This window comes from Physella acuta, unplaced genomic scaffold (genome assembly GCF_028476545.2).
Source record: "Physella acuta isolate Inbredline_101_S28 unplaced genomic scaffold, ASM2847654v3 ptg000488l, whole genome shotgun sequence".
Classification (NCBI taxonomy): domain Eukaryota; kingdom Metazoa; phylum Mollusca; class Gastropoda; family Physidae; genus Physella; species Physella acuta.
This window is the reverse complement of record NW_026732007.1, coordinates 225,138-297,226: the sequence shown is the minus strand read 5'-3', so window position 1 is coordinate 297,226 and position 72,089 is coordinate 225,138. Positions and strand designations below refer to the sequence as shown.

The 72,089-nt window shown below is 35.8% G+C and overlaps 5 protein-coding genes and 1 pseudogene across 5 annotated transcripts; 5 read left to right on the top strand and 1 right to left on the bottom strand.

Moving 5' to 3' along the window:
• Window positions 1-3,396: 3,396 nt before the first annotated feature.
• Window positions 3,397-4,035, top strand: LOC131944314 (splicing factor 3A subunit 2-like; the record flags this gene model as incomplete). The annotated part of the gene is made up of 1 exon (XM_059304870.1): window positions 3,397-4,035. A coding segment is annotated over one exon (639 nt), but the record flags the coding sequence as incomplete, so codon positions are not given.
• A 3,090-nt stretch (window positions 4,036-7,125) lies between these two features.
• LOC131944313 (kelch-like protein 10) lies at window positions 7,126-10,475 on the top strand. Its single transcript, XM_059304869.1, has 2 exons — window positions 7,126-8,046; window positions 10,419-10,475. Exons 1-2 carry the CDS (start codon window positions 7,126-7,128, stop codon window positions 10,473-10,475), a joined length of 978 nt encoding a protein of 325 aa, XP_059160852.1.
• A 13,938-nt stretch (window positions 10,476-24,413) lies between these two features.
• LOC131944301 (uncharacterized) lies at window positions 24,414-28,737 on the bottom strand. The gene is made up of 2 exons (XM_059304855.1): window positions 28,633-28,737; window positions 24,414-26,755 (listed from the first exon to the last, which is right to left on the bottom strand). Exon 2 carries the CDS (start codon window positions 26,666-26,668, stop codon window positions 25,100-25,102), a length of 1,569 nt encoding a protein of 522 aa, XP_059160838.1. The 5' UTR covers window positions 26,669-26,755; window positions 28,633-28,737; the 3' UTR covers window positions 24,414-25,099.
• A 6,946-nt stretch (window positions 28,738-35,683) lies between these two features.
• Window positions 35,684-40,723, top strand: LOC131944318 (gigaxonin-like). The gene is made up of 2 exons (XM_059304874.1): window positions 35,684-35,813; window positions 38,465-40,723. The coding sequence occupies exon 2, from the start codon at window positions 38,478-38,480 to the stop codon at window positions 39,816-39,818; it is 1,341 nt and encodes a 446-aa protein (XP_059160857.1). The 5' UTR covers window positions 35,684-35,813; window positions 38,465-38,477; the 3' UTR covers window positions 39,819-40,723.
• LOC131944312 (sporozoite surface protein 2-like) lies at window positions 40,340-43,686 on the top strand (annotated as a pseudogene).
• Window positions 43,687-55,647: 11,961 nt separating this feature from the next.
• On the top strand, window positions 55,648-62,924 carry LOC131944323 (uncharacterized). Its single transcript, XM_059304879.1, has 2 exons — window positions 55,648-55,752; window positions 60,652-62,924. Exon 2 carries the CDS (start codon window positions 60,665-60,667, stop codon window positions 62,591-62,593), a length of 1,929 nt encoding a protein of 642 aa, XP_059160862.1. The 5' UTR covers window positions 55,648-55,752; window positions 60,652-60,664; the 3' UTR covers window positions 62,594-62,924.
• Window positions 62,925-72,089: the final 9,165 nt, after the last annotated feature.

The window sequence follows — 72,089 nt, the reverse complement described above, 5'->3', positions numbered from 1 at the left end:
TTGGGTCATACACTGTCATACACTGTGCTGTAAATTCTTACTGTGCTCTCCCATTAGCTGTAAGATTTCTGAATTAAAATTCTCATAGTAAGGGAGGTGATTAAATAAAAAACAAATTTTAAATAATGTAATTACCTCTCTTATTATGTGGTGTTAAAAGAAGAGTAGATTTATTAATTTTGTGTGTCAGCTAAGACTGTAGTTGAAATGAAGGCTACATATCAATCAATTAAAATCACTTGTAATGAAGGCTACATATCAATTAAAATCACTTGTAATGAAGGCTACAAATAAATTCATTTTTCGTGAAATGAAGGCTTTAAATCAATTAAAATCCCCTGAAACGAAGGCTATATAACAATTCTCTTAATCTATATTAGAAATGTACAATAGCATGTTTTGTATACAAGTCCAGAAAATTTATCCCGCCACTTCTCAGCGAATAGCCTCCTTTTTACAATCTAGTGTTAATTATCTAACAATGCTTAGTTTAATGAAAGAGATTTAACAAACATTCAATATTCATTTTTTTTTAAAGAACAATAAAAAGTTAAATAAAATAAATTAAATTTGCTGTAGTAAAAGCATCGGTTGCTAACTTGATTAAACTTTTCTTACAGACAGATAAACATTGTAAACAAAATACGAATTTAAAAACAGACTTCAAGAGATATTTTTTCTAGTTCAACTACTCGGAAAGATTTAGATCAAAAGTAGTTCTGTTTAAATAAGATGAAACAATAACACGTTATACATTTTAAAAAATGTATTCCTAACTCAATGGGCAGGTTAAACCCCCAAATTGAAAATTAGGTGTTAGGACTTTTTTGAGTGATAAGGAATTTGTAACTAACATTGCATATGAAAACAATGCAAAAAAAAATAATAAAATGTTATGGTTTTGTGAAAATATTATCTAAAACAAAATTCATAAAAAACGTTTTAATAACAAGCTTTTATGTACTAATGCACTAAAAAGTAGAAAATAAATTATAGACTACTATTTAAATAACTAGAAAGAAAAGCGTGGGTCTCTTCCTAAACATTAGTAAAGGTGTCCAATAGATACTAAAGTGACCCATTCTTTTCTTTCTAGTTATTTAAATAGTAGTCCATAATTTATTTTCTACTTTTTAGTGCATTAGTACATAAAAGCTTGTTATTAAAACGTTTTTTATGAATTTTTTTTTTTTGCTGCTTTTGTCTGCCAATATCATGGAAATATTTTTTATCACATTCACGCACAATATGAATGAAATGTAGTACATACAATAAAGCATTATACCACTTAATATGAAGAGATTTTGGATATATTGTTGTTAATTTACTAACGCTTTAACCACAACGAAAATAATAAAAAATTCATAAAAAACGTTTTAATTAATAACAAGCTTTTATGTAATAATGCACTAAAAAGTAGAAAATAAATTACAGACTACTATTTAAATAACTAGAAAGAAAAGCGTGGGTCACTTTAGTATCTATTGGATCCTTTACTAATGTTAAGGAAGACACCCACGCTTTTCTTTATAGTTATTTAAAAACGTTATTAAAACTTTTTTTATGAATTTTATTTTCAGTACTTTACATGTTTTATTTACAATAGAGTTACATAACTAAAAACCATTGCGCGCCTAATGAACGTGATGGAGCAGCAATTGAATGTGATGGCGCAGCTATTGAATGTGATGACGCGTTTGGTGTGATTGGATAGACATGCCTACTAATTCGATCCAAATTTTAATTAATTCATTAAAAATTAATCGGACATCCAATTAAGTCAAATTTAATTTCAGATTGCATTGTCTTCATGTCTTGACCCACGTGTCAAATGTGAATGGCATCGGTCAAGTAGAAGTGACCGAATTTTCACTCCAGCGTTTCGATCTAGACTGACGACTGACGACTGGCGACAGACAGAGGAAGTGAGTTAAATAAAAGCTTGTAATAAAAAGTGTCATTTTAGGGTAAAATAGCTCAATATTAGCTCTCATTGAAATCACAATAACACAGCTTCTGTTTATCAGAATAACACAAATCTTTAACGTAGTGTAATATACGCAATTACAAAAGGATGAACTAAAACAAGTAGAACATAATAAAAAGTGGATTTTATCCAAATTTTTATGAGACCTAAAAAATTTCCAATAAGTAGGGAGTAGACTTAGCATTTTATAAAATGTGAAGTTTAAAAGATATAGAAATTCTTTTAATTCACTTTTACAAGCAGTGTTTAGTAAACATGTGTGCAAAATTTCAGCTAAATAATTTCTTTAGTAGTTTTTGAGTTATAGTGATTTAACTGGTACAATTTTGTTGAAAAGTAACATTTTAAGAAAAACGCTAAATTGTGAAAAAAAAAACTAAATTTGAAAAAAAAAAACGAGAAAAAGAGAAAACTATAACATAAAAGAAAATTTTAAAACCTCACAGTTACATAAATTGCATATGGAGCCTCTTACTCAGCAATAAGAACATCTATTTTAGTTAGTTTTTAATTTTTATGTTGCTTAATGTTGCTTAATAAAGGTGAATTACGTCATTACTCTCATTAATTTAAAAAAAAGTATAAAAAATACGAGCAATACGTAATATGGCAAAATAATTATACAAAAATATTCAGAAATGAATGTAGTTTCAGAAACAATAGATCTTTAAATGTCAACATTTCTGACTTAAATATGTATTTTTTGGGGGGAGGGGGGGGGGGGGGGAGGAATTTGACTAAATTTCCAGGTGGGGCGGACATTGGTAAAAGTATATATTTTCTATATATTCATATGCCTAACTAACTTAAACTCTGTTCCCAAGGTGTCCTAATTTAAAACGTCGCCAAAGTAGACATATTAAGTTAATAAAAAGTCTAGTGACAATTTAAGCGCAATTTCCTTATGTTATCCATAACAATTTTAAATCGAGATAAATCATATATTCAGCAAATAAATAATGCAACACAAGTAGTTTTAATAATTCAAAACAAAATAGAAAAAAAAAAAGACAACTATATTAACCTATATCAACGGAAATAGTTTTATTTTTAACGAGTAGGCCTACACGATGCTAAGTTTAAACATGTAGTAAATATCATCCTAGGAGTACAAGATGCTCAGGATATTTTGTGAAAACTTTCTTCGGCAATATTGTTCTAAATTATGGCAGGAATCGATTGGTAAATGTTTCAAGTCGCTAAGTGGTCTGGTTGCCGAGATATGGTCAAAAAAACTGCATGTTTTCGAGTTTTTTTGGCTTTTCCGGGAAATTCAGGAAGGAATTCCGGGAATTTTTTTGGCCCACAATCATCCTTGGAACTTGCTTAACATATTTGCTTTGAAACTAGTCCTCAATATTTCTTCGTTGAGGAGGAGATACGACTTTAAGCTGCGGACACACATCCATCCATCCATCCATCCATCCATCCATCCATCCATCCATCCATCCATCCATCCATCCATCCATCCATCCATCCATCCATCCATCCATCCATCCATCCATCCATCCATCCATCCATCCATCCATCCATCCATCCATCCATCCATCCATCCATCCATCCATCCATCCATCCATCCATCCATCCATCCATCCATCCATCCATCCATCCATCCATCCATCCATCCATCCATCCATCCATCCATCCATCCATCCATCCATCCATCCATCCATCCATCCATCCATCCATCCATCCATCCATCCACCCATCCATCCATCCATCCATCCATCCATCCATCCATCCATCCATCCATCCATCAATCCATCCATCCATCCACCCACCCACCATCCATCCATCCATCCATCCATCCATCCATCCATCCATCCATCCATCCATCCATCCATCCAACCATCCATCCATCTATCCATCCATCCATCCATCCATCCATCCATCCATCCATTCATCCATCCATCCATCCATCCATCCATCCATCCATCCATCCATCCATCCATCCATCCATCCATCCATCCATCCATCCATCCATCCATCCATCCATCCATCCATCCATCCATCCATCCATCCATCCATCCATCCATCCATCCATCCATCCATCTATCCGTCCATCCATCCATCCAGAAATGAGGCATTATTAAACGCAATTGCCAGTATGGAAATTGCGCTAAAAAATACACCTTGGTAAAAATAGTTTTACTTTCTCTGAGAAATAACAGTAGTGTGGCCTAGCGATAGAACGCTAGACCGCTAAAATCACGAGTTCAAATCCAGGTTTAAGTTAGAAGAACTTCCCTGACTTCACCCAGATATGATGGGTACCTAACTAGTGCTTGAGAAAGAAAAGTCGGCTGGGCACATAGTGCTGGCCACACTATCTCTTTGTACGCAGATGTCACAGAAACACGTGAACTCTACTTCATTTCCCACATGATACGGGTCTTGCAAATAAAACTTTCTAGAAATATTATGAAGACCAAAGCTACTGCATGGGACTGAATGGCTTAGCGGTAAAGCGTTATCTGCTAAAGTCTCTAGTTCGAATCCCGTTCAAGTAGTATAACGACCATGAGCCCAATCAGCCTTTTGAGTTGTTAATTTACGTTAGCGAAAAGTAATTGCCGATGGGCATAGTGCGGTCCACACTCTTTATACGACCCGGTCACAAAGGTGAATGCTACTTCACTTACAACATGAATCGTTAAGCTCTATAAAGTGAACTATTTTTTTAAGCTGCTGCGCATCAATATTTGTATGCAACAATATTTGTTTTAGTCGCGCTTACAGCGGAACTGCTTTCAAATGAACGGATGTGATCGACCCAAGAGTTAATTAGACACGGCTGTTTCTCTAATTGATTAGCCTCGAAAATCTGAAATTCTTGATAAAATAGTCACTGGTTCGTCTGTTGTAATGTTGTCGTTTTACCCATGTGTTCTTACAAAAGAGATCTTTTAGATAGTATAAAAGGTAACATTTATTTATTCTGTAAGTATTCTAAAGCAATTGCAGACGTTGTTTAGGAACATAGCCTAGCTAGGTCTACATCAGCAGCATTTCATATCCCTGCTGATAATTCATTTTTGCCTCTGAATTTTCATATGTTCCGCGCCTTCAATTCAGTCTGGTTAATCTTTTGTCGTAACTACAACAATAGGTGAAGCTAGTAATGTGAAAGAAAGGTGACTGATTAGTATTGCTTAAATACAAGAGTGTGTTTTGATATATTTGCATAAATCACAATACTGATTGATTACTGATTATACTCAATGTCTAAATATTTTATATATGAATAATATAGACATAAAAGTCCATTTAAACAGCAGTATTTTACAGCAAGATTTGATATAAAAAAAATTCATAAAAAACGTTTTAATAACAAGCTTTTATGCAATGATGCACTAAAAAGTAGAAAATAAATTATAGACTACTATTTAAATAACTATAAAGAAAAGCGTGGGTCACTTTAGTATCTATTGGATACCTTTACTAATGTTAAGGAAGACACCCACGCTTTTCTTTATAGTTATTTAAATAGTAGTCTATAATTTATTTTCTACTTTTTAGTGCATCATTACATAAAAGCTTGTTACTAAAACGTTTTTACTTTCTCGTATATACGTAGTATAGAGAAAGTATTGTAATCGTGCAAAAAAAAAAAATCGAGATTTTTACAAATCTCGACGTTTTACACCTCACTGATACGGAAAAACATAATTTTGCAATCTTGTCCGTATGTCTGTGTGTGTGTGTGTCTGTGTGTCTGTCTGTCCGTGTGTAAACACGATAACTTGAGTACCGTTACAGCTAGGTTGATGATCTCCCCTAAACTTTCTCGAATATTCTTATATAAAACAACAGGGGATGGTAACTGGGGATATAGTTATGATTTTTAATCCATTTTAAATACTTAAACTTTTAAAAATAGAATAGAATCTCATAAAAAAATATTGCGCACCAAGCAAACGCCGAATAAAAACGCGTATAATAGTACGCAATATTATTAGTACTTTATAAATTTACATTAGTTTTTTGAGAAATCGGAAGTAGCGTAAATTACTACTTCCGGTCAACGGAAATTGACAGAGGGTAGAGAATTAGATCTCATACTTACATGTGAAATTTCATTTATCTATCTAAAATAGTACTCAAGGTATAGGCTTTTGAAAAATTCAAAGTAGAAAAAGTACCACTTCCGGTTATCGGAAATCGCTCAAAAGTTGATAGGGATCTACGAGTTTGATAAAATACTTATATATTAAATGTCATCAACCTAGCTGTAACGGTACTCAAGTTATCGTGTTTACACACGGACACACAGACACACAGAATACGGACAGAATTGCAAAGCCCAGTTTTTCAGACTCGATTACGCATAAAGCCTCTTAATTTTGATAAATCTGGATTGATAATTTTTGCCCGATTAAAATAAGTCCTCTATACTCCAGATGTGATGAAGGACTGAGGAGTAAAACGGTGAAAACTGTCAAAATTTCATGTTATTTTTGTGCACGATTACAATACTTTCTCTATACTTCGTATATACGAGAAAGTAAAAATATGTCTGATAAGTTAACAAGCTTGGTAGTATCTGTATCTTTATTTATTGCTTAACAAATTTAAATAAAATTGTTTAAAAATAGGGTTACACGAAACATTTTTGTAGCTTTGTAAAACATAAATCGTAAAATTGCAAGTCAATATTATTTTGATTGTCACTTTCTGTCACATTACTAGCTTCGATTGAATTTACTGCCACATGTCAGTGGTAACACATGTGTAATGGGTAGGCAATAGACACGACTTGTCGGCCATTATTGTGTCGTCACAACTTCTCCACATATGAATAATCGGGTCTAGGACTCCCCACTTGACAATTACACCCGATCATTTCTCCCCCCTTCTTGATTTTACCATCGGAGCAATTACCTCCTGTAAATTATCCTCTGTCAATATCCTATATAGAAATTACCCTCTCCTAAAAGTACAAGAATCCTGACTGCAACGCCAGACATATATCTTACCTTAACTCCAATCTTAAGATGAAGGTTTAACCTAAGCATTCGTAAATCTAAGACAAACACAAACCGCAATTTCACTTAACCACAAACCTAACCTATCACTTTTACTTCTAGATTGTTCAGATAAAGAGCATTGATCTATTTTTATACAGAGTGATCCACACGATGACAGGAAGAAAATTACCTCGCAGACATCAATCAAGCTTTAAAAAGTCTACTACGCAAGACGCCGCATCATGTGACTTTACTGTCGTGGTTGACGGCACTGAATTTAAAAGCCACCGGGAAATCCTGAGTTCAGCTTCAAATTACTTCGACGCCTTGTTTAGAAGCAACATGAGGGAGACAAAAGAAGGGAGGGTGGAGCTACAGGGTATGACAAGTGAGACTTTCGCTGTTGTTTTAAATTTTATCCACCAGCGTGTCCATGGTCTGACGGCTGATAACATTGATGACATCTGGGAGGCAGCCAATCGTCTGGATATAGCAATATATCTTAAAGAAATAGAACATTTTGTCATCGATAATTTATCAATTGATAATCTATGGCACTTTTATTTAAAGGCTGTCGATTTCAATTCCAACAACGTCAAAGACGGCTCGGTAATGTTCATGAAACAAAATTACGAGCATGTTTTTAGGATGAACGAGTTTCTGAATATGCCTTTTGAATTAGTGCTTTCTTGTATCGAAGGTGAGGAGTTGAATGTGACGACAGAGGACTCAGTTCTGGAGTCTATTTTAATCTGGGTTTCAAACGGAAAATGCAGAACATGTGCTTGTTTGTCACCTGACCGTAGCGTTACGGGAGCCACGTGTAAAGATATCGAACTACAGAACAGTGAGGGACACTCTTGTGACGTCACAAATTCTTGTCAGATTGGTAGTGTCATAAAAGTTGGTCAGAATTATGACTCAGGAACCGTAGCAACGGACAAGCCTGGAATTAACTTCAGAAAACAAGGCCAGCACGATGACGTCGAGAATGAGGATCACAATGATGACGTCACAAAATGTAGCCGGACAGGCGAACGGGCGAATTATCTCTCCAAACTCATGTCTAGTGCCAAACTTACTTTAGCTACAGTCAGTTACCTAAGGAGTTTACTCACAAACTCCTATATAATCGAATGTCCAGATACCTATCACGGAATACAAGAAGCCCTAAAATACAAGTGTGGGGTGTATCCTTTAGAGAGCGCCACATTGACACCTCTTCGACCTAACAGCGGAAAGAGAAATGCCTTGGCGTTTGTTGGAATGGATTTCGTTCTGCGCCTCTACGATTTGGAGAGCAGGACTTTCAGTAAACTTAAGCTAGAGAATTTCAAGGGACGATACGGAAAGGTGGTGTCTGTAGTATCGCTGGGGTCGACACTTTGCTTCTTATGTGAAAAGTACTTAAGAAATTGTCCTTTCGCCAATCATAAATGCCGCCTTGCGACTGTCCTTTTGTTAGACGAAAATAACAAGTTAGTAAAATTGCATGAAATGTGCGGTCAACACAGATTGCCCTTATATTTATTTATTGTAAAGAACAAAATTTTTTGCGTCAAAACAAACGATCGCTATGCTGTAACCAGAAGTCGCATATTTGAGCCCGATTTATTCAAGACAATCATATTAGACTTCGGTATCGATATTTTTTCATCCTATGTTTTTGAAAACGATATTTTGTGGATTGATTTCGAAGATCATTACATTAATCCTCTTAACTATTTACCAGTCTACACTTACAACGTGGAAACTAAGTCCCAAACAGCAATTGAAACACAATTTCTCGGAAGACAATGTCATATGTCTGTGGCCATACACAAAAACAAAGAAACTTTTATTTTATTCTCAAGCGGAGTTTTAATTTCGGTCAAGAGAGATTCTGACAACGCAGTCAACTTCATACCGGTGGTTCAACTTTGGAATGCTTTTGAATTGTTTTTAAACGGAGCTGTGTGCTATAAAAACGAGCTGACTTTGTTTTGTAGAGCAAACCGTGTACCAAATTTGACAATTTTGTCGTCAGTGCCGGGACTATTTGACAAGATCAATGTCGTCGATTCTACGGAGATGATGTGGACATCAAATATGGTTCCTGTGATAGCTTCCTTGTCTTGGTTTGTGTGAGGTTTTGGCAGTGCTTTTAATGTCACCATTCTTTTGAATAAAAGTCGTCAGCCAATAAAAACCATCGTAAATAGTCAAACATAAAATGCAAAAAAAAAAGATTGTGATTAATTACCTTTAACAAATTCCATCACACAGATTACCAGCTGTTTCTATTTTAATTTTTTTACGTGAATTTAAATCACAAATTATACATTATCCTGTGTATTTTATAATAATTATCATATTGACGCTGTCGGTCATTCAAATGAAAAAAAAATTAAATGTCTGATTAACTTTAACTGTTTTTGATTTTACACCATATTACCCTACAATGAGATTTTTATTTTATTTTTTAAATTAATTTGTAATGTGACAAGAGTGCATGTATTGCCTTCCCTTGTTGATTTCTATACTGCGTTAAACACAATACTATAAAAGCATTAACAGCAAAAGCTGTCACCTCCACCACCTTTTACCCAAACAGCCTTTACCCCAACAGCTACAATCTCAACAGCTTCACCCCCCCCCCCTCAGGTTTAACTCCAAAATTCTTTAACCCCAGAGCCAAACCCCAACAGCTACCACCTACACTGCCTTTATCCCACCACCTGTATAAAAAAATATTACCCGCATTTATCTTGCTCCTAGATTCTCAAACCTTTCAGTCTAGCGTAGGTGACTTTTTAAACGCAGCCAATTATTTGATGTGTAAGTGTCTCTAGATTTAAATAGAGTCAATACCAGAAATAAAAACGATTCTATTACAACTGTATCGGCGTCGGTATTTCATTATTTACCTACTTTTAAAGTAATTCTTTAGTTTAGCATTAACATACTAAATGGAAACTAATTCAACTGACCCCTAGACCCTAATCTTATTTTTACCAATTTTTTTTTAATCCCTAAATTTTTACATGAATATCAGTGAACTATTTTATTTAGCATGATCTGGTTCAAAAAATAGTTTTCATAACTATGATTTGAACCTCATTCAACTATGTATTATTTGCAAAGCTTCGCTCAAACGAATATCCTAAATATCTTAACGAGTACCTTAACAAAATGGCTTCACATGGTAAAGGGCAGCGCCATTCCCCCCCTTCCCGTTTGTAAGTTTACAGCTTCTTGTAAAAAAGATTAAACATCAAGACATTCAAGATTTACGCTTCTTCGCATCAAGAATTTGGTTCCTAAAAACGTCTGCATAGTCGCGGTTATAAATAATCATACGCAATTATTTTTTTTAATTAACGGATGGGGCATTTTCATTGTTGTTTCGAAAGTGATATTTACTTACATTATTTGGCTCGGAAATTGTGAAGTTTTCTGTTTATAAATGTTTTTAATGTCTAAAGGTAATAGTAACGTTGAATGATATATCAGATAATGATAAACCCAAGCCTTACACCTAACATCCTTTGGATTTCTCATTTCTGTGATGGACCGTCTTTATTTATAGCTTTTTAAGAACTTATTTATATCAGAAACGTCGTTTCAGTATCGCTCTATGGTTGAGTCCTTTCGTTCTCACTTAATGGTTGCATATGTGTGCAGTCTCAATGTTGTCTTAACATTTTTAATAATACGCTTAAATAATGGGGCTGTGTGGTTGGGTGGTTAAGCGCCAGATTCATCATTATCTTTAGCTGTTTGTGTCCAATACATAGATCGGGCAGATAACGTAGAGTTCATCAGGTTTGTTTACGTCCCCTGAGTTCACTCAGCTCTAATGGGTGCCTAACAATAGAAAGTCCCTAAGTTCACCCAGCTTTGATATGTGACAGTCTCACGTAAGTGACATAAAAGTCTGTTAAGAGTACTGCTGATCGCATTATACTTTCATATGCAGTTGACAAGAAAAAGATACACAGGACTTCATTAGCCGTATAGAAATTTAACTGCACAATCAAAAATTAACTATATGTAAATAATAATAAATACAGACAGATAACTTCAATCCAAAACCTAAACATAACTTTGATAGTAACCTCAAAGACTAATCTAACCGAGATATTTTAGTAACCATAGACATTAAGTAGAATTAAAATCTAATACTATCGGTGAGACTAAATTTATCACGATAAGAACATTATAAAAACTTCTTCTCCAACTATATTATGCTATTACGCAACGCAGAGTAAATCGGAAACATAGATAAATGGTTCATTTAGTCCTAATCCTTGCGTTGACATTATTCACAACGATACTTAAAGACACATGATTAATCTATCACTTTTTAGTAGTAAAGTTACGTTTATAAGCTGGCGGTCAAAGATGATGTGACCTTTGAGTAATTCTTGTGGTTAGCATTAAATCCAATCATCTTTTCTTATCTTTACGTAAGTCAGGTTTTTATCAGAGCTGGGTGCTCACTGACATAGTACAGATAATCTAGGGATTCGAGCTCGAAACATTTGAATTAGCAGTCGTGAGTTCTACCTTCTTACCTCAACGTCATGCCTTCACTGCACCTTAAAAAACTTTTATGTCCAGATGTAAACTAAGAGATTATCAAAACATTTTTATACTAAGAGATCCACACAACGACACAAAGGATATCTTAATCGCATGCATCATTAAAGCCTAAACATGGATTGTACGCCTAAAACGAAGGCCGCATCATGTTACTTCACCATCGTGTTTGACGGCACTGAATTTAAAAGCCACCGGAAATCCTGAGTTTAACTTCGACATACTTCGACGCCTGGGTGTGTTATGTAAAAGGAAGGAAAATTCTTCATTGATGTGCCAGTGGACGTTAATAGTTCCCTATGCATAAAGCTATTGAAGAAAATGCATTATATGGGCACATGAAGCTATTGAAACGTTTAGATTGGGTTTAAGAAACTGTAACTAAAATCGAATAGTCAATCATGTAGGGAAAATGGGACTTAATAATGTTGAATGTAACTTTAATTTAATTTCACATTCAGACGTGAATCGTGAAATTTAAGTATTTCTACATTTCTACATTATCAAATTCGTTTAGTGACGATGGTTAGTTATGATTTTTTTCTTATTAACTAGCCGGCACAAACATGCCCTGCACTGGCCTTTAAATAAAACTTACAAACAAATTTTACGTGAAAAATATTAATATGAAATATCTACAACCCCACACACACTCGACAAATCCTGGTACAGTTATTAACACCTGAAAATTGTACCATTTTTACAAGCTTTTATTTAACTCACTTCCTCTGTCGACAGTCGTCAGTCTGTCTAGACGGAAACGCAGGAGTGAAAATTCGGACAGTTCTACTTGACCGATACGATTCACAGTTGGCACGTGGGTCAAGACATGAAGACAATGCAATCTGAATCTAAATTTGACTTAATTGGATGCCTAATTAATTTTTTATGAATTAATTAAAATTTGGACCGAATTAGTAGGCATGTCTAGCCAACCACACCACACGCGTCATCAATAGCTGCGCCATCACGACCACGTAATGGCTGCGTTCAAAAACCATTGCGCGCCTACTGAACGCGATATTCAGTAGGCGCGCAACGGTTTTTAGTCATGTAACTCTATTGTAGATAAAACATGTAAAGTACTGAAAAAAAATTCATAAAAAACGTTTTAATAACAAGCTTTTATGTAATGATGCACTAAAAAGTAGAAAATAAATTATAGACTACTATTTAAATAACTATAAAGAAAAGCGTGGGTGTCTTCCTTAACATTAGTAAAGGTATCCAATAGATACTAAAGTGACCCACGCTTTTCTTTATAGTTATTTAAATAGTAGTCTATAATTTATTTTCTACTTTTTAGTGCATCATTACATAAAAGCTTGTTATTAAAACGTTTTTTATGAATTTTTTTTACAAGCTTTTATTTAACTCACTTCCTCTGTCTGTCTGTCTTGACGGAAACGCAGGAGTGAAAATTCGAACAGTTCTACTTGACCGACACGATTCAAAGTTGGCACGTGGGTCAAGACATGAAGACAATGCAATCTGAAACTAAATTTGACTTAATTTGATGCCTAATTGATTTTTTATGAATTAATTAAAATTTGGACCGAATTAGTAGGCATGTCTAGCCAACCACACCACACGCGTCATCAATAGCTGCGCCATCACGACCACGTAATGGCTGCGTTCAAAAACCATTGCGCGCCTACTGAACGTGATATTCAGTAGGCGCGCAATGGTTTTTAGTCATGTAACTCTATTGTAGATAAAACATGTAAAGTACTGAAAAAAAATTCATAAAAAACGTTTTAATAACAAGCTTTTATGTAATGATGCACTAAAAAGTAGAAAATAAATTATAGACTACTATTTAAATAACTATAAAGAAAAGCGTGGGTGTCTTCCTTAACATTAGTAAAGGTATCCAATAGATACTAAAGTGACCCACGCTTTTCTTTATAGTTATTTAAATAGTAGTCTATAATTTATTTTCTACTTTTTAGTGCATCATTACATAAAAGCTTGTTATTAAAACGTTTTTTATGAATTTTTTTAAAAGCTTTTATTTAACTCACTTCCTCTGTCGACAGTCTGTTGATATTCTGGCGACAGTCTGTCGTCAGTCTAGATGGAAACGCAGGAGTGAAAATTCGGACAGTTCTACTTGACCGATACGATTCACAGTTGGCACGTGGGTCAAGACATGAAAACAATGCAATCTGAATCTAAATTTGACTTAATTGGATGCCTAATTAATTTTTTATGAATTAATTAAAATTTGGACCGAATTAGTAGGCATGTCTATCCAACCACACCACATACGTCATCACGTTCAATCAGGTTTAATAGCTGCGCTATCACGTTCAATAGACAAGCAATGGTTTTAAGTCTTGTAACACTATTGCAAATAAAACATGTAAAGTACTGAAAAAAAAATTCATAAAAAACGTTTTAATAACAAGCTTTTATGTAATGATGCACTAAAAAGTAGAAAATAAATTATACACTACTATTTAAATTACTATAAAGAAAAGCATCATTACATAAAAACTTGTTATTAAAACGTTTTTTATGAATTTTTTAAAAGTATGTTGGTGTCTAACTGATCACTTGTTTATTTAGCACTTTTATCTGTTTAATTGCAATGCGAAATATATTAGTATGAATGAGGATATAACAATAATAAAGAAAGACTATAAAGCGTTACCGCATCGATATTCTAAAAGCAAAAAGAAAACTATTATAAAAGTTTTAAAATGCATATTAAGTTGAGTTGGTCATTTATACAGATTATAAAATCGCGTCAAATTAATTGTGTTGGCCGTCATTAATCTATCATTCTCAAATCAACACCTAATGTCAAATATATATTTTTATAGGGTTTTTTTTTTACAAATTTCTTAACAGATATAAATCTGATCAAAACGCATATATTTGACGTAACATGGAACTAAAGCATACAAACAATAATATAAAAGCACAATATTTCTACTACATTATATCTCCATTGTGTCCTGTACAGTAAGATGATTGATGCACAATGGAAAAATGCGCAACGGAAAATGCGCACAAAAAGTTGCAAGGACATTTTGGTTTTCTTAAATTTTACATTTAAAAAAAACAGTCACCACATGTATACTGTAGCATAACAAAAACATATTAGAACGAAATATGGCAAAATTAAAGTGTATTAGTATAATTAGTTAGTATTTGCGTATTTTCCATTGAATAGTTTTTAAATTGCGCATTTTCTAATGTACCATCCTTGACGTCTAATAATCAGACAACGATGTCTATTAGCAAAGCGAAGTCCAAACGAATTTCTTAAATGTGTTGAGGACCTTAATGGAGGCGAGCGAGTTGACGAGAATCCTTCCTTCATGTTGTTGACATGGAATAAAAACGTGCTTTTTAGATTTAGCAAACAAAGCAACCATAAAAATAATAACAAATAAAAACGGAAGCCTAAAATTAATCCAGAAAATTTTCATTTTTAGAATCAATGCAATAAAATTTGAAACTCAAGAGAACTTGAAAAAAAAATTGTTGAGTTGAAGACTACATTTCTATTTATTTTCATAAAAAGTAAATTTAACCGGACGTTTCACTTTCGTAAGACAAATATTGATTGGCTATACAGGAACTCCGTGATCGATAACTATTTGTTTACAAAAAAATTAGATATAATTTTTAAATAACATTGCAAATTCAAACCACATTACCCAGTTTTCCTACTTTTTTTTTTCGCTTACAATGTGTACAATAAAAAAAATTAATTAAAAAAACGTTTTAATAACAAGCTTTTATGTACTAATGCACTAAAAAGCAGAAAATAAATTATAGACTACTATTTAAATTACTATAAAGAAAAGGCTAATTTAAGATAAAATTTAATTTGAAAGTTACTACTAATAGACTTAGATCTATGTGCGTAAATCAAGTTGCAAAAGGAGACTTAAAATATAGTATAAAAATTCACTTGAGTCGTCACGAGTAAATAGCTAAGATGGTAGCGTAGCCGGCTCTCATGCGGGTGGCACAGGTTCTAGACCAATATGTCTATGATATTTTTTTTTCAATTTTTTTTTTAGATGTGAATGATAATATTGCCTATCTGAACTTGGAAGGATACAGGGCAGGTGAATTAGAGTTCATCTGTTTCTTTGTCCTAAGCATATGAAAGGATAGTGTGGTCAGAGACATGCTCGGCTGGAATCGTTTTTTAAACGATAAAAACATGTTGTCTGAGACTTGGCGGGACACTGGGCAGGTGAAGTAGAGTTGAGTAGATCACATGTTACGTCAGTATATGAAGGGATAGTCCGAAATCGGTGTTTTCGGTGTTTTTAAAAGATAAAAAACATATTTTGGAATGTGGGGTCTGTTTTTTGTGACGATAAGTGACACTGCAGTAGCGTAGCGAGGAGGGGGGGGGGGGCGGGAGGAGGAGGGGAGGCGGGGGGGGGGGAGGGGAGGCGGGGGGGGGGGGAGGGGAGGCGGGGGGAGGTGGAGGGAGGAAGGGGGGCGGGGGGACATATGTTGGGGCGCCAAAATGGATTGGAAAAATAAATTGATAGGTTGAGGGGGGTTTGAATGGGGGGGGGGGGGGGTGCACATCAAAAGTTTGAGGGGGGGGGGGTTGCAAATCGAAATCTTGCGGGGGGGGGGGTTCAAATCGAAAAGTTTGTCCCCGGGCGCCGGGAAGGGTCGCTATGCCTCTGAGTGACAGACGTGATGTTTTTTGATGGATGACCCCCGAAACCCACAGTTATCCAACGGATGACGGGTATTCTAGTTTTTGTTAATAGTAACAGTTAATAATGCTAGATTCAGCCTTTAATTTAGAACAGGAAAGCATATTTTTTTCAATAGTAGGTGTGGGGCAATTCCACACACATGGTATGGGGCAATTCCATACACTATAGTTTGGAATGTCCCATGTTGCTTTTTATACTCTTTAGAGGGTTTAGCTATTATTTTAAACCATTTAAATTGGTTGTGGCTAATTCTGTAATTCACAACTCATGATTTAATCTTAAAAAATACTTAAATAGTACTATATCTAGTACTATTTATTTTTAAAAAACTCTGCTATTAAAGTTAAGTGAAATTGCCACAGACTTCTTTTATTTCTTTATATATTATTATTTTTACTGTACCTATATTATTTATTATAATTTATGCTATTTAGAGCTAAACATCCCCATACACACATTAGTAATTACACTTTTTAACATTTAATTTTGTTTTTATTTTAGAATGGTCGTCAATTATAAACGAAAAACTTTGGCCTATGACAGATGAGAGCAGAATTCAGGAGGAAGAAATTGAGGCTTTCTCTTCATCCAGTGATGAAGAGTGGTTGCCACCATGCAAAATTGTTTCCAAGGAGAAAAATGTTTCTTACAAATTTTTAAATTCATGAATTTTAAAATTTTTATAATGTGTGTGGAATTGCCCCATTTGCCATGTTTTTACAATAAAAGTGAAATATATTAAAATTGTATTTTATTTTGTGAAATATCTCTATATTTGTTTGCCTTCATATAAGTAATGCATGTCTAGTTACACCCTCAATATTATAATGTTGTAGCGTAAATTTTAGATTTTTTACAATTTAAAAAAAAAGTAGTGTATGGAATTACCCCGGCTTACCCTAATTTACATGTTTTATTTACAATAGTGTTACATGACTAAAAACCATTGCGCCTATTGAACGTGATGGCGCAGCTATTAAACCTGATGGCGCAGCTATTGAACGTGATGACGCGTGTGGTGTGGTTGGATAGACATGCCTACTAATTCGGTCGAAATTGTAATTAATTCATAAAAAATTATTGAGGCATCCAATTAAGTCAAATTTCGTTTCAGATTGCATTGTCTTCATGTCTTGACCCACGTGCCAACTTTGAATCGTATCGGTCAAGTAGAACTGTCCGAATTTTCACTCCTGCGTTTCGAACCAAACTGACGACCGACGACAGAGGAAGTGAGTTAAATAAAAGCTTGTAAAAATATGGCAGACTATCGAATAGCAGGATGATATTGTTTATGTCGCTATTAAACGTGAAAACCAAATTGTTTTTGCTTTTTTTTTAATGTTTATATAGTTACCGAAAAAATTAAAAACAACCAATACATCCAATCTTTAGTAAAGTCCAAAAAAAAAACCCAGACAGACAGGATTTTATAACCATATTAATTGTAACTACGTCTTGCATGCTTTTAAAATTATTTAATGGGCCTCTCGAATACTTTCTCGCCCGCGTCCATTAAATGGCTTCACCTGGTGAAAAACCAAGCCTCCCCCCTCATATGTAAGTCTACAGATTCCTATGAAAAAAAATTAAAAAACCAAGGTTATTTAAGATCTACGCTTTTTCGCACTAAGAATTTGGTTTCTAAAAATGTCAGCTTAGTCGCGATTATGAAAGACAACGCAAACATTTTTTTAAATGAACGGATTGCACGTTTTTAAGGCAACTTCAACTATTATTTATTTACATTATTTGGCTTTAAAAATTTTACACTTATAATATTCTAAAATGTAAAGGTAATATTTATGTTTAAGATATGAGATAATAATAAAACCTAGCCCTGCAGCTTTATGATTTCTCAACCATGTAATGGACAATATAGGTTTATAGCTTTCTTTCCACTTAATTATATCTGGAACGTCTTTTCAGAATTTTTGTTTGTTTATCTATATATATAATTCTCTTCTGGGAGACGTTAGAAAACAAGCTGCAAGCGCCTCCTTACAGTCCCCTCTCTTTCTTTCTATCACTATCACTACCACCCCCACCCGACCCTCACATGGTCTGGTGAGTTGTGGTCACGCTAAATTAAATGTTTACAAATCGTAGAGCCGGGTTTAGTGACGGCTATTAGGGGCAGATAATTTAGTTTGAAACGATTTTAAACTTACAGGATGTAACTAAGAGGAGGCTGCTTTCACGGGGGGGGGGGGGGGGGTGTAGGATCGGGGTTAGGCGAAAGGGGGGGGGGGGTAGTGTTTTAGAGCAAATATTTTCAGTGGCAGCATTGGTACTGTCGAATTCACAAATTATGAATTACTGAAAAGTAGAAAATAAAACAACTAAATAGCGGCGTATGATACGCCGCGGGTCGGTTCGTGTATTTATATTTAGAATAGTCTGTGTTTATTGATAGTGTAAATACTTACGCTTGTACGAGTTGAACACAAGCTAAGATACAGTGGCTATCTAACAGTACAGAAATAACCCATACTGGCTTTCTGGGAGAACTGGACTAAACTGGGATAATAACACATATTCTCACACACCTTACAGAAAACAGGTACAAAACGGAATTACACAACTTACAGTACAGTAAAAAACTATATACACTATATACACAACACAGACTGTTCTAAATATAAATACATACGCTAGTAATCACAACAAGATTTCAGCAGAGGTTTCAGATATAATGAAGGGAAAAAAAACTTTAAACATGTATTGTCCATTACAGGGTTGAGAAATCATAAATCTGTAGGGCTAAGTTTTATTATTATCTGATATATTAAACATAAATAGATTCTATGACCTTCACATTTTAAAAGATTTTAAGTATACAGATTTTAGAGCCAAGTAATGTAAATAAGAAATAGTTTTATAGTTACCATTAAAAATGTGCCATCCGTTCATTTAAAAAACAATGAGTGCGTTTCCTTTTATAATAGCGACTAAGCAGATATTTTTAGGAACCAAATGTATGGTGCAATGAAGCGTAGATCTTAAATGACTTAATGTTTTAATTATTTATAGGAATCTGTAGACTTACATATGATGGGGGAGGCTTGGTTTTTCACCAGGTGAATACATTTAATGTACGCGGGCGAGAAAGTATTCGAGAGGCCCATTAAATAATTTTAAAAAATTGCACGGCGTAGTTACAATTAATATGGTTATAAAATCCTGTCTGTCTATTGTTTTTTTTGGACTTTACTAAAGATTGGATGTATTGGATGATTTTAATATTTTCAGTAACTATATAAACATTTAAAAAAAGCAAAAACAATTTGAGTTTTACGTGTAATGGCAACATAAACAATATGATCGTGCTATTCGATAGGCTACCATAATTTTTATTGTACACATTGTAAGCGAAAAAAAAGGAAATCTAGGTCATGTGGTTTGAATTTGCACTGTTATTTAAAAACTTTATCTAATTTTCTTTTGTAAACAAATAGTTATCGATCACGGAGTTCCTGTATAGCCAATCAATATTTGTCTTACGAAAGTGAAACATTTACGATTGATGAAAATAAATAGAAATGTAGTACTCAACACATTTTTTTCAAGTTCTCTTGAGTTTCAAATTTTATAGAATTGATTCTAAAAATGAAAAATTTCTGAATTAATTTTAGACTTACGTTTTTATTTGTTATTATTTTTACGGTTGCTTTGTTTGCTAAATCTAAAAAAGCACGTTTTTATTCCATGTCAACAACATGATGGAAGGATCCTCGTCAACTCGCTCGCCTCCATTAACGTCCTCAACACATTTAATAAATTCGTTTGGACTTCGCTTTGCCAATAGAAATCGTTGTCTGATTTTTAGGTAATAGTTATGTGCAAGAAAAATATATTTTTTTAAACCCTTTCAAGATAAACAGAATCTTTCATTGATGTTAACATAAAAAGTTAAGGATTTAAGATTATGAACGAATAGCATTAGGGCATTGGTATCAGTTGTATAAGTTTCTATTTAGTTTGAAAGTATTGAGCTAGAGAATTACTTTTAAATGTAGGAAACTACTACAATACCGATACAGATAGAGTTGTAGTAGTATTGTTTCCATTTCTGGTATTGAATCTGCTTAAATCCAGGGACACATCCACAGCTAATATTCTGCTGTATTTATTGCGAATCGTCTTTTCTATTAGACGTCAAGGATGGTACATTAGAAAATGCGCAATTAGAAAACTATTCAATGGAAAATACGCAAATACTAACTAATTATACTAATACTCTTCAATTTTGCCATATTTTTATAATATGCTTTATTATGCTACAGTATACATGTTGTGACTGTTTTTAAAATGTAAAATTTAAGAAAATCAAAATGTCCTTACAACTTTTTGTGCGCATTTCCGTTGCGCATTTTTCCATTGTGTATCAATCGTCTCATTGTCCTGGACACAATGGAGATATAATGTAGTTAAAATATTGTGCTTTTATTTATTGTTTGTATCCATTAGTTTCATGTTACATCGAATGTATGCGTGTTGGTCAGATTTATATTTGTTAAAAAATTTGTATAAAAAAAACCTATTAAAATACATCTTTGATATTAGGTGTTGATTTGAGAATGATAGTTTAATGTCGGCCAACACAATTAATTTGACGCGATTTTATAATCTGTATAAACGGCCAACGCAACTTAATATGCATTTTAAAACTTTTATATTAGTTTTCTTTTTGCTTTTAGAATATCAATGCGGTAACGCTATAGAGTATTTCTGTTATTTTTATATCCTCATTCATATTAATATAGTTCGCATTGCAAATAAACAGATAAAAGTTCTAAATAAACAAGTGTTATGTTACATACCAACATACTTTAATTAATATTTTGATATTTTAATATGTTAATATTTGTGCCGGGGTTTTTGGAGTGTGTGTGGGGTCGTAGAGATTTCATATTAACTTTATTTGTACGTTTTATTTAAAGGCCAGTGCAGGGCCTGGTCGTGCCGGCTAGCTAATTAGAAAAAAACATAATTAACTATCGTCACTAAACGAATTTGATAATGTAGAAATGTAGAAATACTTTAATTTCATGATTTACGTCTGAATGTGAAATTAAATTAAAGTTACATTTAACATTATTAAGTCCCATTTTCCCTACATGATTGACTATTCGATTTTAGTTACAGTTCCTTAAACCTAAGCTAAACCTTTCAATAGCTCCATATACCCATATAATACATTTTTCTTCAATAGCTTCATGCATACGGAATTATTAACGTCCACTGGCACACCTATGAAGAATTTTCCTTCCTTTTACTGTTATATCCATAACACACCCAGGCGTCGAAGTATGTCAAAGTTGAACTCAGGATTTTCCGGTGGCTTTTAAATTCAGACTTTTCCTCCCCGTAGAGGTGTGGGGGAACTTAAAATTTTCTAATCTAAAGAGTGTTTTGCGTGCAGTTTCTTTTATGCATCTCTTCCCAGGCCCTTACTGTAGTTCGTATGATCTACAAATACGACCAGTGTTTCTTTCGGACTTTTTCCTCCCCGGAGTGGGGTGGGGGTACTTGAAATTTTCGAGAGCGGGAGGGGGGGGGGCGGAGGATTTTCTATGATGGGGCGGACACTGGAAAAAGTATATAATTATATTGTGTTGAATGGGACTATAGACGTGCTTTGGTGTATGTGTGTGTGGAGGGGTACGGTGCGGAGCCCCCTCCTCACAAGTAGAGTTGCCTAAAAGAAACTCTAAATGGGACTTTTGTCATGATTGAGATTAGGTGACTGGTTTAGAGGTATGGCTACGAATATATTTAGTAAAAATGCGCGATAACTACGTGTAGATCAAGCTTAAATCCGATAAAAATGCCGATTCTGGATAAAAACCCGTTTTCAATGTAATTTTTCGATTCCGGTTAAATTTAATTAAGGTGGTGATTTTGGTTTTAGTTTAGAGAAAAGAGACAGCACTATCAACCTAGCGTCCAATGTACCCTTCCTCAATGGGCTATTTTTCTCGTAGATTATATTAATACACTTTGCTTTTGCCGTATTTATAAAAATGTTTTATTATGCTACAGAAAATATATAGTAACTCTTTGTTAATGTGTATTTCATTTTTTATTATTCTCGATTTAAGAAAATAAAAATACCCTTGCAAACTTTTGTGTGCACATTTTTCCGTTGCACATTATAACGTTGCGTAACTTTCCGGTCACATTTCAGGACACACAGACACGCCAATTTAGTTGAAATAGTGTGTTGTCATATGTGATGTCATATGTGATGTCATCTTATTTTACGTAAGCTTTCGTTTCGAGTTGATTAGATTAACATTGATGGACCTAGAACTAGGTAAGACATCGTTACATAACATTATGATGGCGACTTCATCGACAGCTAAGCCAGTATAAAAATATTTTTTTAACAAAGTTTTGAATTGCATATGAAAACTTCAATAAAATAAAATTGTCTTTGAACTTAAGCATATACGTAGTATAAAAGAAATATTGAAACGTCGAAAAATCTAAATAATAATTTTAACAAGTCTGAAAAAACGAAATCATAATTCAAACATATTTGCAAAAATAAAAACCGTTATGTTATCAAGTATGCAAAAATTGAAATAGTGATTTCAATTAATCTTTTCAAAAATAGGAAATCGTCTAATTTTAACAAATCTTCAAAATCTAATCTGAACAAATTTGAACAAATCAGCGAAAATCGAAATTGCGTTGTTAACAAATCTACAAAACTAAATATTTTGATTTTAACAAATCTGCAAAAAATAAAATCGTGATTTTAACAAATCTTCAAAAACAAATCTGCACAAATTTATATCGAAAATTTGATAAATCTTAAAAAAAAAACGAAATCGTTATTTTAACAAATCTGAAAAAAAACGAATCTGCAAAATCAAATTCGGGATTTTAACAAAGCCCTGCTAAAAATCAAAATATTGATTTCAACAAATCTGAAATAATAAAAAATCATGCTTTTAACAAATCTGCGAAAAATAGAAATCGTGATGTTAACAAATCTTTAAAAATAGTCATCGTGATTTTAACATATCTGCAAATATCGGTATAATGATTTTTAACAAATCTATTAAATTTAAGACAAATTTAACAAATTTCGACTTTCACACTTACCTCAGCCGGAAAAAAAAACTTAATTTGCAATATTTTTTGTACGTCTGTTTTTTGTGTTTGTGTTTTGGTGTGTGTTTGTGGGTTTAAATGTCTGTCTAAGTGGATGTGTGTTTGTTTACGTTATCACGATAACCTTAGCACCGTTTCAGCTAGGTTTTCTTTAAACCTTTTTAGCGTTTAAAGTAATCGAAAGTGGCACTTACTTTTCTCTCGGTTTCTTAAAGAATATAACTTGATGACAGTTTCAGAGGAAAATTTCCAACATCGATTGGCCTTAAATTCTTCATATAAGACAAAGTTGTTCTCATGATGTACTAATTGTTCGTAGTATTACGCACACAAAGTTTGTTTGCTGTTCATGTTGTGCGCAATGCTTTTTTTCTACACGCTTTTTTCTATTTAAAATGTATATATAAAATATTGATTTACACCATGTCTATAGCCCGATATTAATTGTGGAGTAACTGCCATTTAGTGGTGAATACGAATATTCAAGAGATTTTTGCGAGATCACTCTTGCTTTTTTCTTAATGTTCTAAAATATATATGTGTACTCTTACAGGAAAGTCCTACGAACTAAATCATGAAAGTAACCCATCCCTTGTACTTCTAAATTGTGCAGTTATAGAGCATTTCATCGTTTATACTACTGTTTGATACACACGAAACGCAAGAACATTTCTTCACTAACATCAACCACGCTTCAAAAGACACCTACACCAGACTGATATGTGTGAGAAACAAGGAGCAAAAACAGTTGGCGGCGGATGTTGGGGTTATGGCTGTTAAAGAAAATTAAGTAGGAGTGAAGGCTGTTGGAGTAAAAACTGTTGGGGTGACAGCTGTTAAGTTGACCGTCATTGCTGTTAAAGCATTGCTTGGAACTGCGGTATAGAAGACCACATTGGAAGGAAATACATACATTTGTGTTCAAGCAAGTCACATTACAAATCAAAATAGTTAAAAACGAATTGTAGGATAATATCATGTAAAAATTAAAATTTTACTTTCAATAAAACAAAATTTATTTTTTGTTCTGTTTTTTAATAACCGACAGCGTAAATGTGATAAGCATAATAAAAGACACAAGATAATGTGTAAATAGTGATGTATACACGTAAAACGTTGTAATATAACTAGCTGGTCTTCGGTGAGATCGAATTAGATCAAGGTAGCTGACTGTACAGAACGATCTTCTGTAGTCAGTAAATCGAAGAAATAGAATATTATCGTTGGTCAAACGCTAAAATTATATGACTCGCTGAGCTAATGTTATTCTCACTCTTTTTTTTTTGGCATATTGTGTTTGACGATATAGAATGGTTTTCATTGACTGGCGACCTTTATTCCAAAGAATGGTGAAAGCAGATGATGGAACAACAGAAGCTCTGTCAAAAACTCACAACTATTTACCCGAACCAAGACAAGGGAGCTATCACAGGCACCATAGTTGTTGGCCACATCTCCTCCGTCTGCTCGACGACACTGATCTTCTCAAACAGTCCCGGCACGGACGACAAAATCGTCCAATTGGGCACACGACTTGCTATACAAAACACAGTCAGCTCATTTTTATAGCACACAGCTCCGTTTAGCATCATATTAATATTTGTCCAAAGATGGACTACAGGGGTGAATTTAATTGCATTGTCAGAACCTCTCTTGATCGAAAGTAAAACTCCACTTGAGAGTAAAAGAAACGTGTCTTTGTCTTTGTGTATTGCAACAGCAATAAAATCTAATCAACCAACATTTGGTATTTTGGTTGCTGTTAGGGACTTAGTTTCCAGATTGTAAGTGTGGACTTGTAAATCGTTAGGTTGGTTTGTTAAAAAATCTTTGCGCATAATCATCAAAATATCGTTTTCAAAAGCACAGGCATAGAGATACACATTATCAGAGTTTAATACGACTGTGTTTAGTAAATCTGGATTATGTATTCGACTTCTGGTTGCAGCATATCGATCGTTTGCTTTTACGCAAACAATTTTGTTATTCACACAGAATAAAGTTTGGAGACAGTCGTATTTACCGCACAATTCATACAGTGTGGACAACGTTTTATTCTCCTTTAACAAAAGGACAGTCGCAAGGCGGCATTTATGTTTGGCGAAAGGACAATTTCTTAAGTACCTTTCGCATATGAAGCAAAGTGTTGACCCCAGCGATACTACAGACACAACCTTTCCGTATCGTCCTTTGAAATTGTCTAGCTTGAGTTTTCTGAAAGTCCTGTTTTCCAAATCGTAGAGGTGCAGACAGAAATCCATTCCAACAAACGCCAAGGCATTTTTCTTTCCGCTGCAAGTTCGAACAGGTGTTAATATGGCGCTCTCTAAAGGATACACCCCACACTTGTATTTCAGGGCTTCCTCTACTCCGTGATAGGCATCTGGGCATTGGATTAAATAGGGGTTTTTGAGTAAACTCCGAAGGTAACTGGCGCTGGCTAAAGTAAGTTTGGCACTAGACATGAGTTTAGAGAGATAATTTGCCCGTTCGCCTGTCCGGCTATATTGTGTTACTTCATCAGTCGGGTCCTCATTCTTGACGTCATCGTGATGACCATGTTTGCTGAAGTTAACTCCAGGCTTGTCCGTTGTTATCGTTCCTGTGTCATAATTGTGACAAACCTTTATGACGTCAGTTGTGACGTCACGAGCGTGTCCCTCACTGTTCTGTAGTTCGATATCTTTACACGTGGCTCCCGTATCTCTAGAGTCAGCTGATATACAAGCACCTGGTCTGTATGTCCCATGAGAAACCCAGGTTAAAATGGACTCCAGAACTGAGTCCTCTGTCTTGACATTCAACTCCTCACTTTCAATACAAGATAGCACTAAAGGAAAAGGAAAATTCAGAAACTCTTTCATCATCACAACATGTTCGTAATTTTTCATCATGAACATTAGCGACCCTTCTTTCACTTTGTTTGAGTTGAAATCGACAGCTTTTAAATAAAAGCGCCACAGATTATCAATTGATAAATTATCAATCACAAACTGCTCTATTTTATTAAGATATATTGCTATATCCAGACGATTCGCTGCATCCCAGATGTCATCAATGTTATCCGCCGTCAGACCATGGACACGCTGGTGGATGAAATTTAACACAACAGCGAAAGTCTCATTTGTCATACCCTGTAGCTCCACCCTCCCTTCTTTTGTCTCCCTCATGTTGCTTCTAAACAAGGCGTCAAAGTAATTTGAAGCTGAACTTAGAATTTCCCGATGGCTTTTAAATTCAGTGCCTTCAACCACGATGGTGAAATCACATGATGCGTTGTCTGGCGTAGATGTACAAGCCATGTTTAGAATTTGGTGGTGTCTCTGCTATTAATTTCGTACAGCACTATCTCAGTATTAAAAATGTTGTGATGATCTCTCAGCATGCATCTGGAAATATATAAGTTTGTTAAGGTCATTATATAGTGAGGACATGCCGGTGTGGTGGGACTGTAGAACTCACGACTGCTAACTCTAAAGACTCGAGCTCGAATCCCTGGATTGAGTACGTACAACTCAGCTCTGATATAAACCTGCTGCACGTGAAGAAAAGAAAATACAGTCGGACATTTGGCTGACCACACGATCTACTCAAATGTCGAGGTCACATTTTCTGCCCCATTGACTATCATGTTCTAAAATGGTAACTTTACTTTTTATTTGCTATGTAGAATAAATAAATCTCAGCGTCGTTGTGAATTAAGTCAAGGCTATGATTAGGACGAGGAAAGTCATATCTGTATAACAGGTACTTTTGATTCACTCTACGCTGAGTAGTAAAAGAATATAGTTGGAGAAGAGGTTCTCGATGAGTTCTTAACTGGACTGATTCAAAGTCACTGTTTACAATTTACTTTTATTTTACTTTTAGATCTAGGGTTAGTGTTTACGATTGTAGGTTAATTTAGTGTTTGTGGCTACTATCAAAAGTAAGTTTAGGTATGGGTTGAAGTTATCTGTCTGTATTTACTATTATTTACAAATAGTGAAGTTTTTATTTTGTACATAAATTTACATACTGCAGATGAATTAGTGTTTATTATCTTCTTGTCAACTGCATGTAAACGTATAGTGCGTTCGGCAGTAATTTAAATAGACTTACGTGTCCCTTATGTGAGACTGGTACCCATTTAGGGGACATTCTATGGTTAGGTACCCATTAGAGCTGGGTAAACTCAGGGGACATTCTATTGTTAGGTACCCATCAGAGCTGGGTAAACTCAGGGGGCATTGTATGCTTAGGTACCCATTAGAGCTGGGTAAACTCAGGGGACATTGTATGCTTAGGTACCCTTTAGAGCTGGGTAAACTCAGGGGACATTCTATTGTTAGGTACCCATCAGAGCTGGGTAAACTTAGGGGAAATTATATGGTCAGATGAACATCAGAGCTAGGTAAACTCAGGGGACATTGTATGGTCAGGTGCACATCAGAGTTGGGTAAATTCAGGGGACATTGTATGATCAGGTGCACATCAGAGCTGGGTAAACTCAGGGGACATTGTATGGTCAGGTGCACATCAGAGTTGGGTAAACTCAGGGGACATTGTATGATCAGGTGCACATCAGAGCTGGGTAAACTCAGGGGACATTGTATGGTCAGGTGCACATCAGAGCAGGGTAAACTCAGGGGACATTGTATGGTCAGGTGCACATCAGAGCTGGGTAAACTCAGGGGACATTGTATGGTCAGGTACCCATGAGAGCTGGATGAACTCAGGGACGTCATACAGACTAGAGTCAAATATACGAACGTAGGAGTTTTGTGTTAGCTTTCTAGCGTTCTTGGTAAAGGTGTAGTATGTAGGTAGAGCCTAGATCTGAGACTTTAGTCTATGTCCACTCAGCTCAGCTGGGTACCTGAATCACGTTAGGGAAACATTTGGCTGAGTATAGTCCTGACTACCTTTTCCATTTGTTTGCCAAGGTTATTAAACCTGAAGAACTCTACTTCATCTGCACCATATATGTCTTGGACACGAACGAGAAAATATAATGATGAATCTGGCGCTCTACGACCGTATCACGCAGTCCCTTCATTGCAGGTATCATTAAAAATACTTAGAAAACAAAAAAACTGCTCACATATGTAAACAAAAAGTAAGAAAAAAACTGCTCTGTCATGGAACGATACAGAAAATGAATTTAAGATACAAATACGTTTTTTAAAAGCTATACATTTAGATGGTCTACCATAGAAATGAGAAATCATAAACGTGTAGGTCTGGTTTTATTATTATCTGATACATTCTTCAACATTAGTATTACCTTTAGACTTTAGAACATTTATAAATATACAACTTTACAATTTTTAGCCAAATAATGTAAATAAATATCAGTGGTGGAAATAACATTGAAAGTGTCCCATCCGTTCTTTAAAAAAATAATTGTGTATGATCGTTTTAAACCGCATCTGCGCAGACTTTTTAGAAACCAAATTCTTGGTGCGCAAAAGCATAGAGATCTAAAATGTCTTAATGTTTAAAAATGTGTATACGAAGCTATAGACTTACATAGGAGATGGTGAGAGAGGGTGGGGACGCTGCCCTTCGTTAGGCGAAGCCATTTAATTCAAATTCACAACACATTTAGGATATTCGTTTAGGCGTCGCTTTGCCAAAGAAACATAAGTGAATGCAATAATTAAGTCATAGTCATGTGCAAGAAAAACATTTTAAACCCGATCATGCTTTGTAAATTCGTTTATTGATGATTCCGTTAAAAGTTGGGAATTTAAAATTATGTAGGAATAAGATTAGGACCAGGGGTTTGTTGTATTTATTTCCATTTAGCTTCTTTAGTTCTAAACTAAAGAACTACTTTTAAGTCTATGCAAATTGTATTAGAGTGTTCTTTCCATTTCTTGTATTGACTCTATTTAAACCCAGGATCACATCCCCAGCTATTCTACTGCTGTATTTAGTGTCAATCGTCTTTTGAAAAATATGCAATATCAAAACTGCACAACGGAATGAACTGGGAGTGATCTCCCCTAAACTTTCTCTGTATAACAACTCTGGATATAGACAAGATTTTTAATCTATTTTTAATTACTTAAAATTTTAAATAGAATATAATCTCGTAGAAAAATGAATTGCGCAACAAACGAACGCCAAGTAATCTGTGTATAATTGTGCGGAAAATAATTAGCACTTTATACTTTCATAATTTCAAAAATCGGAAATAGCGAAAGAAACTACTTCCGTTCAACGAAAATCACTCAAAATTTGAAAGACTGCAAAAACTTAGATATCTTACTTGTAGATCTATATGAAATTTCGTTTATCTATCTGAAAGAGTATTCTAGTTATATGCATTTAAAAATCTAATAGAATAAGTCCCTCTTCCGGTTGTCAGAAATCGCTGAAAAAATAATACAGAACAACAAATGTTATAATAATATAAAACTTGTATATGAAATCTCATCAACCTAACTGTAACGGTACTCAAGTTATCGCGTTCACAGACACACATACACACATACACACAAACACACACAGACATACGGAAAGAATTGCAATGCCCAGTTTTTTCCAACTCGATTACGCATAGAACACCAACACTTTGATCAATCTGCATTTAACATTTTTGCCCGATTAAAATAAGTTCTTTATATAATGAAGTATTGAGGTGAAAAATGTCAAAATTTCATGTGATTTTTGGGCACGATTACAATACTTTCTCTATAGGCCTACTCTGTATACGAGAAAGTAATAATGCAGAAATATAATCTTACGAGATAAATAACCAATTTAGGAAGGATGCAACGGGTACTAGGTTGATATAGTGATACGTGCTTTTACTACTAATTTATCTTACGTAACAACCAGATTCTTTCGGGGATTGGTTTCGGGACTGATAAACTAAGTAAATACCATAGAAGACAACTAAAAACAGAAACTCTTTATAAACTCGCTATCTAACGTCTAGGGTGAAATTATAAATACAAAGAATTCCTGAATCGAATACAAGTTTTAATGAGAACTGAAACCTTCTAAAATGTATCAAGTTTAACTAGTAAAGTACAATGAAGAAAATATAATAATAATGTTGAAAACCCAACTTACAATTTTATAAATAACACATTCACCTTTAACTACAACTACCACTTGATAAAATACCTAATTATTTAACACAACCTGCACTAGGAAAATAAGAATTCAAAAATACTGTATACACTTGAACTTTACGGTAATTACTGCATAGTTTAAATATCAAAACGTGGATGTCATGGGCTCGTTGATTTCTATACTGCGTTTACCACTATACTCCAACAGCACTAACAGGAATAGCTGTCAGCCCCACCACCTTTTATCCAAACAGCCTTTACCCCAACAGCTACAATCTCAACAGCTTCACCCCCCCCCCTCAGGTTTAACTCCAAAATTCTTTAACCCCAGAGCCCAACCCCAACAGCTACCACCTACACTGCCTTTATTCCACCACCTGTATTTTAAAAAAAATTCCCGCATTTATCTTGCTCCTAGATTCTCAAACCTTTCAGTTTAAACAGAGAAAATTATTTGATGTGTAAGTGTCTCTAGATTTAAATAGAGTCAATACCAGAAATGAAAAAGATTCTACTACAATTGTATCGGCGTCGGTATTTCATAATTTTCCTACTTTTAAAAGTAATTCTCTAGTTTAGCATTAACATACTAAATGGAAACTAATTCAACTGACCCCTATACCCTAATCTTATTTTTACATATTTTTTAAATCCCTAAATTTATACATAAATATCAATAAACGATTTTATTTAGCATGATCTGGTTTAAAAATCTATTTTTCTTCCATATATCTATGATTTGAACTACATTCAGCTATGTATTATTGGCAAAGCGACGCTCAAACGAATATCCTGAATATCCTATCGAGTACCTTAACTAAATGTCTTCATGTGGTGAAGGGCAGACTACGCCGTCCCCGAAAGCGCTATATAGCTAACCCGAAAATTCCTACGTTAGTATATTTGACTCTAATCAGTAGGAGGTCTATGAGTTAACCCAGCTCGGATGTGTGCCTAACTATAGAATGTCCATTGAGTTCATCCAGCTCTGATAGGTACCTAACCATAGAATACCCCCTGAGTTCACACAGCTTTGATGGGTACCTATCCATATAATGTCCACTGAGTTCACCCAAATCTGATGGGTGCCAAGCAATATAAAGTCCCTAAGTTCACCCAGCTATGATGAGTGACAGTCTCACGTAAGTGACATTAAACTCGAGAGTACTGCAGATCGCACTATACTTTCATATGCAGTTGACAAGAGAAAGATAAACAGTTCTTCTTTTGCCGTATGAAAATGTAGGTACAAAAAAATTAACTATATGTAAATAATAATAAATACAGACAGATAACTTCAATCCAAAACCTAAACATACCTTTGATAGTAACCTCAAAGACTAATCTAACCGAGATATTTTAGTAACCATAGACATTAAGCAGAATTAAAATCTAATAGTAAGGGCGAGACTAAATTCGTCACGATAAGAACATTATGAGAACTTCTCCAACTATATTATGCTATTACGCAACGTAGAGTAAAACGAATTATACATATATGGTTCATTTAGTCCTAATCGTTGCCTTGATATCATTCACAACGATACTTAGATAAACATAATTAATCTATCACTTTTTAGTAGTAAAGTTACCCTTTAAAAGCTGGCGGTCCATGATGATGTGACATTTGAGTAGTTCTTGTGGTCAGCACTAAGTCCAATCATCTTTTCTTATCTTTACGGCACTGGATTTAAAAGCCACCGGGAAATCCTGAGTTCAACTTCGACATACTTCGACGCCTGGGTGTGTTATGGATATAACTGTAAAAGGAAGGAAATTTCTTTATAGATGTTCCCTTGAACGTTAATAATTCGTATTATAGGGGTACATGGAGCTATTGAAAGGTTGGTTTGGGACTAAAGAACTGTAACTTAAATCAAATAGTCAATCGTGTAGGGAAAATGCAACTTAACGATGTTAAATGTAAATTTAATTTCACATTAGGGCGTCATATATGAAATTAAAGTATTTCTACATTTCTACATATAAAGTTAATATGAAATCTCTACGACCCCACACACACACTCCACAAACCCTGGCACGGATATTAACACCTGAAAATTGTACCATTTTAAAGTATGTTGGTATCTAGCTGATCACTTGTGTTTTTTACAAGCTTTTATTTAATTCACTTCCTCTGTCGACAGTCGTCAGTCGTCAGTCGTAAGTCTGTCTGTCTAGATCGAAATGCTGGAGTGAAAATTCGGACACTTCTACTTGACCGATACGATTCACATTTGGCACGTGGATCAAGACATGAAGACAATGCAATCTGAAATTAAATTTGACTTAAATAAATGCCTAATTAATTTTTTTAATTAATTAAAATTTGGACCGAATCAATAGGCATGTCTATCCAACCACACCACACGCGTCATCACGTTCAATAGCTGCGCCATCACCTTCAGTAGGCGCGCCATCACGTTCAGTAGGCGTGCAATGGTTTTTAGTCATGTAACTCTATTGTAAAAAAAACTTGTAAAGTACTGAAAAAAAATCATAAAAAACGTTTTAATAACAAGCTTTTATGTAATAATGGACTAAAAAGTAGAAAATAAATTATAGACTACTATTTAAATTACTATAAAGAAAACACATTTCTCAATAAATATAAATCTGATCAACACGCGTACATTTAATGTAACATGAAACTAAAGGATACATACAATAATATGAAAGCACGACATTTCATCTACATTATATGTATAATATAAATATATATATATATATATATATATATATATATATATATATATATATATATAGATATATAGATATATATATATATAGATATATATGAGAATATATACAATATTAAACCGAACCCAGATTGGCTGATGTAATAACACACAAAAAAACACTGTCATACACTGTCCTGTAAATTCTTGCTGTGCTAAACCCATTAGCTGTAAGATTTCTGAACTAAAATTATCATAGTAAGAGAGGTGATTAAATTTAAATAAACCGGGAGTGATCTCCCCTAAACTTTCTCGAATATTCTTATATAAAATAACAGGGGATGGGAACTCGGGCTATAGACATGATTTTTAATCCATTTTAAATACTTAAAGTTTTAAAAATAGAATAAAATCTAGTAGACAAATTAATTGCACACCAAGTGAACGCCAAATAAAAAAGCGCATAATAGTGCGCAATATTATTATTACTTTTAAAATTTACATTAGTTTTTTGAGAAATCGGAAGTAGCGTAAAGTACTACTTCCAGTCAACGGAAATTACTCAAAATTTAAGAGAAGGTAGAGAATTAGATTTTTTACTTACATATGAAATTTCATTTATCTACCTGAAATAGTACTCAAGTTATAGGCTTTTGAAAAATTCAAAGTAGGAAAAGTACCACTTCCGGTTATCGGAAATCGCTCAAAAGTTGATACGGATCTACGATTTTGATTAAATACTTATATATGAAGTTTCATCAACCTAGCTGTAACGGTACTCAAGTTATCGTGTTTACACACGGACAGGCAGACAGACAGACAGACACTCAGACAGACACACAGACATACGGACAAGATTGCAAAATTATGTTTTTCCGTATTAGTGAGGTGTGAAACGTCAAGATTTGTAAAAATCTCGATTTTTTTTTTTGCACGATTACAAGACTTTCTCTATACTTCGTATATACGAGAAAGTAAAAATATTAAAACGTAAAAAATCTAGTTACCTCTCTTATTATGTGGTGTTAAAAGAAGAGTGGATTTATTAATTGTGTGTATAAACTAAGACTGCAATTGTAATGAATGTGACTTATCAATTTAAATCACATGTAATGAAGACTACAAATAAATTAAGTTGTAGTGCATTGAAGGCTTTATGTAAAATCCCCTGTAACAAAGGCTATATATCATTTCTGTAAATAATCTATATTCGAAATCTACACTAGCATGTTTTGTAAACAAGTCAAGATAATTTATCCAGCAACTACTTAGCGAATAGCTTTATAATAAGAGTCCCCTTCTTACAATCTAGTTTTAATTATCTAACAATGCTAAGTGTAATGAAAGAGATTTAACAAAAAATCGTGATTAATTTGAATAAATATTTTTTAAAGAGAATTAATAAGTTTAAAAATAAATCAATCAAACTTCCTGCACTAAAAGCATTAGTTGCTTAGATCTACTTGCTTTAAGAGAGTTGATGACTTATCCCACAGACAGATAAACATTGTGAACAAAATACGAATCTAAAACTACATTATTAAAGATTGAGATGTTTTGTCTAGTTCACTAGTAGTTCTTTTTAAATAAGATGAAACAAAAACACGTTATATATCAACAATGTATAATTATATATATCTATCTATCTATATCTATATATATATATATATATATATATATATATATATATATATATATGCGCACACGCACACTAACAAAAAAATGTCGAAATTAGTTGAATTTGTTTTAAATTTTAAAAATCATTATATATATATATATATATATATATATATATATATATATATATATATATATATATATATATATATATATATATATATATATATATATATATATATATATATATCCTAGTGCAGATGAATAAGAGTTTACTTTTTTACGTGACCTTACCATATGACGTTACAGTGTTTTCTACGCCAATTAACTTTTACTTTCCCAACCAGTGTTTCTTGCGACTTTTTGTCTCCGGTGGGGGTTGGAGGTCTGGGAACATGACTAAATTTCCAGGTGGTTCGGACACTGGTAAAAGTATATATTTTCTATATATTCATATGCCTAACTAACTTAAACTCTGTTCCCAATGTGTCTTAATTTAAAACATGTCCAAAGTAGACATAAAAAGTACATCTGGGTAAAAATATTTATACTTTCTCTGAGAAAAAAATAACAGTGGTGTTCTACATGAGTCTATGTGGCCTAGCGATAGAGCGCTAGACCGCTAAAGTCTCGAGTTCGAATCCTTGTTCAAGTTAGTAGAACGTCCCTGAGTCCACACATTTATGATGGGTACCTAACTCGCGCTTGAGAAAGAAAAGTCGGCTGGGCACATAGTGCTGACCACACTATCTCTTTATAGGCATAGGTCACAGAAACAAGTGAACACTACTTCACTTACCAAATGAACCGTCAGTTTCTAAAACTGAACTTAACTTTTTTTTTTTCATCTTCTGCGCCTATTGTTTGTGTGCACCAATATTTTGTTTTAGTGGCGCTTACAGCGGAACTGTATTGAAATGAACGGAAGTGATAGATCCAAGAGTTACTTAGACACGGATGTTTCTCTAAGTGATTGGTCTCGAGAATCTGAAATTCTTGAAAAAATAGTCACTAGATCGTCTGTTGTAATGTTGTCGATTTACACATGTGTTTTTATAAAACAGATCTTTTAGACAGTTTTAAAGGTAACATTTATTTAATCTGTAAGTATTATAAAAACTATTGCAGACTTTGTTTTGGAACATAGCCTAGTTAGGCCTACATCAGCAGGATTTCTTATCCCTGCTGATAATTCATATTTGCCTCTCAATTTTCTTATGTTCCAGCGCCTTCAATTCAGTCTGGATAATCTTTTGTCGTAACTACAACAATAGGTGAAGCTAGTAATGTAAAAGAAAGGTGACTGATCAATATTGCTGAAATACAAAAATACATATTTGCATAAATTACAATACTAATTGATTACTGAATATACTCAATATTTTATATATCAATAATATAGACATAAAAGTTCATTTAAACAGCAGTATTTGCCCGACAGCAAGATTTGCTATAAAAACAGCGGCCATCTGTAAATTAGGTTGGGTTACCCTGATATTCTAAAAATAAATATTATAATTTACAAAAAAAAAAAACATTCTTAAAAAAAATGGCTGATAAGTTAACAAGCTTGGTAGTATCTGTATCTTTATTTATTGCCTAACAAATGTAAATAAAATTGTTTAAAAATAGGTTTACACGAAACATTTGTGTAGCTTTGTAAAACATAAATCCTCGTAAAATTGCAAGTAAATAATATATTGACTGTCACCTTTCTGTCACATTACTAGCTTCGGCCTAATTTACTTCCATATGTCAGTGGTAACACATGTGTAAAGGGTAGTCAACAGACACGACTTGGGGGGCCATTCTTGTACCGTCACAACATCTCTACATATGAATACTCGGGTCTAAGACATTACCTCCCCACTTGTCAATTACACCCGGACATTTATCCCACACCCCCGCCTTGATATTAACACCTCCTGTGAATTACCCTCTGTCGATAACCCACATAGGGAATTACCCCCCTCCCAAAAGTACAAGTATCCTGATTGCAACGCCAGACATATATCTTACCTTACCTACAATCTTAAGATAAAGCTTTACCCTAAGCATTCGTCGCATCGTAAATCTAAGCCAAACCTCAACCGTAAACCTTGACATTAATATTTCCCTAACCCTAACTCTAACCCTAACACTAAAACTTAATAACCCTTCCCCTTCCCCTTCCCCTTCCCCTTCCCCTTCCCCTTCCCCTTCCCCTTACCCTTACCCCTACCCCATACACTAACACTAACACTAACGCTAACACTAACGCTAACACTAACGCTAACACTAACGCTAACACTAACGCTAACACTAACGCTAACACTAACGCTAACACTAACGCTAACACTAACGCTAACACTAACGCTAACACTAACGCTAACACTAACGCTAACACTAACGCTAACACTAACGCTAACACTAACGCTAACACTAACGCTAACACTAACGCTAACACTAACGCTAACACTAACGCTAGCACTAACGCTAGCACTAACGCTAGCACTAACGCTAGCACTAACGCTAGCACTAACGCTAGCACTAACGCTAGCACTAACGCTAGCACCAACGCTAGCTCTAACGCTAACACTAACGCTAACACTAACGCTAGCACCAACGCTAGCACCAACGCTAGCTCCAACGCTAGCTCTAACGCTAACGCTAACGCTAACGCTAACGCTAACGCTAACGCTAACGCTAACGCTAACGCTAACGCTAACGCTAACGCTAACGCTAACGCTAACGCTAACGCTAACGCTAACGCTAACGCTAACGCTAACGCTAACGCTAACGCTAACACTAACAAACAACCATATCGCTAACCTTAACCCTAACCCAAGCATTAGCCCTAGCGATAGCAATAACACCAGCACTATATCTACTCCTTACCCAAACTCAATCCCAAACGCTAGTCCTAACCCTAACTGTACATTTGATCTATGGCCGGGGAGAGGGATTAATTGACAGGGAGTAATAAGTAAAGAGGAAAATGTCGGGGGGGGGGGGGTATGTCCTGTTGGTAATTGACGACGGGGAGGGGGGGGAGGGGTAATGTCCTGTTCGAGAATAATTTTGTTAGTGACTGTTTTAATAGCTACATATATAAGCCAACTCCGTGGTCTCTGTATATCTACGTATATTAGCCACTCACGTAATTTGATTATGTTTTGAAAGCAGTGGCGTAGCTAGGATTTTTGGGCCCCTATGCAAAAAGTGTAAGTGGGCCCCTCAGAGGCGTAGCGACCCTTCCCGGCAACCGAGGACGAACTTTCGATTTGCACCCCCCTCAGACTTTCGATTTGCACCCCCCTCAAACTTTCGATTTGCAACCCCCCCCCCCACACTTTCGAAAAAGGACCCCTATTTGCCTTGGACCCCTATGCCTTGATTACGCTAGCTTTACTTTACGGTAGCTACGCCACTGTTTGAAAGTAGTGACTCTAGAGTATGGTAATCTTTAAAACGAACATAGTTGCCATAGTGCACAACGGGAAATCACGTCACCTGTTTTTTGTGGAAGGATGGCGTGATAGAGCGCTCCAACTTGATTCTCGTGCCCGTTTAATCCGCGAAGACCTAGAGACGTCATACGAACTCTAGTTCAGTTATCAATTCGAGACTTTCAACTTAGATATCTTACGCCCTGCTACCAACCACAAGCTAAAACCTTTCCCTTAACCACAAACATAACCTATCACTTTTACTTCTAGATTGTTCAGATAAAGAGCATTGATCTATTTTTATACAGAGTGATCCACACTATGACGGGAAGAAAATTACCTCGCAGACATCAACCAAGCTTTAAAAAGTCTCCTACGCAAGACGACGCATCATGTGACTTTACTATCGTGGTTGACGGCACTGAATTCAAAAGCCAACGGGAAATCCTGAGTTCAGCTTCAAATTACTTCGACGCCTTGTTTAGAAGCAACATGAGGGAGACAAAAGAAGGGAGGGTGGAGCTACAGGGTATGACAAGTGAGACTTTCGATATTTTTTTAAATTTCATTCACCAGCGTGTCCATGGTCTGACGACTGATAACATTGATGACATCTGGGATGCAGCGAATCGTCTGGATATAGCAATATATCTTAAAGAAATAGAACATTTTGTCATCGATAATTTATCAATTGATAATCTATGGCATTTTTATTCAAAAGCTGTCGATTTCAATTCCAACAACGTCAAAGACGGTTCGGTAATGTTCATGAAACAAAATTACGAGCATTTTTGTAATATAAAAGAGTTTCTGAATTTGCCGTTTCCTTTAGTGCTATCATGCATTGAAAGTGAGAAGTTGAATGTGAGGACAGAGGACTCAGTTTTGGAGTCTATTTTAACCTGGGTTTCACACGGAAAATACCAACAAGGTGCTTGTATGACACGTGAACGCAGCAAAAAGAGAATCTCGTGTAAGGATGATGAACTCCAGAACAATGAGAGTCACTCTCGTGACGTCACTACTTCTGTTGGCCAGATTTGTGAATCAGGAACCGTAACTCAGGCTGGCGAAATATCAACTGACAAACCTGGCATTAACTTCAGACAACATGGTCAGCACGATGACTTCAAAAATGAGGACCATACTGATGACGTCACAAAATGTAGCCGGACAGGCGATAGAGCAAGTTATCTCTCCAAACTCATGTCTAGTGCCAAACTTACTTTAGCCACCGACAGTTGCCTACAGAGTTTACTCAAAAACTCCTATATAATCCATTGTCCAGAAGCCTATCGGGAAATACAAGAAGCCCTGAAATACAAGTGTGGGGTGTATCCTCTAGAGAGCGCCATATTGACCCCTCTTCGAGCGAGCAACGAAAAGAAAAATGCCTTGGCGTTTGTTGGAAATAGTGTTCTGTATCTCTACGATTTGGAGAGCAGGACTTTAAGTAACGTAAAACTCGAGAACGTAAAGGGACGCTACAGAAACTTTAAGTCTGTCGTCTCGTTGGGGTCGACACTTTGCTTCACATGCGAAAAGTACTTAAGAAATTGCCCATTCGCCACGCACAAATGCTGCATGGCAAGTGTCCTTTTGTTGGACGAGAATAATTGTTTATCAACACAATTCGCTCTCTACTTTATTTCGTGTCAATAACAAGATTGTCTGCGTCAAAAGAAACGATCGCTACGCTGCAACCAGATGTCGCATAGTGGATCCAGGTTTCTTGAACACAGTCACTTTAAATCCTGGTAATTTTATTCCCTTCTTTGTTTTTGACCAATTATTTCATGACCAATAACCTTGCTCACGATTTAACAGTCAAAATTTACAATCTGGAAACGAAATCCCTAACAACAACCAAAATACCAAATGTTGGCGGACGCATTTTTAACATATTGACCATACACAAAGACAAAGACACGTTTCTTTTACTCTCAAGCGGAGTTTTGCTATCGGTCAAGAGAGATTCTGACAGCGCAATACAATTCACTCCGGTAGTTCGTCTTTGGACAACTTTTCAATGGTGGCTAAGTGGAGCTGTGTGTTATAAAAACGAGCTGACTTTGTTTTGTAACGCAAGCCGTGGGCCACATTTGATTATTTTGACGTCCGTACCGGGACTGTTTGACAAGATCAATGTTGTCGAGCTGGGCTTTGAGTTTCAGATAAAAAATATGGTGCCTGTGGTAGCGCCTGTGTCTTGGTTCGGGCAATCAGCTGTGAGGTTCTGGAATTGCTTTTGTTGTTTCGTCGTCTGCTGTCACAAGTCATTGAATAAAAGTCGTCATTCATTGAGAATAATCGTAGGTCGTCAAACAAAACATTCCAAAAACGACTGATATTATCTGTGGCTGAACACATACTATAACTTTATCGTTTGACCAACTATTTCTTCTATTTTTGACTACATTGACCTTTAAGGATTAAAAGCGACATTGATCTAATTCCATCACGTCGAAGAAAAATGTTTTCTATTACAACATATTTTTATAGTGCACACATCATTATTTAAACATTAACATTACCTTATGTATTTTATTATAATCACACATACACTGTAAGACATTAAAATTAGATAACTTAAAAAGACGTTTTGTTAATATTTTTTTCAGTTTTTACGTTATGTTTAACTAGAATATGCTTTTGTTTACATTGTACTGTGAACAGTTTAAACAATAACATCATGTATTGCCTTCCCAATATGTCTCATACACTAACTTCAGCACTATACTCCCTACAGCAGTAACAGCAATTGCTGTCTTCACAACTGCTGTCTCACTTCCTTCCCCCAGTCTTCACAGATTTGCCTTTAATTTAACAGCTGTCACTCTAGACAACCTTCACCCCAACAACCTTCACCCTAACAACCTTCACTCCAACAGCCTTCACTCCAACAGCCTTCACCCCAACAACCTTCACCCCAACAGCCTTCACCCAAACAGGCTTCACCCCAACAGCCTACACCTCAACAACCTTCACCCCGACAACCTTCACCCCAACAACCTTCACCCCAACAGCCTTCACCCCAACAGCCTTCACCCCGACAACCTTCACCCCAACAGCCTTCACTCCAACAGCCTTCAACCCAACAACCTTCACCACAACAACCTTCACCCCAACAGCCTTCACCACAACAGCCTTCACTCCAACAGCCTTCAACCCAACAACCTTCACCACAACAACCTTCACCCCAACAGCCTTCACTCCAACAGCCTTCACCCCAACAACCGTCACCCCAACAACCTTCACCACAACAGCCTTCACCCCAACAACCTTCACCCCGACAACCTTCACCCCAACAACCTTCACCCCAACAACCTTCACCCCAACAGCCTTCACCCCACCAGCCTTCACCCCAACAACTTTGATCCCAAAAGCCTTCACCACAACAGCCTTTACCCCAACAGCCTTCACCCCAACAGCCTTCACCCCAACAACCTTCACCCCAACAACCTTCACTTCAAAAGCCTTCACCCCCACAACCTTCAGCACAACAGCCTTCACCCCAACAACCTTCACCCCAACAGCTTTTACTACAACAGCCTTCACCCCAACAACCTTCACCACAACAACCTTCACCCCAACAACCTGAATCCCAAAAGCCCTCCAGCAAAAGTCAGTCTCCAACTCTTTATGCTCTTAGTTTTTCAAACCTCTCAGTCAATTATCAACAATCTTCCTTATATTGCGAGAGGTTCTCTTATAATATGACCTTCGTCGAGCCAGACAACGGCGACATGTCTAATGCGTCAGCGACATTTTTACTTTCTCGTATATACGAAGTATAGAGAAAGTATTGTGATCGTGCACAAAAATAACTTGAAATTTTTACAATTTTCACCGTATTACACCTCAGTCCTTCATCACATCCGAAGTATAGAGAACTTATTTTAATCAGGCAAAAATTATCAATCCAGATTTATCAAAATTAAGAGGCTTTATGCGTAATCCAGTCTGAAAAACTGGGCTTTGCAATTCTGTCCGTATGTCTGTGTGTCTGTCTGTCTGTCCGTGTGTAAACAAGATAACTTGAGTACCGATATAGCTAGGTTGATGAAATTTCATATATAAGTATTTTATTAAAATTGTAGATACGTATCAACTTTTGAGCGATTTCCGATAACCGGAAGTGGTACTTTTTCTACTTTGAATTTTTCAAAAGCCTATAACTTGAGTACTATTTCAGATAGATAAATGGCGTTTAAGCAAAACTTGCAATTATAAAGGAAGTTAGTACCTAGCTGATCACGTGTTTTTTTTAAGAACTTTTATCTGTTTGATAGTAGTGCGTACTGTCTTGTTATGAATGGGAGTATAAAAATGTTATAGAAAGATTTTAAAGCGTTTATTGCATTGACATTCTAAAAGCTAAAAAAATAAAAAATAAAATAAAAATGTAAAAATGCAAATCAAGTAAAGTTGCTCGTTTATACAGATTTTAAATTCACGTAAAATTAATTGTGTTGGCCGTCATTACACTGTAATTTTTAAATCAACACAATTTTATTACTAGAAAAAAAAATAACGATTGCAAATTTCCAATAAAACAGCTTGCTTATAGTGATACAAATAATAATAAAAGGGCAATGTGTGCCAAACAATCATACATTTATTTTTTATTAGAATTGTCAACTTAGTATTATATCACGTTCAAAACGAACAATAAATAAAATATCTTCTGCTATGGTTTAACACTCACTTTTGGTATTTTGTAACTATTACTTAAATCTTCTATAGTGTTGAAATAAAACAACACTCTATTCATTATAGCTGTAAAACATTATAATGATCAGGGAAGAATCAAGAATATCCGTTTTTGTCAATTCTAGCCATACCAGCATATAAATAAGGACCAAGCTTAGAGAAGCATGGCTGATAACTAACCATCAACCACAAATACAACAAACTATAATCACTGCCTACTTCCTAGTAGTGTGTTGCTATTGGCTGTGGGAGTTTATGATCATTTTGTAATTGTTTATACATTACAAAAGAAAAAGATTGTTGCTGATCAGATGCATTCCAGATATGCTATTTGAGAAGAAGATGTTTTCTATAAAGATGGGCAACTATAGCAAATGAGGTTAGGGGAAATGTTGAGTTAAGATAAACTATTTAATAATTGTACTGACAGTGATACCATCACAAAAACAAATGTAATTGGGTTTGTATGATTAATTAATGAATATCCTATAAATAATAGCAAAATGATGTAGAGGTCGTCCATAAAAGATATCAGACTCTGAGTTTGTGTGGGACCTTTGTTTCGGGGGGGGGGGGGGGGAGGAGGTTCAGAAGGTTAGATGACACTTTAATATTTTCAAACACTCATGCAAAAAACTGAATTTAAGCCTTTATTTGCATTATTAAGAATTGTTTTTTAAATTGTTATAGGATAACCCTTAAATGCATGAATTTTTAATAATGATTGAAAAAAATATTTTTATGTTGTTTTGGTGGGTATATGAAGAGTATAGTCAAGTAAAAAAATATTTTTAGTTTAAACATGTTCTTTAATTAAAATCCGAAATGTTGCATGTCTGCAACATTATGTAGTAAGGTGATACTTTTTAAGACAGTTGTTTGTCTTGTTACAACAAAGATATATGTTGCACTTGTGGCAAACTGTTTGAGCTTGATGTGAATTTGCACTTGTCATTGCACTATTCCACGAGACTTAGTGTCCACACAGGTCCAGGAGATCCAGGGTCCATTCTGGTCACAGCGATCCAGGGTCCACACTTATCCAGGGTCCACACTGGTCAAGGATATCCAGGGTCCACACTGGTCCAGGATATCCAGGGTCCACACTTATCCAGGGTCCACACTGGTCCAGGGTATCTAGGGTCCACACTGGTCCAGGATATCTAGGGTCCACACTGGTCCAGGATATCTAGGGTCCACACTGGTCCAGGATATCTAGGGTTTACACTGGTCCAGGATATCTAGGGTCCACACTGGTCCAGGATATCTAGGGTCCACACTGGTCCAGGATATCTAGGGTCCACACTGGTCCAGGATATCTAGGATCCACACTGGTCCAGGGTATCTAGGGTCCACACAGGTCCAGGGTATCTAGGGTCCACACTGGTCCAGGATATCTAGGGTCCACACTGGTCCAGGATATCTAGGGTTTACACTGGTCCAGGATATCTAGGGTCCACACTGGTCCAGGATATCTAGGGTCCACACTGGTCCAGGATATCTAGGGTCCACACTGGTCCAGGATATCTAGGGTCCACACTGGTCCAGGATATCTATGGTCCACACTGGTCCAGGATATCTAGGGTCCACACTGGTCTAGAATATCTAGGGTCCACACTGGTCCAGGGTATCTAGGGTTTACACTGGTACAGGATATCTATGGTCCACACTGGTCCAGGATATCTAGGGTCCACACTGGTCTAGAATATCTAGGGTCCACACTGGTCGAGGATATCTAGGGTCCACACTGGTCCAGGAGATCCAGGAAGATACTCTGGATTACCAAGAGCATCTACTTCATATTATTCTTCACCTTGATTCACATTGATTTCTTAATGATTATGCTGAAACTAGAAGAAAAACAAGGTACTATATAATCACCAATGATGATGTATAAAGTAAAAAAAAATAGTGCAAAAGTAGGTCGATTTGCATAACGTTGCAGCACTGCAACCTAAGTTTTGTGAAGATTTTAAAATAAATTATGAATTGATTTTCAAAACAACACATACAATATGTAATACATACCTTAGGTTGTCAGAAACATATTTTTTGAAATTTCAAAACCAGTTTATTTGACTTTGATGAACTTTGAAACGCCAACCAAAAATGCTGATATAAAAAACCTTGTGATCATGCACAAATTTGAGATCGGCTTGGCGGTAAAACAAATCTAGGTCACTTAGACATGCGCAAGCTGTAGGTTAACATCGTAGTAGTCAAACAACGTGATGCACAGAATAAAAGATGTTTAGGCTAATATTTTATAGGAAGGTAACTGGTATGTTGCAGATTTGTACCGGTATGCATTTAAGGGATAATTTATCAGTAGGCCTACATTAAATAATATAAAAGCCCATAGGTATTAATATTTTCTAAAAATCGCCGCTTTAAAAACAAAATAGAGGTGGGGTGTTGGCTTAGGTTTACTTTTTTGGGGGAATGTGGGAAGTCTGACTTTTGGTAACGATAGAGAGTGGGTGGGGGATATGGGAACAAAACGTGACATCGTTAATAGATGTTCCCATAGTCAGAGCTAGATCTAGATTGATTGGGCCTATGTTAAAATGTTGATATTAATTACGCTTTATTTATTATTACAATGGAATATAGCCTAGTAGTTCATGTATATCAAATAATATAACATCCCCATTCACCACAACACCCTGACTATACCAATCTAAATTAAAATAAACATATTTTGTAAATTGCTGTTATATTATGCGTAATTTTGGTTGAAAAAAATGCTTTCTGGCAACAACCAAGTGGAACCATTTGGAACCAACTTTTCCTACCTATACTTCTACAACTGTATCTGTGACGGTATTGCAATATTTTTTGCCTACTTTGCCTTATTCGCTAGTTCAGCATTTTCAATTAAAATGAAAACTAAGCAACGGACTCCTAGGTCCTAATCTTATTTTTAGACATTTTTACGTGAAGATCAATAAATTTATTTTATTAACCATGATCAGGATAAAAATACTTTTCTCTCCCCTCAAAAGTAAGTCTATAGATTCCTATGAAAACAAGTTAATAAAAAGTCTAGTGAAAATTTAAGCGCAATTTCCTTATGTTATCTAAAAATAGATATAATGCTGGGGTGCGTTCAAGCTAGGAGAACGATTGGTTTGTAGGTGTTTATGTAATTTTAAAAAAAAATTTGTGACCGAACGAAAGGATATTTTTGAAAACTTTCTTCTGCAATATTGTTCTAAATTATGGCAGAAATCGATTGTTTCAAGTCGCAAAGTGGTCTGGTTGCGGAGATATTGGCCAAAAACTGCCTTTTTTTTAAGTTTTTTTGGCTTTTCCGGGAAATCCAGGAAGGAATTCGGAGAATTATTTTGACCCACATTCATCATCAAAACTTGCTTAACATATTTGCTTTTGGAACTAGTCCTCGATATTGCTTCGCTGAGGAGGAGATACGACTTAAAGCTGCGGTAAAGCTGCGGAAAAACATTTATTTATTCATTCATCCATCCTGAAATAACGAATTAATAATCGCAATTGCAGTATGGAAATTGCGCTAAAAATAAAACGTTAAGTAATTTGAGATTTACGCTTCTGCGCATCAGGAGTTTGGTTCCTAAAAATATCTGCTTAGTCGCGAATATAAAAGACAACGCACATATTTTTGTAATAAACGGATGGCACATTTTTAAGGGTGACTTAGACAACTATTATTTATTTACTTAATTTTGCGCTGAATTTTTTATACTTAAAATGTTATAAAATCTAAAGGTAATATTTATGTATAATATATCAGCTAATAATAAAACGTAGCCCTACAGCTTTATGATTTCTCAACCCTGTAATGAACATTATACTTTCATATGTTTTTTTCCACTTAATTATATCGGGAACGTCTTTTCAAAATGTTTGTGTATGTATTTAAATTTAGAATAGTTTGTGTTTGTAGATAGTGTATATAGTTTGTAACTGTACTTTAAGTTGTGTAAGTCCGGTTTGTACCTGTTTTCTATAAGGTGTGTGAGATTATGTGTGATTGTCCCAGTTTAGTCCAGTTCTCCTACAAGGTCAGTATGGGTTAGTTCTGTACTCACTGTTAGATGGCCACTGTATCTTAGTTTGTGTTCTACTGGTACTAGCGTATGTATTTATATTAAGAATAGTCTGTGTTGTGTAGATAGTGTATATAAACTCTTTTATTTTTAACAAGCCGATGTTTCATTAAAATTACTCTTGTTCTGTAACCCGTTTTTTGTTAATCGTCTTATATGTTGCATAGTGTACTTGTCCACATCTAAAGCCGTGTCCGTTATTTCACTATGCCTAGACGCATTTGTGTCTCTAACTTTCAGGTTAGCAATCATAAGTTCTACCATCAGACCAAGCCACATCCACGAGAGTACCCGAAATTATCAAGTTAAGATGTAAGCCTTTGTAGGAAGTCACTGAGTTCATACAGCTCTGATGGGTATTGGTCTCACGAAAGGGACTGTTGTGCTTAGTACAGATCACACTTTATCTGACGTTGTAAACAAAATATTAACAGTACTTCATCAGCCGTATGAAACATCAGGTACGAAATGAAATTACTAACTGTAATTTATACATAATACAGACAGATAACGTCAACCTATGACTAAACTTACCCTTGAAGGTAACCTTAAAGACTAATTTAATCATTCTCTAACGCTAATCCTGAAAGTAAAATTAAAATACATAAAGTACATAAACAAACAATATGAGAAGCTAATCATCAACGATACAAATAATCTGTAATTACTCAGCATAGAGTGAATCTAAACTACCTGTTAAACATACAAGACTCTCCTGTTCCTAATCCTAGCGTTGATATTATTCACAATGGCACTGAGATTGGTAAATTTATTCAATCACAAAGAAGTAATAAGTTTGGTGGACTCAGGCAATCGTACGGACTTAATCCAGGAATTGGAGCTCGAGTCTTTAGAGTTAGCTGTCATGAGTTCTACCATCCCACCACACCGACAGGCTTTCACTAAATGTTAACCTTAACAAACATATATTTCCAGATGTACACTAAGAGATCATCGCGCCACTTTTACAACTGAGATAAACATCAGCAAACAAACATGGCTTGTTCGCCTACCACGAACGTCGCATCATGTGATTTCACCATCGTAGTTGAAGGCACTGAATTTAAAAGCCACCGGGAAATCCTAAGTTCAGCTTCAAATTACTTCGACGCCTTGTTTAGAAGCAACATGAAGGAGGCCAAAGAAGGGAAGGTGGAACTACAGGGTATGACAAGTGAGACTTTCGCTGTTGTTTTAAATTTTATCCACCAGTGTGTCCATGGTCTGACGGCTGATAACATTGATGACATCTGGGATGCAGCGAATCGTCTGGATATAGCAATATATCTTAAAGAAATAGAACAATTTGTCATAGATAATTTATCAGTTAATAATCTATGGCACTTTTATTTAAAAGCTATCGATTTCAATTCCATCAACGTCAAAGAAGGATCGTTAACGTTCATGAAGCAAAATTACGAGCTTGTATTTAGGATGAACGAGTTTCTGAATTTTCCTTTTCCTTTAGTGCTTTCATGTATCGAAAGTGAGGAGTTGAATGTCAAGACAGAGGACTCAGTTTTGGAGTCCATTTTAGTCTGGGTTGCTCACGGAAAATGCAGACCAGGTGCTTGTATATTACCTGACCCTAGCGATACGGGAGCGGCGTGTAAGGATGTTGAATTTCAGAACAGTGAGGGTCACTCTCGTGACGTCACAAGTACTGGTCAGTTGGCTAGCGTCATAAAGGTTGGTCAGAATTGTGACGCAGGAACCGTAGCTGAGGCTGACGAAACTGACAAGCCTGACATTAACTTCAGACAACATGGTCAGCACGGTAACTTCAAAAATGAAAAACACACTGGTGACGTCACAAAATGTAGCCTGGCATGCGATCGATTAAATTATCTCGCCGAACTCATGTCTTGTGCCAAACTTACGTTAGCCACCGAAAGTTACTTACAAAGTTTACTAAAAAACCCCTATATAATCCAATGCCCAGATGCCTATCGCGGAGTACAGGAAGCCCTGAAATACAAGTGTGGGGTGTATCCTTTAGAGAGTGCAATTTTGGCCCCTTTTCGTAAATGCAGCGAGAGAAAAAATGCCTTGGCGTTGGTTGGAGTAAGAGGTCTCTTTCTCTATGATTTGGAGTACGGAACTTTCAGTGAAATCAAGCTCGGTGAGGTAAAAAGGAGCCACAGACACTTTTTGTCTGTTGTCTCTCTGGGGTCAAGACTTGCCTTCTTGTGCAACGACGACTCTAGAAATTGTTCTTTTGCCAGGCACAAATGTCATCTTTCTACTGTCTTTTTATTAGACGAGAACAAAAATGTATCAACATTGTATGAGTTGTGCGGTCAACACACATTTGTCAAAGATTTATTACGGGTAAATAACAAGATTATTTGCTTCCAAAAAAAATTTCACTCTGCTGCAACCAGAAGTCACATAGTAGATCAAGATTTATTGAACACAGTCACATTAGACTATGGTATCGACTTTATTCCCGTCTGTGTTTTTGAAAACGATATATTGATGTTTAATAGTGATGATTTTGATAATGACCGAACTGACGGTTTACCAGTCTACTTTTACAATCTTGAAAAAAAGCGCCTAACATCAACCCTAATACTAAATGTTGGTGATCAGTCTTCTAACCCTGTGGCAATACACAAAGACGGAGACACGTTTCTTTTACTCTCAAGCGGAGTTTTACTCTCGGTCAAAAGAGGTTCCGACAACGCAGTACAGTTAACACCGGTAGTTCGTCTTTGGACAAATTTTCAATGGTGGCTGAGTGGAGCTGTGTGTTATAAAAACGAGCTGACTTTGTTTTATACAAACTTCCAAGTGTCATATGGGCCATATTTGAAGTCCGTACCGGGACTGTTTGACAAGATCAATGTTGTCGAGCTGGGCATGAAGTTTCTTATAAGAAATATGGTGCCTGTAGTAGCGCCCAAGTCATGGTTCGGGTAATCAGCTGTGAGGTTCTGGCAGTGATTTTGCTGCTCCGTCCTCTTCTGTCATAAGTCATTGAATAAAAGTCGTCATTCACGTAGAACCATCGTAAGTCGTCAAACACAACATTCCATAAAAGATTGAGATTAACTGTGGCTGAACACATAATATAACTTTATCGTTTGACCAACAATTTCTCCGATTTTCGAATACAGATGACCTTTAAGGAGAATAAGCGCCATTGATCTAATTCCATCGCCGAAGAATTTTTTTCTATTAAAACGTTTTTTTTTCATTGAACACATTATTTAAACATTATCGTGTGTATTTGATTATAATCACACATACACTGTAAGTCATTAAAACAAAGAAACCTTCATAAACATGTATTTTTAAAAATAATTTACAATTTATACGTTCTGTTAAACTAGAATGTTCTTTTTATTTGATTTTTTACTTTGTATTGTGACCAGCTTAAACATAAACACCATGTATTGCCTTCCTAATATGTCTCATACACTATCTTCAACATTATACTCCAACAGCAATTACAGCAATCGCTGTCTCCACAACTGCTGTCCCCCCCCCCCCCCACCGCTCAGTCTTCACCGGTCATCCTTCAATTTAACAGCTGTCACTCTAAACAGCTTAAACCCCAACAGCCTAAACCCCACCAACCTGAACCCTAACATCCTAAACCTCGGAAGCCTTCATTCCAACAGCCTATTTTCTCTTTTTACAAGCTTTTATTTAACTCACTTCCTCGTCAGTCTGTCTGTCTAGACGGAAACGCAGGAGTGAAAATTCGGAGAGTTCTACTTGACCGATACGATTCACAGTTGGCACGTGGGTCAAGACATGAAGACAATGCAATCTGAAACTAAATTTGACTTAATCGGATGCCTAATTAATTTTTTATGAATTAATTAAAATTTGGACCGAATTAGTAGGCATGTCTAGCCAACCACACCACACGCGTCATCACCTTCAATAGCTGCGCCATCACGTAATGGCTGCGTTCAAAAACCATTGCGCGCCTACTGAACGTGATGTTCAGTAGGCGCGCAATGGTTTTTAGTCATGTAACTCTATTGTAAATAAAACATGAAGTACTGAAAAAAAAATTCATAAAAATATTTATGTAATGATGCACTAAAAAGTAGAAAATAAATTATAGACTACTATTTAAATAACTATAAAGAAAAGCGTGGGTGTCTTCCTTAACATTAGTAAAGGTATCCAATAGATACTAAAGTTACCCACGCTTTTCTTTATAGTTATTTAAATAGTAGTCTATAATTTATTTTCTACTTTTTAGTGCATCATTACATAAAAGCTTGTTATTAAAACGTTTTTTATGAATTTTTTTTTAGTGTAATGTTACATTTAAACTTGTTATTAAACCGTTTGTTTTAGCATTTTATTTTAGTACTTTAATATTTTTTTATACAATAGAGTTGTATGACCAAACTCTATTGCACAGGAAAGGAACATGACCACGAGAAATGCGGGTATAATAGCGCGGTAAATATGACTTTATATAGGAACATTTTATTAATTATTTAACATTAATTTAGCATCCGATATTATGTCAGATCAGATTACCAACGGGGCTAGATTCTACGTGCTAAGTTTGAAACAAATCGGTCAGTTAGAATTGATCCAAACTTTGCTGGGCAGTTTCGACCAATGACAGACACACTGACATAGGAAGCAAGTAAATAAATGCATGGCAAACCGTGCTGAAAAGGAGTAAAACGGCTCAAAAGTTGAATATAAACTTTACAAATAATACTTAATTGTGTTGAAAGAAATCCCTTGCTTTCAGGATGATTGAAAATATGCTCATCAAATACATGAGAAATGCAACTTTGCAATAATGCCAAATACAATATGATGACGGATATAAAACGTTTAGTAGAATTCTTGTAAGATTAAGAAAAAACGATTCTTTTTAATTAATAGGGTCATAAAATGGTATTTTAGACACACATATTTTTGTTATCACGTCTACTATTTTTGAAGTAAAATAATTGACAAAATATTCAAAAGTGCAAGAAACCCATCATGACAAAAACAGGAATTCGGTGATTTTGTAGGAAGCATAACCCCTTATATATAACAATAAACTACTATTTAAAAAATATTAAGGGTGGGTCATTATACTAATTATTGGATACTTTTACTAATAAATAGGAAGGGACTCAACCTTTCCTTTATAGTTATTTAAATATTAGTGTATTACATTTTTTTTCTCCTTTTAGTTCATTATTAAACAAAATCTTGTTTTTAAATGTTTTTTTATTTAAGTTCTTTACATTTTTTATTACAACAGATTAGTATGACTAAAATCTAATGCACAGGAAATTAACATGACCATGACAAATGCGGGTATATCAGCGCAGTAAATAGTACTTTTTATACGAAAATTGTAGTAATTATTTAAAATTAATTAAACATCCGATCAGTCAAATATTATGTCAGATCGGATTGATTCTACGTGCCAATAACGAAACGAATCGATCAGTTACAATTTATTTAAATTTCGCTGCGCATTTTTGATCCACAAACAGAGAGACAGAGAGAAGGAACAAGTTAAATACATGCTTGTAAAAACTAGGCTTAAAGGGGAGTAAACAGCCTATATGGTGCATATAAATTGTACACGTAATACTTAATTGTGTTGGAGGAAATCCTTTCCAACATTATAATTAAAAACAAAGAAGAAGAGTGGGTGTGAGAAATGGATATAACTATAGTGTACAAGGATGCAAAATTCTCCATAGTTTTACCAGTGGAAGTTAATAATCCCGTATGCATAAAGCTATTGAAGAAAAATGTATTAAATGTGTACATGGAGCTATTGAAAGGTTAACTTGGGTTTATGGAACTGTAACTAAAATCGAATAGTCAATCATGTAGGGAAATTGAAACTTAATGATGTTGAATGTAACTTTAATTTAATTTCACATTAGGCCGTGAATTGTGAAATTAAAGTATTTATACATTTCTACATTATCAAAATCGTTTAGTGACGATAGTTTATCATGATTTTTCTAATTAACTAGAAGGCACGACCAGGCCTTGCACTGGCCTTTAAATAAAACGTACAAATAAAGGGTCATATGAAATCTCTACGACCCCACATACACACTCCAAAAACCCTGGCGCGGATATTAACACCTGAAAATGTTACCATTTCAAAGTATGTTGGTATCTAGCTGATCACTTGTTTATTTAGAACTTTTATCTGTTTAATTGCTATGCGAACTATATTGGATTAATGAGGATATAAAAATACTATAGAAAGATTCTAAAGCGTTACCGCAGTGGAGAAAAGCATGGGTTTTTTTAGTATCTATTGGATACCTTTACTAATGTTAAAAAAGACACCCACGCTTTTCTTTATAGTTTTTTAAATAGTAGTCTATAATTTATTTTCTACTTTTTAGTGCATTATTACATAAAAGCTTGTTATTAAAACGTTTTTTATGAATTTTTTTCCAGTACTTAACATGTTTTATTTACAATAGAGTTACATGACTAAAAACCATTGCGCGCCTACTGAACGTGATGGCGCAGCCATAGAACGTGTTGGCGCAACTATTGAACGTGATGACGCGTGTGGTGTGGTTGGATAGACGTGCCTACTAATTCGGTCCAAATTTTAATTAATTCATAAAAAAATTAATTGGGCATCCAATTAAGTCTAATTTAGTTTCAGATTGCATTGTCTTCATGTCTTGACCCACGTGCCAAGTGTGAATCGTATCGGTCAAGTAGAAGTTTCCGAATTTTCACTCCGGCGTTTCGGTCTAGACAGACAGACAGACTGTCGATGAAGTGAGTTAAATGAAAGCTTGCAAAAAAAAATTCATAAAAAACGTTTTAATAACAAGCTTTTAAGTACTAATGCACTAAAAAGTAGAAAAGAAATTATACACTACTATTTAAATAACTATAAAGAAAAGCGTGGGTCACTTTAATATCTAATGGATACCTTTACTAAAGTTTAGGAAGAGACCCTTGCTTTAAACAATTAGAACATAACAAAAATGTATTTTATCAAAATTTTTGTGAGACCTAAAAAATTTCCAATAAGTAGGGAGTAGACTTAGCATTTTATAAAATGTGAAGTTTAAAAGATATAGAAATTCTTTTAATTCACATTTACAAGCAGTGTTTAGTGAAAATGTGTGCAAAATTTCAGCTAAATAATATATTAAGTAGTTTTTGAGTTATAGTGATTTAACTGGTACAATTTTGTTGAAAAGTAACATTTTAAGAAAAACGCTAAATTGTGAAAAATTACTGAATTTTGAAAAAAAAAACGAGAAAAAGAGAAAACTATACCATAAAAGTAACCTCCCAGTTACATAAATTGCATATGTAGCCTCTTACTCGGCAATAAGAACATCTATTTTAGTTAGTTTTTAATGTTTATGTTGCTAAATGTTGCTCAATAAAGGTGAATTACGTCATTACTCTCATTAATTAAAAACAATTATAAAAAATACTAGCAATACGTAATATGGCAAAATAATTATTCAAAAATATTCAGAAATGAATGTAGTTTCAGAAACAATAGATCTTTAAATATCAACATTTCTGACTTAAATATGTATTTTTTTTTGGGGGGGGGGGGGGGGGAGGGGGGGAGGGGCGTTGGGGGGGGGGGGGGGGGGGGTAACCTGCCCTTAAATAAGATGAAACAATTACACGTTATACATTACAAAAATGGATTCCTAACACAATATCGAAGCCATTTCGGACCTGGTAGACCAGAGTGCAGATAAAGTAGAGTTTACGATTTTACGTGACCTTACCATATGACGTTATAGTGTAACGGACGCCAGCTAGCGTTTACTTTTCCAACAAAGTGTTTCTTTCAGACTTTTTTCTCTTGGGAGGGGGGGGGGGAGGGGTGGGGGGGGGGGAAATTTGACTAAATTTCAAGGTGGGGCGGAGACTGGTAAAAGTATATATTTTCTATATATTCAAATGCCTAACTAACTTAAACTCTGTTCCATAGGTGTCCTAATTTAAAACGTCCCCAAAGTAAACATAAATGTACACCTTGGTAAAAGTATTTATACTTTCTCTGAGAAAAAAATAACAGTGGTGTGCTACATGAGTCTATGTGGCCTAGCGATAGAACGCTAGACCGCTAAAGTCACGAGTTAAAATCTAGGTTCAAGTTAGAAGAACGTCCCTGAATTCACCCAGATATAATGGGTACCTAACTAGTGCTTGAGGAAATAAAGACGGCTGGGCATAATGCTGACCACATTATCTCTTTATACGCAGAGGGTACGGAAACAGGCGAACTATACTTCATTTACCACATAAACCGGGTCTTGCAAATAAAACTTTCTAGAAATATTATGAAGACTAAAGCTACTGCATGGGACTGTGTGGCTTAGCGGTAAAGCGCTAGACTGCTAAAGTCTCTAGTTTGAATACCGGTTCAAGTCAGTATAACGACCATGAGTCCAACCAGCCTTTTGAGTAGTTAATTTACGTTAGCGAAAAGTGATTGCCGATGGGCATAGTGCGGTCCACACTATCTCTTTATACGACCCGGTCACAAAGGTGAATGCCCGTTCACTTACCACATGAATCGTTAAGTATAAAAAGTGAACTATTTGTTCAAGCTGCTGCGCATCAGTATTTGTGTGCAACAATATTTGTTTTAGTCGCGCTTACAGCGGAACTGTATTGAAATGAACGGATGTGATAGACCCAAAAGTTACTTAGTCACGGATGTTTCTCTAAGTGATTAGCCTCGAGAATCTAAAATTCTTGAAAAAATAGTCACTGGTTCGTCTGTTGTAATGGTGTCGTTTTACACACGTGTTCTTACAAAACAGATCTTTTAGACAGTTTTAAAGGTAAAATTTATTTATTCTGTAAGTATTCTGAAACAATTGCAGACTTTGTTTTGGAACATAGCCTAGATAGACCTACATCAGCAGGATTTTTTATCCCTGCTGCTGATTTCCTTATGTTCCGCGCCTTCAATTCAGTCTGGATAATCTGGTGTAGTAACTACAACAATAGGTGAAGCTAGCAATGTGAAAGAAAGGTGACTAATTAATAGTGCTTAAATACAAGAGTGTATTGTGATATATTTACATAAATTACAATACTAATTGATTACTAAATATAATCAATGTCTAAATATGTTATACATCAATAATATACGAAAGTCCATTTAAACAGCAGTTGTTGACAGCAACCTTTGCTATATAAACAGCTGATTAGAGTTGGTTACCCAGAAATTCTAAAAATAAATAATATAATTTACTAAAAATTTTTAAAAAAATATGGCTGAGAACTTGAAAAGCTTGGTAGCCTATGTACCTTTATTTATTGCTTAAAATGTAAATAAAGTTGTTTAAAAATAGGGTTACCCGAAACATTTTTGTAGCTTTGTAAAACATAAATCCTCGTAAAATTCCAATTCACTAATATTTTGATTGTCACCTTTCTGTCACATTACTAGCTTCGGTCGAATTTACTGTCACATGTCAGTGGTAACACATGTGTAATGGGTAGTCAACAGACACGACTTGGGGGCCATTCTTGTGTCGTCACAACTTCTCCACATATGAATACTCGGGTCTAGGACATTACCTCCCCACTTGTCAATTTACATCCGGACATTAAACCCCCTAACCCTTACCCTAACCCTAACGCCAGACATATATCTTACCATAACTCCAAATTTAAGATAAAGCTTTTGCCTAACCATTCGCCGCATCGTAAATCTAAGCCGAACCCCAACCGCTAACCTTGACATTAATATTTCCCTAACCCTAACCATTACCCTAAACCTAACCCTAACCCTAACTTTAACCCTAACCCTAACCCTAACCCTAACCCTAACCCTAACCCTAACCCTAACCCTAACCCTAACCCTAACCCTACCCCTTACCCTAACCCTAACCCTAACCCTAACACTAAAACTTACCCTTACACTTACCCTTACCCTTACTCCTACCCTTACCCTTACCCTTACCCTTACCCTTACTGTGAGGGTGGGGATTTTTAAGATGCGAAACGAATGAATCCAATAACACACAGTTCAAGTTCCAAATACAAATATCTTTATTAAAATTATAAAAATAAATTTCCTACCTAACTAGCCTGTTAGATACTATCTACTACTACTACTACTACTAACTCTACTAACACGCCCTTCCATGACCAATCCTACCACTATCTACATTCTAACTGTTCTCTACATAACTACGTCTGCTCCATTCTGCAACCTAACACCTTCTGCCCTCGCTAGCTAATCATGATCTCCTAACTATCTACATTCTCGGCCGTCTCTGACCGCTACCTAACAACTCCTGGCCTATCGCTCTACTGCCCCACGCCTCAGTGGTCAGCTGACCGTCCCACGTGACCGGTCAGCCCTGTGCGCCCATTGGCCTCTCTACCCAACCAACTAGGCCTATAGTCTGTTTCTGCTAAACTATATCTGCTCAACATGTCTGACGAATCTTGCGTCATCACATATCTCCCTCCCTTTCTGTAGCTGACAAATTATATTTTTCAGCGTCTACTACTTATCTAATACATCAACAACTATCTATCTTACTACTCTATTCTATCCTTAACATCAATCATATAAATCAAATAAAAAATGGGACAGCACAGTTTACAAAAACATAAACTCTTGTGTCTGTGTTCTTGAAAGAAATGTCATTGTTTTAGTTCCTGAAATCTTACGGTGTGACTGGTGTCTCTGCTTGCTAATGTTTGTCTATGTTATGGTATGTGTGATTTCAATCATGTGTAACTCAGTTCTGGCTAGGTTGTCGTGTACTGGCCTTGAGCCAATCTTAGTGGTAATTTGTAACTGGTTGCACGGCTCAGCGAGCAGTGTAAGTGTATGTGAAAGTTATGTAATTGTTGGCGTTCCTCTGTGGTGGGTGGGTTGTGGCGAGTTTTGATGTAAATTCCCGTGAGGCGGGTGTAGGCGTAACTTTCGTTGGTCAATGTGATGACGCAACAAACTCAACGCTGGTTGAGACGTCCACGTAGAGTGGTTATACGATGAACTGGAGCTGTCTGATGCGGGGAAACAATGACGCAACGTTCCGACGCTGGGAACTTGGACGATGGGTCGTCTACCCTTTGTATGTGCCGACGTAGGTGTACGTAGCTGGCGGTCTGTTATTCAACCCCAGTGCGGGGGCGAAGCGGTGGCGATGCGTCCGCTGTCTTGACCAGGGCAATTCTCTGTTCAGTAGGGCTGGCCGCTGTCCAGGTAATTCAACGTAATCAGGGCTTCAGGTGGCGGCATTCTTTGAAGTGTCTTCCTCATCTCGTCTCATTCTGAATAAGCGTAGTGGGTCTGAAAATATGTATTACGAGACCATGAGCAATGGCTTTACATGACCATTTATTGCCCGCGCAGACAAGTATTCAGACAGAGGTACCTTCCATTAAAAAAAAAACCTCAATCCCAAATTTATACGTGCTGAACTTTTGTCTGGCGGTATAACAAACATTAAAAAAATAACATTACAACATAACCAAATAAAAAATCAGTACACTCTAATCTAACAACAATCTGTAAAGCCTAATAAACTCAATAGACGTAAACACTACCAGAGCTTAGAAATAGCTTCACAAAAGAATAGACATGTGAGTGTATATCAATAATATCGTGCCATTTCAAATCAACATTTCAACACGTGATCAAATAGTGGAGCAGCTCTCACTATGTGACTTTTGACTTGACCTAAACTGGCTGACTTGACTTAATGACTGACTTCACTTTTGACTTCAGTAACTTGACTTATTTCACATTAACTGACTTCAGTAACTTCATTTTAATAGATTTCTATGACTGACCTCGACTGACTTAACTTCGACTTCAACGACTTAGACGACTTAACTTTGACTTCAAAGACTTTTCCTTGACTTCAACGACTTCAATATGACTTCAAAGACTTCTTCGACGACTGACTTAGATTAACCTTACTTCGACTTCAAAGACTTTACTTTGACTTCAATGATTCCAACGACATCACTTTGATTTCCAAGACTTCACTATAACTTCAACGATTTCACTTCTTCACTATGACCTCAACGACTTTATTAACTGATTTAACTGACCTCAAACGACTTCTTTGACTTCACGCCGATTTCTCGGCGACTTAATTCCTAACATTCTTGATGACCAGAATTGTATGACTTTTGTTCTAGTTGCGTGACAGCGTTTCGGCCACCACGTTTTGTGTACCGCTGGCACCAAATATCCAGCACAAATCTAAACCCAAACGTTTAAAAAAATTTTGGAAGGTACTTATCTTTTTGGACATGTTGACTTTTCCCTTGTGTTGGTAATCCACTCGTTTCGGTTGAAGAAGTCCGCTTTGTGATGAGTTAGAGAAAGCAATACACAAGTCGTACTCCGTCATGAGTAACCAATATACTTTCTTTCCCGTCCTCAATCCGCGGTTCGTCCCGAGCTCCACCAGTTGTGAGGGTGGGGATTTTTAAGATGCGAAACGAATGAATCCAATAACACACAGTTCAAGTTCCAAATACAAATATCTTTATTAAAATTATAAAAATAAATTTCCTACCTAACTAGCCTGTTAGATACTATCTACTACTACTACTACTTCTAACTCTACTAACACGCCCTTCCATGACCAATCCTACCACTTTCTACATTCTAACTGTTCTCTACATAACTACGTCTGCTCCATTCTGCAACCTAACACCTTCTGCCCTCGCTAGCTAATCATGATCTCCTAACTATCTACATTCTCGGCCGTCTCTGACCGCTACCTAACAACTCCTGGCCTATCGCTCTACTGCCCCACGCCTCAGTGGTCAGCTGACCGTCCCACGTGACCGGTCAGCCCTGTGCGCCTATTGGCCTCTCTACCCAACCAACTAGGCCTATAGTCTGTTTCTGCTAAACTATATCTGCTCAACATGTCTGACGTAATCTTGCGTCATCACACTTACCCTTACCCTTACCCTTACCCTTACCTTACCCTTACCCTTACCCTTACCCTTACCCTTACCCTTACCCTTACCCTTACCCTTACCCTTACCCTTACCCTTACCCTTACCCTTACCCTTACCCTTACCCTTACCCTAACCCTTACCCTTACCCTTACCCTTACCCTTACCCTTACCCTTACCCTCACCCTCACCCTCACCCTCACCCTCACCCTCACCCTCACCCTCACCCTCACCTCACCCTCACCCTCACCCTCACCCTCACCCTCACCCTCACCCTTACCCTTACCCTTACCCTTACCCTTACTTTGCGAGAGGGGGGTGGGTAATTGACGAGGGATTAATTGATGGAGTAATAAGTAAAGTGGGTAATGTCGGGGTGGGGTATGTCCTGTTGGTAAGTGACGACCGGGGAGGAGGGGTAATGCCAATCCCGTGGTCTCTGTATATCTCTGTATATCAGCCACTCACGTAATTTGATTATGTTTTGAAAGTAGTGACTATAGGGTTAGCAATCTTTAAAACGAATATAAGCTTCATGGTGCACAAAGGGAAATCACGTCACATAACTGTTTTTTTTTTATGGTAGAGCGATCCAACTTGATTCTCTTGCCATTTAATCCTAGAGACGTCATACGAACTCGAGTGCAGTTAGCAATTCCAGACTTTCAACTTAGATATCGCACGCCCTGCTACCAACCACGAGCTGAAAACTTTCACTTAACCACAAACCTAACGTATCACTTTTACTTCTAGATTGTTCAGATAAAGAGCCTTGATCTATTTTTATACAGAGTGGTCCACACTATGACGGGAAGAAAATTACCTCGCAGACATCAACCAAGCTTTAAAACGTCTCCTACGCAAGACGACGCATCATGTGACTTTACTATCGTGGTTGACGGCACTGAATTCAAAAGCCAACGGGAAATCCTGAGTTCAGCTTCAAATTACTTCGACGCTTTGTTTAGAAGCAACATGAGGGAGACAAAAGAAGGGAGGGTGGAGCTACAGGGTATGACAAGTGAGACTTTCGATATTCTTTTAAATTTCATCCACCAGCGTGTCCATGGTCTGACGACTGATAACATTGATGACATCTGGGATGCAGCGAATCGTCTGGATATAGCAATATATCTTAAAGAAATAGAACATTTTGTCATCGATAATTTATCAATTGATAATCTATGGCACTTTTATTCAAAAGCTGTCGATTTCAATTCCAACAACGTCAAAGACGGCTCGGTAATGTTCATGAAACAAAATTACGAGCACTTTTGTAATATAAAAGAGTTTCTGAATTTGCCGTTTCCTTTAGTGCTATCATGCATTGAAAGTGAGAAGTTGAATGTGAGGACAGAGGACTCAGTTCTGGAGTCTATTTTAACCTGGGTTTCACACGGAAAATACCAACAAGGTGCTTGTATGACACGTGAACGCAGCAAAAAGAGAATCTCGTGTAAGGATGATGAACTTCAGAACAATGAGAGTCATTCTCATGACGTCACTACTTCTGTTGGCCAGATTTGTGAATCAGGAACCGTAACTCAGGCTGGCGAAATATCAACTGACAAGCCTGGCAATAACTTCAGAAAACATGGCCAGCAAGATGACTTCAAAAATGAGGACCACACTGATGTCGTCACAAAATGTAGCCGGACAGGCGATCGAGCAAATTATCTCTGCAAACTCATGTCTAGTGCCAAACTTACTTTAGCCACCGACAGTTGCCTACAGAGTTTACTCAAAAACTCCTATATAATCCATTGTCCAGAAGCCTATCGGGAAATACAAGAAGCCCTGAAATACAAGTGTGGGGTGTATCCTCTAGAGAGCGCCATATTGACCCCTCTTCGAGCGAGCAACGAAAAAAGAAATGCCTTGGCGTTTGTTGGAAATAGTGTTCTGTATCTCTACGATTTGGAGAGCAGGACTTTAAGTAACGTCATGCTCCAGAATGTAAAGGGACGCTACAGAAAATTTAAGTCTGTCGTCTCGTTGGGGTCGACACTTTGCTTCACATGCGAAAAGTACTTAAGAAATTGTCCTTTCGCCACGCACAAATGCTGCATGGCAACTGTCCTTTTGTTAGACGAGAATAAATGTTTATCAACCTTGTATGAATTGTGCGGTAAACACAACTCGCTCTCTACTTTATTTCGTGTCAATAACAAGATTGTTTGCGTCAAAAGAAACGATCGCTACGCTGCAACCAGAAGTCGCATAGTGGATCCAGGTTTCTTGAATACAGTCACATTAAACCCTGGTAATAATTTTATTCCCATCTGTGTTTTTGAAAATGATATTTTGCTGTTTAAGTTTAACGTAACTCACAATCTAACAGTCAACATTTACAATCTGGAAACGAATTCCCTAACAAAAACCAAAATACCAAATGTTGGCGTACGCATTTTTAACATATTGGCCATACACAAAGACAAAGACACGTTTCTTTTACTCTCAAATGGAGTTTTACTATCGGTCAAGAGAGGTTCTGACAACGCAATACAATTCACACCGGTAGTTCGTCTTTGGACTTTTCCATGGTGGCTGAGTGGAGCTGTGTGCTATAAAAACGAGCTGACTTTGTTTTGTACCGCAAGCCGTCGGCCACTCTGGCCAATTTTGACGTCCGTACCGGGATTGTTTGACAAGGTCAATGTTGTCGAGCTGGGCTCGAAGTTTCATATAAAAAATATGGTGCCTGTGGCAGCGCCTGTGTCTTGGTTCGGGTAATCAGCTGTGAGGTTCTGGCAGTGTTTTTTTTTGTTCCGTCGTCTGCTGTCACAAGTCATTAAATAAAAGTCGTCATTCAATGAGAACTATCGTAGGTCGTCAAATACAACATTCCATAAACGACTGATATTATCGGTGGCTAAACACATAATATAACTTTATTGTTTGACCAACTATTTCTTCGATTTTTGACTACATTGACAATTAAGGATTATAAGCGACTTTGATCTAGATCCATCACGTCGAAGAAACATGTTTTCTATGAAAACATATTTTTATAGTGCACAACATCATTATTTGAACATTATCTTATGTATTTTATTATAATCACAAATATACTGTAAGACATTAAAACTAAAATAACTTAAAAAGACGTATTTTTAATTCTTTTTTTTTTTACAGTTTTTACGTTATTTTTAACTAGAATATTCTTTTTATTTCATTTTTTTACTTGGTATAGTGACCAGTTTAAACATTAACATCATGTATTGCCTTCCCAATATGTCTCATACACTACCTTCAGCACTATACTCCCAACAGCAATAACAGCAATTGTTGTCTTCACAACTGCTGTCCCTCCTCCTCCCCCAGTCTTCACCGTTTTGCCTTTAATTTAACAGCTGTCACTCTAGACAACCTTCACCCCAACAACCTTCACCCCAACAGCCTTCACCCCAACAGCCTTCACCCCAACAGCCTCCACCCCAACAGCCTTCACCCCAACAGCCTTCACCCCAACAGCCTTCACCCAAACAGCCTTCACCTCAACAGCCTTCACCCCAAAAACCTGAATCCCAAAAGCCTTCACCCCAACATCCTGAATCCCAAAAGCCTTCACCAAAACAGCCTTCACCCCAACAACCTGAATCCCAAAAAACCCTCCAGCTAAAGTCAGTCTCCTACTCTTCCTGCTCTTAATTTTTTCAAATCTCTCAGTCGATTATCGACAATCCTCATAAGTTGATAGGTTATATTGCGAGAGGTTCTATTATAATATGACCTTCATAGAGCGAGACAACGGCGACATGTCTAATGGTTTTTTTTAGAAATCGGAAATAGCGTAAATTGCTACTTCCTGTCAACGGAAATAAATTACTCAAAATTTGATAAAAGGTCGAGAATTATATCTTTTACTTATATATGATATTTCAATTATCTATCTGAAATAGTAGGCCTACTCAAATTATAGGCTTTTGAAAAATTGAAAGTAGAAAATGTACCATTTCCGGTTGTCGGAAATCGCTGAAAAGTATATGGATCTACAAATTTGATATAATACTTATATATTAAATTTCATCAACCTAGCTGTAACGGTACTCACGTTATCGTCTTTACAGACACACATACACAAACACACATACACACAGACATACGGACAAGATTGCAAAATTATGCTTTTCCGACTCAGTTTTGCATTTTTATTTATGTTCTCCTTTTTTTTTGTATTATTAAATAAAATCTTGTTATTTAACTGATTTTAAGCATTTTATTTCAGTTCTTTAAATTTTTTAATACAATAAAGTTGTATGACTAAAATCTATTCTACGCGAAATGAACATGACAATGCGAAATGCGTGTATTATAACGCGGTAAATAATACATTATATAAAAAAATTGTATTCATTATTTAACATTAATTTAGAATCCGATTGAGTCCAATCAGTGGCGTAGCGAGGTCGGGTGTCACCCGGTGCTGCACTTAATGGTGTCACCCCCCTAGAGGCATAGAGACCCTTCCCAGGGACAAACTTTCAAGTTTTCGATTTGCACCCCCCTCAAACTTTCGATTTGCACCCCCCCCCCCTCAAACTTTCGATTTGCACCCCCCCTCAAGTTTTCGATTTGCACCCCCCCCCCCCTCAAACTTTCGATTTGCACCCCCCCCTCGAGTTTTTCTCTACATATTTTACTATTTTTTGCCTTGGTGTCACCCCCCTAAATGGTGTCACCCGGTGCGGTCCGCACCCCCCGCCCCCCCTCGCTACGCCCCTGAGTCCAATAATATGTCAGATCTGATTACCAACGGGGCTAGATTCTACGGGCAAAGTTTGAAACAAATCGGTCAGTTAAAATTGATCCAAACAGTTTGGATGGGCAGTTTCGATCCATGACAGACACACAGACATAGGAAGCAAGTAAAATAAATGCTCGTAAAAACGGGTTGGACGTGAATAATTCCGTATGCATAAAGCTATTGAAGAATAATATAATACATGGAATATTGAAAGGTTTAACTTGGGTTGAGGAATTGTAACTAAAATCAAATTGTCAATCATGTAGGGAAAATGTAACCTTAATTTAACATCAAATCTTGAAATGAATAAATTTAAAATACTGATTCATTTCTGAAATTTTCAAATGCGTTTAGTGACAATAGTTAATTTCGTTTTTTTTTCTAATTAACTACTCGTCACGACAAGGTCCTTAACTGACGTTTAAGTAAAACTTGCAATTTTAAAGGAAGTTAGTATCTAGCTGATCACGTGTTTTTAAGAACTTTCATCCGTTTAATAGTAGTGCGTATTCTCTTGTTATGAATGGGTGTATACAAATGTTATAGAAAGATTTTAAAGCGTTACCGCATTGACATTCTAACAAAAAAAAAATTAAATAAAAATGTAAAAATGCAAATCAAGTAACGTTGCTCGTTTATACAGATTTTAAATTCACGTAAAATTACTTGTGTTGGCCGTCATTCCACTGTAATGTTTAAATCAACACCATTTTATTACTAGTAAGAAAATAACGATTGCAAATTTCCAATAAAACAGCTTGCTTATATTGATACAAATAATAATAAAAGGGCAATGTGTGCCAAACAATTATACATTTATTTTTTTATTAAACTTTTCAACTTAGTATTATATCGCGTTCAAAACGAACAATTATTAAAATATTTTATGCTATGGTTTAACACTCACTTTTGGTATTTTGTAACTATTACTTAAATCTTCTATAGTGTTGAAATAAAACAACACTCTATCCATTTTAGCTGTAAAACACTATAATGTTCAGGGAAGAATCAAGAGTATCCATTTTTGTCAATTCTAGCCATACCAGCATATAAATGTAGACCAAGCTTAGAGAAGCATGGCTGATAACTAACCATCAACCACAAATACAACAAACTTTAATCACTGCCTATTTCCTTGTAGTGTGTTGTTATTGGCTGTGCGAGTTTATGATCGTTTTGTAATTGTTTATATATTACAAAAGAAAAAGACTGTTGCTGACCAGATGCATTCCAGATACGCTATTTGAGAAGAAGATGTTTTCTATAAGGATAGGCAGCTATAGCAAATGAGGTTAGAAAAAATTTTGAGTTAACATAAACTATTTAATAATTGTACTGACAGAGATACCATCACAAAAACAAATGTAATTGGGTTTGTATGATTAATTACTGAATATCCTATAAATAATAGCAAAATGATGTAGAGGTCGTCCTTAAAAGACATCAGACATTAAATGTTAGAAAAGCCCATAGGTCTAAATATTTTATAAAAATCGCTGCTTTAAAAATCAAAATAGGGATTAGGGTGTTGGGGAATGTGGGAAGTCTTACTTTTGGTAACGATAGAGAGTGGTTGGGAGGATGTGGGAACAAAACGTGACATCGTTACTAGATGTCGCCATAGTCAGAGGTCGATCTAGATTGATTAGGCCTGTATTAAAATGTTGATATTAATTATGCTTTATGTATTATTACAATGGAATATAGCCTAGTAGTTTATGTATATCAAATAATATAACATACCATTTCACCACAACACCCTGACTATATCAATCTAAATAAAAATAAAAAGATTTCGTAAACCACTTTTCCTACCTATAGTTCTACAAATGTTTCTGTGACGGTATTGCAGTATTTTTTCTTACTTTAAAAGTAATTCGATAGTTAGGCATTTTCAAACAAAATTGAAACTAAAGCAACTGATCCCGAGGTCCTAATCTTATTTTTACACATTTTATATAAACATCAATAAGTTTATTTTGTTAAGCATGATCAGGCTAAAAATATTTATTTTTCCCCTCATAAGTAAGTCTACAGCGTCCTATGAATAAAAATTAAACATTAAGTCATTTAGTATCTACGCTTCTGCGCACCAGGAATTTGGTCCCTAAAAATATCTGCTTAGTCGCGAATATAAAAGAGAACGCACACATTTTTTTTTAAAATGAACGGATGGCACATTTTTAATGGTGACTTACAACAACTATTTTTTCTTAACATCATTTTGCGCTGAAATTTTTATTCTTAAAATGTTCTAAAATCTTAAGGTAATATTTATGTTAAATATATCAGATTATATCAAATCCTAGCCCTAAAGCTTTATGCTTTTTTAACCCTGTAATGGACAATAAAGGTTAATAGTTGTTTTTTTTCCATTAATGGAGACAAGCGAGTTGACGAGATTCCTTCCATAGTGTTGTTGTCATGGAATAAAAACGTGCTTTTTAGATTTAGACCGTAAAAAAAAAAAAAAAAAAAAAACTTAAGCCTAAAATTAATTTAGAAATTTTATATTTTTAGAATAAATGCTATAAAAGTTGCAAATCCAGAGAACTTGAAAATAATTTGTTGAGTTTAAGGCTACATTTCTATTTATTTTCATCAAGCCTAAGTTATAACCGGATGTTTCACTTTCGTAAGACAAATATTGATTGGCTGTACAGTAACTTAGTGATCGATAACTATTTGTTTACAAAACTTTGCAGATCAAGTTTTTAAATAACAATGCAAATTTAAAACCCCATGACCTAGTTTTCTATTTTTAGCTTACAATGTGTACAATAAAACTTATGTCGGCCTATCCAATAGCAGGATGCCATTGTTTATGTCGCCATTACACGTGAAAACCAAATTGTTTTTGCTTTTTTTTTTAATTTTTATTTAGTTACCGAAAATATTAAAAACATCAAATACGTCCAATCTTTAGTAAAGTCCGAAAAAAACCAGACAGGCAGGATTTTATAACCATATTAATTGTAACTACGCCGTGCAAGATTTTTAAATTAATTTATGCACCTCTCAAATACCTTTGAGACTTTTCTCGCTTGTGTCCATTAAATCTGAAACCTCTTTTCAGTATCTAGGTTTGTTTACTAGCGTATGTATTTATATTTAGTACAGTCTGTTTTGTGTATATAGTGTATTTAAACTGTGCTGTGAGTTGTGACAGTCCAGTTAGTATCTGTTGTGTAAGAACACAACAGAAAGTATATGTAAGTTGTGTGAGAATGTGTGTGATTGTCCCAGTTTAGTCCAGTTCACCTACAAGGTCAGTGTGGGTTAGTTCTGTACTGTTAGATAGTTTGTGTTCTACTGGTACTAGCTTATGTATTCATATTTAGAATAGTCTGTGTTGTGTAGTAGTGTATAGAAACCTTTTTAGTTTTAACAAGCCGATGTTTCATTTACACTTGTTTTGGAACCATTGTGTAATTGTTTTTCTAATATGTTGTATAGTGCACTTGACCACATATAAATCCGTGTCCGTGTGTTCACAACAGTCAGCACTAAGCCTAGCCACATTGTTTCTCTAACGTGAGTTAGGTAACCAAAAATATCTAGCTGTGCTCTTGGACAAACCTGAGGAGATTATTTGGTTAGCAATCATAAGTTCTAACACAAGTCGACAAAAAAATCAAGTTTAGATGTTAGACTCGGTAGGAATTCAATGAGTTTACCCAGCTCTGATGATTAACTAACCACAGAATGTTCCCTGAGTTCACACAGCTCTAATGATAAGCTAGCCATAGAGTGGTCAGCACTATGTCCAATCATCTTTTCTTTACATGAGTCAGGTTTATATCCGAGTTGGGTGGACTCAGGGCCATCGTATATACTCAATCCGTGGAGTCATGCTCTAGAGTTTAGAGCTAGCAGTTGTGAGGTATATCATCCCAACACCTCAAAAGCTCTCATGTCAACACTATATAATGACCTAGACAATTTATATTTCCAGATGTACACCATGAGATCATCGAACCAATTTTGACACTGAGATAGTGCTGAACGTAATTGATCGCAGAGACATCAACAAACTTAAATATGGCTTGTACGCCTACGTCGAACGCCGCATCGTGTGACTTTACCATCGTGGTAGAAGGCACTGAATTTAAAAGCCAACGGGAAATCCTTAGTTCAGCTTCAAATTATTTCGACGCCTTGTTTAGAAGCAACATGAGGGAGACAAAAGAAGGAAGGGTGGAGCTACAGGGTATGACAAGGGAGACTTTCGCTGTTGTGTTAAATTTCATCCACCAGCGTGTCCATGATCTGACGGCTGATAACATTGATGACATCTGGGATGCAGCAAATCGTCTGGATATAGCAATATATCTTAAAGAAATTGAACAATTTGTCATCGATAATTTATTAGTTAATAATCTATGGCACTTTTATTTAAAAGCTATCGATTTAAATTCCATCAACGTCAAAGAATGGTCGTTAACGTTCATGATGCAAAATTACGAGCTTGTATTTAGGATGAACGAGTTTCTGAATTTTCCTTTTCCTTTAGTGCTTTCATGTATCGAAAGTGAGGAGTTGAATGTCAAGACAGAGGACTCAGTTTTGGAGTCCATTTTAATCTGGGTTTCTCATGGAGAATACAGACCAGGTGCTTGTATATTACCTGACCCTAGCGATACGGGAGCGGCGTGTGAGGATGTTGAATTTCAGAACAGTGAGGGTCACTCTCGTGACGTCTCAAGTACTGGTCAGTTGGGTAGCGTCATAAAGGTTGGTCAGAATTGTGACGCAGGAACCGTAGCTGAGGCTGTTGAAACAGCCCCTGACAAGCCTGTCATTAACTTCAGAAAACATGGTCAGCACGGCGATGTAAAGAATAAGGAAAACATTGCTGACAACAGAAAATGTAACCAGACAGGCGATAGAGCAAATTATCTCTCCAAACTCATGTCTTGTGCCAAACTAACTTTAGCCACAGAAAGTTACCTACAGAGTTTACTGAAAAACCCCTATATAATCCAATGCCCAGATGCCTATCACGGAGTACAGGAAGCCCTGAAATACAAGTGTGGGCTGTATCCTTTAGAGAGCGCAATTTTGGCCCCTCTTCGAAAATGCTGTGAGAGAAAAAATGCCTTGGCGTTGGTTGGAGTGAGAGGTCTCTTCCTCTACGATTTGGAGAACAGAACTTTCAGTGAAATCAAGCTCGATGAGGTAAAAAGGACCTACAGATACTTTTGGTATGTTGTCTCACTGGGTTCAAGACTTGCCTTCTTGTGCCACGACGGCTATAGAAATTGTTCTTTTGCCAGGCACAAATGTGGTCTTTATACTGTCTTCTTATTAGACGAGAACAAAAAGGTATCAACATTGTATGAGTTGTGCGGTCAAGACACATTTGTCAACGCTTTATTACATGTAAATAACAAAATTATTGGCGTCACAAATTATCGCTCTGCTGCAACCAGAAGTCGCATAGCAGATCCAGATTTATTGAACACAGTCACAATAGACTATGGTATCGACTTTATTTCCCGTCTCTGTTTTTGAAAACGATATTTTGATGTTAAATAAAGATGATTTTGTTAATGACCGAACTGACGGTTTACCAGTCTACTTTTACAATCTTGAAAAAAAGTCCCTAACATCAACCTTAATACTAAATGTTGGTGATCAAGCTGCTAACCCTGTGGCAATACACAAAGACGGAGACACGTTTCTTTTACTCTCAAGCGGAGTTTTGCTCTCGGTCAAAAGAGGTTCCGACAATGCAGTACAGTTAACACCGGTAGTTCGTCTTTGGACTTTTCACTGGTGGCTGAGTGGAGCAGTGTGCTATAAAAACGAGTTGACTTTGTTTAGTGCATTAAAGCCTATAGCATTTGGAAATATTTTGACGTCCGTGCCGGGACTGTTTGACAAGATCAATTTTGTCGAGCTGGGCATGAAGTTTAAGATAAAAAATATGGTGCCTGTGGTAGCGCCTGTGTCTTGGTTCGAGTAATCTGCTGTGAGGTTCTGGCAGTGTTTTGTTTTGTTCCGTCGTCTGCTGTCACAAGTCATTAAATAAAAGTTGTCATTCATTGAGAACTATCGTATGTAATCAAACACATTACCCCAAATAACGATTGAAATTATCTGTGGCTAAACACATAATATAACTTTAACGTTTGACCAACTATTTCTTGTGGCTAAACACATAATATAACTTTATCGTTTGACCAGCTATTTCTTCAATTTTTGACTACAGATGACCTATTTAAGGAGAATAAGCGACATTGATCTAATTCCATCGCCAAAGAAAAAAAAATTCTATGAAAACATATTTTTCAGTGAACACATCATTATTTAAACATTATCGTGTGTATTTTATTATAATCACACATACACTGTAAGTCATTAAAACAAAGATACCTTCATAAATATGTATTTTTTAAAATAATTTTACAATTTATACGTTCTGTTAAACTAGAATGTTCTTTTTATTTGATTTTTTACTTTGTATTGTCATCAGCTTAAACATTGCCTTCCTAATATGTCTCATACACTATCTTCAACATTATACTCCAACAGCAATTACAGCAATCGCTGTCTCCATAGCTGCTGTCCCCCCCGCCCCCCCCCCCCCCCCCCCACACCTCAGTCTTCACCGATCAGCCTTCAATTTAACAGCTGTCACTCTAAACAGCTTAAACCCCAAAAGCCTAAACCCAACCAACCTGAACCCTAACATCCTAAACCTCGGAAGCCTTCATTCCAACAGCCTATTTTCTCCTTTTTAGTGTAATTTTACATTTAAACTTGTTATTAAACCGTTTGTTTTAGCATTTTATTTCAGTACTTTAATTTTTTTTAATACAATAGAGTTGTATGACCAAACTCTATTGCACAGGAAAGGAACATGACCATGAGAAATGCGGGTATAATAGCGCGGTAAATATGACTTTATATAAGAACATTTTATTAATTATTTAACATTAATGTAGCATTCAATTGATTTCAACTTAAGTCAGATCAGATTACCAACGGGGCTAGATTCTACGTGCTAAGTTTGAAACAAATCGGTCAGTTAGAATTTATCCAAACTTCGCTGGGCAGTTTCGACCCATGACAGACACACAGACATAGGAAGCAAGTAAATAAATGCATGCCAAACCTTGCTGAAAAGGAGTAAAACGGCTCAAAAGTTGAATATAAACTTTACAAATAATACTTAATTGTGTTGAAAGAAATCCCTTGCTTTCGGGGTGATTGAAAATATGCTCAACAAATACATGAGAAATGCAACTTGCCAATAATGCCAAATACAATATGATGACGGATATAAAACGTTTCGTAGAAAGCTTGTAAGATTAAGAAAAAACGGTTATTTTTAATTAATAGGGTCATAAAATGGTATTTTAAACACACATATTTTTGTTATTACGTCTACAATTTTTGTAGTACAAAAATTGACAAAATATTCAAAAGTGCAAGAAACCCATCATGACAAAAACAGGAATTCGGTGATTTTGTAGG

What these genes read in the sequence shown, in the direction of transcription:
- LOC131944313 (XM_059304869.1), top strand. Translation starts at nt 7,126, where the DNA reads ATGACAGGAAGAAAATTACCTCGCAGACATCAATCAAGCTTTAAAAAG. An exon ending in CCAAACTTACTTTAGCTACA is followed by an intron (nt 8,047 to 10,418) that starts GTCAGTTACCTA and finishes TAATGTCTAAAG; the next exon opens with GTAATAGTAACGTTGAATGA.
- LOC131944301 (XM_059304855.1), bottom strand. Translation starts at nt 26,668, where the DNA reads ATGGCTTGTACATCTACGCCAGACAACGCATCATGTGATTTCACCATC.
- LOC131944318 (XM_059304874.1), top strand. Translation starts at nt 38,478, where the DNA reads ATGACGGGAAGAAAATTACCTCGCAGACATCAACCAAGCTTTAAAAAG.
- LOC131944323 (XM_059304879.1), top strand. Translation starts at nt 60,665, where the DNA reads ATGACGGGAAGAAAATTACCTCGCAGACATCAACCAAGCTTTAAAACG.